At 36.4% G+C, this 61858-nt stretch overlaps 1 protein-coding gene across 1 annotated transcript; it reads left to right on the top strand.

Moving 5' to 3' along the window:
• Positions 1 to 25332: 25332 nt before the first annotated feature.
• SERPINE3 (serpin family E member 3) lies at positions 25333 to 60726 on the top strand. The gene is given in 8 exon segments (XM_074302458.1): positions 25333 to 25597; positions 28500 to 28733; positions 30751 to 30948; positions 35641 to 35839; positions 39540 to 39640; positions 59728 to 59814; positions 60525 to 60575; positions 60578 to 60726. Coding segments are annotated over 8 exon segments (1278 nt in total). The 5' UTR covers positions 25333 to 25338.
• Positions 60727 to 61858: the final 1132 nt, after the last annotated feature.

Here is a 61858-nt window from a genome sequence, read left to right on the forward strand (position 1 = left end):
CTGAAAAAAAAAAAATCTAACCTCAAGGTCAGTGGCAAGGGCATGAGAAAGGAAATTCCATTTGGGTATGTGGACTAAAGAAAGCCATACCAAGAGAATAACATATACAGTGCCTCCAATAATGTAAATAACACTAAAAGGCATCTGAACTCAGATTAAATGCAATGACTATTTTTGGTCCCAGTGAGTGAAGAAAAACACTTCCCTTCTCTCTATAGAGAGATGAAAGTCTATGAATGTGGAATCAATATGGTCAGTTTTACTTAATTTTTTCCTTGTTAGAAAGGAAGTTTCTATGGGGAGGGTAAATAATCAGAAAACTGCCATAGAATTTTTAAAAATCAATAAAAGTTTAAAAGTTAAGGAATCCAATCCATTTGGCTAAGCCCCCCTGACAAGATCCCTGAGGTATAAGAAAAGAGCGCTGTTTCCACGTTGACCTGGGCCAGCCGGCAGGTGTGTGGGACTTCAAAGCTGAATTCCCTCTTTCATACTGGCTGCAGACGTGGCCCGTGTCCTAGAAGCGGGCATCCCGGCCAAGTGGGGGGAGGAGGCCGTGCTTTGGGTGTGAGCCAGGCAGCTGTGGAGCACTCAGTTCTCCCGCAGGAGGGAGCCCCCAGGACTGCGGCTGCCACCGAGATCTGCCCTGAGCCCCTCCGGGACAGAGGCCAGTCCAGGGCTCCAGAGCATCCCTGCCTCCAGTTCCCCTCCCAGCTGCTGCTGGCGAGCCTGCCTTTCTTCCTTTTCAGCCTCGTATTTGCAAAAGGCCTTTGGTAGGAAGGGGTTCTGGCACAGAGAAGTTAGCCCTGCAGACCCATTTCCCTTAGCAGGACTTGAAATTCTTCAGTCTCCATCTGCATAACCTCAGCTGTCACTGCTAATTAGATAGAATGAATATTCTGCACAAGCCTACGGAGGACAACATGTTTCCTGTGTAGAGAGAAATCGCATTGAAGAGTCCAATGGGGAATTAGAACAATGTTGTGTTTGTGAAGGAGAGGGGTATGGGGAGGGAGGAGGGAATTCTGGGACTCATGGGTCCACCTGCTCTTTTGCATAAATTTGCATAGCCGGCTGAGGCGGTCTTAACTCTCCCGTATCTAAAGTGAAATTAATTAATAAAAGCTAACACAATTAGGTACATTTTGCCTGCATGTTTCTTTGGCCTCCTATGTGGGCATTTCAGATCTGAAAAGTCTAGGAATTAATTTAATCTTTAGGAACCCAGCTGGACCCTAAAGAGAGCTTCAGGGAGTTTATCAGGTGGCCTTTGCCAGAGAGTCAGGAAGCGCCCGGGGAGCTCTGGGAAGAGTGCCTTGGAGGGATTTGCTGGCTGCAACGTTGAATCAGCAGGGCTCAGTAAAGGTGCTATCCTAAAGAACTGAGTCACAGTTTTCCATCCACCATGGATGGCAGCTGGGGCCCCGGTGTTCCAAAACAGGCTTGAGTAGTTGGGAATTATCATTCTCGGGCTTTTCTTAGGAACATTGACCTTCCTAATGATGTTGTCTTTCTTATGCTCTTTTTCAAACTGGTTTGTTTTACAAAATCAAATCTGCTCAGAGTTGATAGAAGATCATAGAATCTATCCAAAAATAGGTGTCATCTTGGAACTTCAGATTTTCCACAGGAAGTCCACTAATAATCATTCATTTTGTTGTGCCACGGTTCTCTTTTATTGTCCTGACTCAGTTTCCCTTATTGTCCTGACTCAGTTTCCCTAAATTGGTTCTGACTCAGTTTCCCTTATTGTCCTGACTCAGTTTCCCTTATTGTCCTGACTCAGTTTCCCTTATTGTCCTGACTCAGTTTCCCTAAATTGGTTCTGACTCAGTTTCCCTTATTGTCCTGACTCAGTTTCCCTTATTGTCCTGACTCAGTTTCCCTAAATTGGTTCTGACTCAGTTTCCCTTATTGTCCTGCCTCAGTTTCCCTAAATTGGTCCTGCCTCAGTTTTCCCTAATTGGTCCTGCCTCAGTTTCCCTAATTGATTCTGCCTCAGTTTCCCTAATTGGTCCTGCCTCAGTTTTCCTAAATTGTTCTGCCTCAATCCCCTTAGTTGCAAACACCCCTCTGGTTCATGATATAACTCAGGGTTATTTGTTCTAAGGTTATAAATTGTCAATGTGTAAACTCAGAAAGGGGGGACTCCAGACTTTGTGCCTGTAGTCAGACACTTTCTTAACTCCCAGCTTGTTAGAATTTATGGTCCTACCTCCCAACCTGTCAGAGCCAAATTGATGGTTCCTGCCCAGAGATTCTTGCTCACAGAGTTTGGACTCCACCCCCTGCCTTTGTTTAGCTACTGTGTATAAATATGTCATGGAGAAGTCGAATTGGCTGCTGGATGCTGGCTGGATGCTGGATTCTTGGAGACGATAGCCTCATTCAGCCCTGGAATCAAACCATTAGGTCCCAGTAAATCTCTCCCATTTAATAAATTATTTAAAAACTCTCTAATCTCTCTCTTGCCTCAGTTTCTCCAGCATTACAATTCAACAAGCATTTATTTTAAGCATCTGTTTTAAACATCGTGGGCAGCGAGGGTAGCACAGTTTAGAGAGCCCTGGGCCTGGAGCTTGGGAGACTAGAATTCAATCCCGCCTCAGACACTTAGTAGTGGGGAAAGTCACTTAATCCTATTTACCTCTGTTTCCTCATTAGTAAAATGACAGAACAAACTAGCAAACAACTCTCGAATCTTTGACAAAATGAAAACAAAAACCCCAAATGGGTCACAAGTCAGGTTCAATTGAAAAGACTCAACAACCAAGTTCAGAGAATAAATCCATAACTGTGGAATTCCCAATGGGATGGAAGATATTTTATAGACAGATTTCTTTTGCCACTAAAATCTCACCACATAAGTTGGGCTTTAATTCAATTTGCTAAGCAGTTATTAGGGGCCCTATTATGCACTAGGCAATGTGCTAAGCACTGAGGATATAAAAAAGAAAAATAAAATTCCTGCCCTCAAGGAGTTTACAATTTAATGGGGAAAGGAAGCTGTAAAGGAAGGGCCACCAGAGGGCATTCTGCATCTTAGTGGAAACCAAGCAGACGTGGAGATGGAGAAAATGGAGGCAAAATGCTTTGCCTGATCCCTCCTGCTAAAGGCTACTTCCAGAAGACCACTGAATATTGGCATAGTAAATTGTGATTACCTTAACTGTTTGACTTTGGAGTCCAGATTAAGGAAGGAAGTGAGAAAAAGAGAGCAATAATAATCTGTTATTTGCCACAGGCCCACTAGCTGTGTTTTATAGAAATTGACTTCATGTCTGAATACAGATTGAAGCGTTCTTTTAAATTGTCTTTATTTTTCTTGACATTTTTTGGCCTAGGTTTTCTTTCACATCCTAACTATTATGGAAATGTTTTGCAAGACTACACATGTATAACCTATACTGAACTGCTTGTCTTCTCAATGAAGGGGGTAGGAGAGAACTTGGAACTCAAAGTTTTAAAAACAAATGTTAAAAATTGTTTTTTCATGAAACTAGGGAAATATAAAATACTAAGTAAACTTTAAAAGGAAATTTACCTCAGTATATGATAGAGGTGTTTTTTCCTTTCCAGGTCTCACACTTTCCCTCAAAGAAAGCGAAAGCTAAATTACACAATTAAGAAAGCAAACATACATGTAGCTACACAGCCAGACAAATGCCGATTTTGGTGGAGGAGCAAAAGGCAAAGAAATAAATGTGGCCTTATGCCAAGGGTGGGGAGGGAAGAGCAATTCTGATCTAATAAAAGGAATGAAGGACAAATGTCATCATTCATTAGTTGTCCTTCTAATATTACGAAATAGGAACTCTTGCTGTGCTAGCTGAATTGCAGCTGCTAGGCTGCCTCTTCCTAGAAAAGGAAAGTTAGGAACTCCTTGGTGAGTTACCCCGTAGTCTTAGGGTTTGTTTAAGCTATTTTGTGAGTTAGACTCACAGCCTCACCTAGCCAGCACAGCAAGAATCCCTCAGAGCAAATCAGTCTTTTTAATAGATTCTTCTTCCTCATCTATAAAATGAAGGAGTTGAACCAGAAGACCTTTATCTCACTTGATGTTTTAGTGGGAATTAATAAATTTATTCAAATTCTAATCAGGTCCCCAGTGACTTGCACGAAGTTTCTGCATATTACCTGGTATTCTCCAGAGCAATACCAGAGGGGCAAAGTACAACTAGTAACCTTTATCCTGAATTCTTGCAGCAAAAACCAAATCACATCCTCTCTTCCCTTTATACTTGTGTTAATTATAACTTTTTTCTCTGTGACACTTTGGGAGGCAGTTCTTGTTGAACTCAGTGTTGGAAGAGACTTGGGTTCAAATCCTTCTTCTAGTACTTATTGCTTATACAGTCCTGAAAAATTCATTTAATTCCTATAAGCATGAGTTTCTTCTTCTTCAAAATAAGGATAATAATATTATTATTTACTATCTATTTCATAGGACTGTGTGAGCAGCAAATGAGGAGGTATAAACAAAGCTTTGTGTAAAGCTGAAAATAGACATCTTTTTGTTGTTATTACTATTACCAGTTTAATTCCAAGATCATACAAAGCTGCTACTGTAGCCAGATAAAGCATAGTATCTGCTTTTTCATTCTAGAGACAGTCTTGTCCATAATTGGGCAGACAGTGGTACTGACCTGGAGAAATTCCACAGATACACACAGCTTAAACAGACCAGGGATTTTCCAGAGCTACATCAGCCACACTTGCAGGATTTTATCAGGAAAGCTTCATTTCAAAAAAGAGAAATATAAATCTAACAAGAGTATTCTAAGGTAATGTCCTTGGTAATAAACATGTGTCCCAGATTTTCTTTTGGAAAATAGGGTCTAATATTTAATGTATATTGGATTACTTGACATCTAGGGGAGGTGATGGGGGGAAGGGGGAGAAAATTTGGAACACAAGGTCTTGCAAAGGGCAATGCTGAAAAATTATCAATGCATATGTTTTAAAAATAAAAAGCTTTAAGAAAAAAAGAAAATAGAGTCTAGAATGGGTTCAAGATGTCAAAGTACAGGATGCTCCTTTCTCTTCCTATTTTCCCCCACCTCCCACCCAGACACTTCCAAACAGATCTAGAAAAATACCAGACTATATTCTGACTAGGAAAAAAATCACTGTGAGCTATGGAAGAATGAACCTGAAAGGCAATTAACAGTTTGGCACAAGACCTACCCTTCCTCAGTGATTATGGCTTGAAGATGGTGGACTTATAATAATACTTATCAAAATGGTACTTAGTATGTTGACCCTGGAGACAAAATGTCTTGGGCTGAAATCCTACTTCTGACATATACTACCTGTGGAGCCATGAGCAAATTATTCACTGCTTAATATCCCAGGAAACCCCTAAGATTATAAGCTACAAACAGTTGTTGATCTGCTTCATGTGGAAAGGAGTTTCTATACAAAGAGTTCCATGCACTGTATGAAATCACAGTCCAGATGTATGGCCATAGATGGACACTCGGCGTGATTTGTTGGGATGATAGATTTATTTTTTTGGAAAGCGGTAAGGATATAAGTATATGTCCTGAAGAAAGGACCACACTTGACCTCAAATGACTGAAACTCCCAGGACTTCAGTTCAACAAACATTAAATAGATATCAAGTACCTACTATGTACAAGGCAATGTCTACTACAGAGACAAAGGGAATAAAGGAAAACATGTGAAGAGGAGGGTGGAACAGAAATATGAGAAGGGCAACAATTTCACAAGCTGGAAAGACTTAAATTTCATTTCTTTTCATCAGCACCAAATATAGACTATTCCACCTGTTTTTTCTTATCTGCCTTCTATTAACCTTCTATTCTGTTTTGGTTTAGATATTAATTCAGTTCTATTCCTCTTCCATGGTTTTAATGGGCCTGGTTGTTATTTCTCCAGCTCTCACCTGGGTATGTTGGAGTCTAGATCTTAGAGCCTTTCATCCTTCAGCCTTCCAGCTCAGCCATTCTAAAGTGACCCTGACTCTCCCACTGGCCACAGCCCAAGAAAGTACTTCAACTGAAGTTAAAAAATTAAGCGCCCACAGTGTACAGAAATCTATATGAAATACTGGGATATATGTACTTCAGATAAGATGAAATTCTAAGCCTTAGGAACTTTACAATCCAGTAATCATCTGTATTCCTATTGAAAAATGAACTTCTTTATATAACTATCTTCCACCACGGTTTCAGATCTGGGCACTTCCCCCATCCTGGCCTGAGGCCATCTTGTTCCCTGCCTCCCCAACCTCCCTCCCTCCACGTTGCTCTTTTTTGCCCTTTCATATGCTCTATGTTCTGGCTGGTTCATCAGAAGCAAATCTTCTTAGACAGATCTTTCCTGGCTTGCTTAGTCCTTGATGGTGAAATAATTTCTTCCACCTACACCGTGCCTCAGCCCCAGGGCCTTGGCCTGGATCCTCCTGCTGCTCATAGCACTGCTTTTCATTTTTGATTCATTGGCTGGAAAGAATAAAATGAAAATAATTAAGATGGAATTGAAGCACAAGATAGGTAGGGAAATAATAAAAGAGTAACTAACATTAATGAGCTCAAATTTCCTAGCCAGAACAAATTACATCCCAGGGTAAAGAAAGAACTTGCAGATGTGATAATAATAATAGCTGACATATATTACTCTTTGAATTTTACAAAGTGATTATAAACTCTGTCTCATTTGATACCAAAAAAAACTGTGAGATAGGTTCTTCAAGTATTATTATTTTCATTCTACATATGAAAAAATAGAGTCTTAGAAAAATTATATTATTTTACCCAGTGTTACTATGCTAGTAAACATCAGAAGAGTGATTCATTTTTTTCAAATCTGAATTTAAACTGCCCCCCCCAAAAAAGAGTATTTCCATGAACACAACAGAATGCAAAGAAAGGATTGTATATGACAACATGAATTCTTTCATACTATTTGCACAGAAAAAGAAAAAAACATAATATAACTGCTCAAATCATTTTGAAAACTGTTCTCCTTGGATGATCAAACATGGCTCTTCTCAGCACTGCAGTGATCCAGGGCAATACCAATAGACTCAGGATGGCGGATACTATCCACAGCCAGAGAAAAAATTATGGAGACTGAAGGCAGATTGAAGCATGCTATTTTCACCTTTTTTGTGGTTTTCCCCTTTTGTTTTGATTTTTCTTTCACAACATGATTATTATGGGAATGGTTAAAATGACTATACATGTATAACCTCTATCAGATTGCTTTACTGTCTTGGGGAGAGGGGAGACAAGGGATGGAGGAAGAAAAATTTGGAGTTGAAAATCTTACAAAAATGAATTTTGAAAAGAATCTTGGGGCAGGTAGGTGGTGCAGTGGATAGAGCACCAGCCCTGAATTCAGGAGGACCTGAGTTTAAATCTGGTCACAGACACTTAATACTTCCTAGGTGTGTGACCCTGGACAAGTCACTTTACCCCAGCCTCAGGAAAAAAAAAAGAAAGAAGGAAGGAAGGAAGGAAGGAAGGAAGGAAGGAAGGAAAGAAAGAAAGAAAGAGAAAGAAAGAAAGAAAGAAAGAGAAAGAAAGAAAGAAAGAAAGAAAGAAAGAGAAAGAAAGAAAGAAAGAAAGAAAGAAAGAAAGAAAGAAAGAAAGAAAGAAAGAAAGAAAGAAAGAAAGAAAGAAAGAAAGAAAGAAAACTAGAAAAGAATCTTTACATGTAAATGGGGAAAATACTATTAAGTGAAAAAAACTAAAAATTAATAAAAATTAATAAATACATTTTTAAAAAACTGTCCTGCTTGTTTTTACTTCTTTTTGAATTTTTTCTGTTCCCTTCTGTACATTTAAAAATAAAAGTTTCAATGACTATTTTTCAACATCACTATTGCTATCCTCCCTCAGGTTCCTGTGATCCTACTTCTAATTAATACCAAGAAAAAGAAGAAGGAAAAAATCATTGCAACAAATAAGTATAGCCAAGCAAAACAAATCTAGTCTTTGTGTACTTTGAGTCTATCACCTCTCTGTCAGGAGTTAAGTAAGACACTTCATCATAGGTCTTTGGGAAACAGCTGCATTTCAAGATCAGAGTTAAATCTTTCAAAGCTCTCTTTTCTTTACAATGTTGCTATCCTTACATAAACTCTTTTCCTGTTTCACTCAATTCCCTATGTATCAGTTCAATTACTCAAGATTCCTTGAAAATGTCTTTTATCATTTCTTATGACTCAACAATATTCCCTTATGTTCCTATGTCACAGTTTGTTCAGCCATTCCCCAACTGGTGGATATTCCCTTAGTTTCCAGTTCTTTTTGTTTATTTTTTTAACTCTACATTCAAGATCCTGAAGTGTTTTGCTTGTAGTTATTCTCTCCCCAGTATTATTCTTCCTCTTAGTACCTACTGAGTTTGATGTTTTTTCTATACTAAATCTTATGTGCATTTTTAACCCTCTTTTGCCTGTGTCAAATAAGCATGAGGTCCATACAATATCTGCTCCTTTCACTTTTTCCTCAATGTTTGTATATTCTTCTTATACTTGCTCTTGCTATTGAGAAACAGCAAATTCCATTCTCTTCCTCCTTTTGACATTGATGTATTCTTTTTATTCCCCTTCTCTTTTTCCTCCTAAAACCCTCAGCACGGAATCCACTCCCAGTCTGTTAGATTTAATTTAAATCCCATAATACTCCTTGAAGATGAAAAGGTTAGAAAAGAGATTATTTCTACAATTACTTAAATTTGCCTTATTAGATTTTTCTTGATTCTCAAGTTTGCATTGCAAAATTCCTATTCAATTCCAATCCTTTGATCAGGAATTCTTGAAAGTCCTTTGTTCCATTAAGATTCATCATTTTTCCCTATTTTGCTCTTTAGGGTGAATTATTTTTGTTTGCAAACCTATCATTTTTGGTTTTGATATTACTATGTTCCAAGATCTCTTCTCATTTATAGTAGAAGTTGCCATTTCTGTGGCAGTTCTATGATGGTGATTCTTTGGTATTTGAACTGCTTCTTTCTGGATGCTTGCCATATTTTTTGTCTTGGTAACTCTGAATTGTGGTTATAACACCCCTGGGATTTTTCCTTCTGGAGTTTTTATTGGGAAATAATCAGTGGATTCTTTCTATATTCACTTTGTCCTTTAGTTTTAATAGATCTGGATTGTTTTAGTTGATTTCTTGAAATATGGTATCTGTGGGGTTTTTTTAGTTTTAATTTTGAGGGAGTTCAATGATTCTTAAATTATCTCTTCTTGACTTATTTTCCAAATCAGTTGTTTCTGAGCTCATATATTTTACATTTCCTCTTTTTTTCAGTCTTTTGATTTTGTTCTAATATTTCTTACTACTTCATGGAGCCATTGATTTCTGTTTGGTCTATTTTAGTTTTCAAATAGCCTGTTACTTGAGTAAAGTTTACAATTTAAGCTATATATTCTTTCAGTTCTTTACTGCAGAGGTTTTAGTTCCTTTTTTACCTTTTGTTTAATTTTTCTAAGTCCTTTTTTTCCACTTTTGAGTCTTGACTTGTAGTTGTTAGTAATTTGCTCATTCTTTTGGAGGATTTCTATTTATATGATTTTTTTATATTTGTAGTGTTTTCTTTGATGTATTCAGCTTTCTAACTTTAGTTTTTAAATTGGGTTTTCATAACCAGGCTGCACACCATTGCTTCTTTGGTGAAATGGTTGGTGCTGATCTCACCAATGCTGACATCCAATGCTGATCCTTTCCCAGATTGGATCCTTTGGATCTTTGATATTCAGAGCAATGGATTTTGAGGGCACTGTATGGCAGGGGTTCTTAACCTCTTTTGTATCATGGACATCTTTGGCCTATGGGACCCTTCTCAGAATAATACATAATTCAAATTTAATTTAAATACATAAGCTTACTAAGGTAAATAATAAAACAATTAATTTAAATTAAATTAAAATAAATAAAATATTGAAATAGTTCTCAAAATATTTTTAAAAACAAGTTCACAGATGTCAAGTTAAGAATGCCTATTCTGAGGTATTTCAGGATAGAATATTGGGAATCTTGCAGTCTCTAGGCCTTGGGTGGCTTTTTCTTAACACTGCATAAGATACAGAACCTCCCAAGTCTCTCTGATCTCCTCCAGTCTTTGTCAGGAAGTTCTCTTCTTGTGTGGCCTTTTGACAAAGAACTTGCATACCTCATGGCTCTTGAGTCTGGCCTATCCCAGTTGATCTATAAAGTTGGGTTTGTTTGTCCACACTGGCACTTGTTTTTGTAGATAATTCTCTTTCCTATTTTCTGCCAGATTCTGACTACCTTTTTCTTCTTGCAGATTTGAGGTGAAAGGAGTCACTTATTACAATTTCTAATTGGATTTCTTGATCATTATTCAATATGATGTGAATTTCAGATTTCTACTTTCATAGTTGTATGGAAATTGGATTGTTTGCCTACATGTTATTTAACTATTGTTGATAATCCTAAAAAATTCATGGAGAATAGCAAAGATGCCATAGATTCATAGAGGACAAGTATAGTCTTACTTTTTTCCAAAGGGAAATAAAAAGATGAATTCCACAAAATTAGGCTGATTCACATAATATTGATTCTTGACAAAATTTTTAAAAGACTATTAAATTACTAAGCTGGTGAAAACTTAGAAGAGAAAATAATAATTACTAAGAACCAAGATGGATGATTCCTGAGAGCTAAGTCATGCTAGATTAACCCTTTTCTGCTTTGCTGGGATGCTCACCTAATGAAAAAGACTCTTTTAGGAGGCTATAGACATAGGATGTCTAGACTACAGCAAAGATTTGGCACCCTCTTATCAAATTTATTTGTTCAATATGGGAGCCATGATAAACCCAACGGATCTCCATTGGTCATATCATATCTGGGAGTAATATGTTATTTCTCTGTATCAAATTTTGTATTTACAAAATGGGACACAGGAAGAAGGAAGTACTTATTATAGTGAGATAGTGAGGAAACTCAAAATTTTGTCATCTAGTTTAAAGACACTGGGAATTTTTTTTAACCTGAGGAAGATCAATTATATAGGGGTACATGATAGTTCAAACATTTTAAGGAATGTTATGTAGAATAATGATAAAGTCTATTCTTCATAGATCTAGAAAGCAAAACTAGAGGTAAACATGACAGAAGGACAAGTTTCAGCATAATATGAGGAAGAATTTCCTTCAATGCAGTTGTCTAGAGCAACTTTCTGAGATGAGTCCCTGTCCTTTGAGTAAGTCAATAAACATTTATTAAACACCTACTATGTCCCGGGCACTGTTTCAAGATCCATATACAAATACATATAAAAAGAAAGCTGGTCTCTACCCTCAAAGGACTTATAAACAAATGGGGGAAGATAATAAACAAAAGGAAGCTGAAAAGGATGAATGAAGATAAAAGGAAAAAAGGAAAGGTGGGGAAAAAGATACTTGGCACAAGGGCAAAATGGAGAAGTTGAAAAGCTGGTGGGAAATGGAGAGAAAATTGTTCTGAGCAACTCCTTCCTTAAATATAGACCCTGAAGTCCATAATCTGGCCTTCCAGTCAATGGATCCAGTCAGAAGAGAAAAGGAGACTAATGAGATGTATCTGTTAGACTCCCTCAGAGATTCAATTCAGCAGAGGCTGGATAACTTTTAAATGGAAGTATTATAGAGGGAATTGATGAATTGAAGAGGAAGATGAACTAGACAAATTCTATGGTTCTTTCAATTCTGACACTCTAAGAGTCTATGAATTATTATCAAGGTTCTAAGACAATGATGAATGAAATTCAAAAGCAGTTATTAAGTGCTTACTGTATTCAAAGAGCTGGCCATACAAATAGAGAAGTAAGATAGTTTTTAAAGTCAAGAATCTTACATTCTAATCAAGGAAGACAGGTGAGAGATTTCAGTCACTCCTCAGATGAAGAGGTAAAATGGACCTTAGGTACAGAGGCAAAATACATGCTAAAGCATCTTCTTTAATGTCATTTTGTCATTTCCACTGATATAGTTATATTCTTTGCTGATGTTGAGCCATGTAACAATGCCTGAATAATTAGAACTTTCTTTTCCAGATCTTCAGTAGCAGAGGCTGCTGTAGAAATGAGGGATGCAGCATCCATAGAAACAGTTGCTAGGGATTCTCCATAATAGTTGCACCCTGACAAAAGACTGCAGGAGCTAGGCTAGAAGGAGATCTAAGGGCTGCTGCTATTCCCAAAGCTTTGAGGCTTGGCTGCCAAGTTCAGTGGCTGTTGTTAGTAAGAATATTAGGCTCCTTCACCTGTAAAATGGGAGTAATAATAACAACCCTCACAGAGCTGTTTTGAGAATCCAAGAGATACTATTGGTGAAATGCTTAGCACAGTTCCTCACCACAGCAGGTGCAAAATAAATGTTTGTTCTCCATCTCCATGAGTCTGAGGAACATGGTAGTTAAATTAGTGGAGGTGATGGCTAGACTCACCTGATAACTACAGCTTCCTGTTTCTCCCTCAGGATGCTTTACTGATTCAGTTTCAAAAGTTGATGATGATCAGAACAGACAGGTAGATTAGTTTATTGCTGGCCTAAATTATCATAATGATTACTTATGGCCTTGTATCAATCCACCAATATTCTCCTAAACCCCTTATGATCAACAGCCTGTATTTCTAATATGTCTAGACAAGGGTAGGCCTTTATAAGTCAAGGGATACGGTAAAGCTTGTGAAACGTAAGAAAGATTTCAAAACAAACCCTGTTTCTATCCTCCTGAGTCAGGTACCCCAAATCTCCTCTTCCCCAACCCATTAATTTTCTGTACTCTCCATAGCTCAGTGCTAGCTGGAGAGCTTTTTGGTATTTAGTGCTAAGGCTCACACTTTAACTAAATCCTTCAATTCCTGAGGATTTTACCACTGGCTTTCTGCTGAGAAAATCTGTTTCTAACTCAGAGTACTCTTAAAGGGATCAATTTTTTTCCTTCCTAGACATTTTAAAATAGCACTTGAATGTAACAGAATAGTTTTTTTTAAAGCACATTTAAGAAATAGTCCTCTAAAGAAAATCTCATTCTTTTCAGCCATACTACTCAACAAAAAAAATGAACAAAAACATTGTTTGGTTTTTTGATATATACAGCAACATTATTTTGTAGAATGTCATTTTGTTGTCAATTTTAAAGTTAATTTTCAATGGGAAAGAAAGTCATGGAAATAAAATCTTTTACAAAAACAAAAAGATATCTAAGGAATAGTCCCTCAATTACTTTGAAAAGAAATCTAGTTACATGACAGAGACCCAATAATAATTTCTTTATTATTTTTGTTAAATATTTCTAAGTTACATGAAAAAATTTTTAATATTTATTTTTTTCAATTTTGAGTTCCAAATTCTCTCCCTCCTTTATTCTTCCCCTTCAAAAAGGCAAGCAATTTAAGATCAATTATACATATGAAGTCATGCAAACATCTTTCCACAGTAGTCATGTTGCAAAAGAAAATACAAAATTAAACAATAAAAATAAAGCTTTTAAAAAGGATGCTTCTTAATTATACTAAATTAAAAAGGTTTTGTAGAAACAAAACCAATGCATCAGAGATTAGAAGGGAAGCAGAAAACAGAAAAAAAAAGTTTATACCTCAGGGTTGTGATCTAAAGGTCTTATTTCTAAAATATATAGAGAATCCATTCAAATTTATAAGAACACAAGCCATTCTTTAATTGATAAATAGTCAAAGGATATGAACAGAATTTTCAGACAAAGAAATTAAAAACATTTCTAGTCATATGAAAAAATGCTCTAAATTGCTCATTGATTAGAGAAATGCAGATTAAGACAACTGTAAGATACCACTGGCTACATACCTCTTAGATTGGCTAAAATTACAGGAAAAGATAATGACAAATGTTGGGGAGAATGTGGGAAAACTGGGACATTGATACATTTTTGGTAGAATTGTGAAGGCATCCAATCATTCCGGAGAGTAATTTAAAACAATGCTCAAAGGGCTATAAAATATGCACACCCTTTGATCCAGCAGTGTTTCTACTGGGATTATATCCCAAAGAGATCTTAAAGGAAGAAAAGGGTCCCACATGTGCAAAAATGTTTGTGGCAGCCCTCTTTGTAGTAGCCAGAAACTGGAAACTGAGTGTATGCCCATCAATTGGAGAATGGCAGAATAAGTTATGAATGTTATATAATATTATTGTTCTGTAAGAAATGACCAACAGGATGATTTCAGAAAGGCCTGGAGAGATTTACATGAACTGATGATGAGTGAAATGAGCAGAATGAGGAGATCATTGCACCTGGCAACAAGATTATATGATGATCAATTCTGATAGATGTAGCTCTCTTCAACAACAAGGTAATTCAATTCCAACAGACTTGTAATGAAGAGAACCATCTGCATCCAGAAAGAGGGCTATGGGGACTGAATATGGATCACAACATAGTATTTTCACCTTTTAAAAAAGTATGCTTCAATCTGTATTCAGAATTCATTCATTCATTCTCTCTTTGGAGATAAATCATATTTTTCATCAGTTCCTTTGGCAATGTCTTGGGTCTTTGTCTTGATCAGAGTAGCTAATTCTTCCAAAGTTGATCTTCCTTACAATATTTTTTCTGTATACAATATTCTGTTCACTGCACTTTGCATGAATTCATATAAATCTTTCTGAAATTCGGGTACAATAGTATGCCACAATTTGTGCAGCTTTTTCCCTAGTTGATGGCTTTTTTCTTTAATTTCCAATTCTTTGTCACCACAAAAAGAGCTGCCATAAACATTTTTTGTATTATTTTTGTACAAATATGTTCTTTTCCCTTTTCTTTTATGTTTTGAGCTATAGACCTAATAGTAGTGGTATTGCTGTGTCAAAAGGTAGTATAGTTTTATAGTTCTTAGGGCATAGTTCCAAATGGTTCTCCAAAATTGTTCAACTAATTGACAACTCCACCAACAGTGCATTTGTGTTCTACTTTTTCCACATATCTTCCAGCATTTGTCATTTTTTTTTGCATGTTAGCCAATCTGATAGGTATGAGGAAGTATCCCAGAATTGTTTTAATTTGCATTTCTCTGACTACAGAAAATCATCCCCAGGATGATACACTATGACCAACTGGGATTTATACCAGGAATGCAGGGCTGCTTCAATATTAGGAAAACTATTAGCATAATTGACTATATCAATAACCAAATTAACAAAAACATCTCAATAGATGCAGAAAAAGCATTTGATAAAATCCAACATCCATTCCTACTAAAAACACTTGAGAGTATAGGAATAAATAGATTATTCCTTAAAATAATAAGGAGCATATATTTAAAACCATCAGGAAACATCATATGTAATGGCGATAAACTGGAACCTTTCCCAGTAAGATCAGGGGTGAAACAAGGTTGCCCACTATCACCATTACTATTCAATATTGTACTAGAAATGCTAGCCTCGGCAATAAGAGCCGAGAAAGAGATTCAAGGAATTAGAGTAGGTAATGAGGAAATCAAACTGTCACTCTTTGCAGATGACATGATGGTATACTTAGAGAACCCCAAAGACTCTGCTAAAAAGCTATTAGAAATAATTCAGAACTTTAGCAAAGTTGCAGGATACAAAATAAATCCACATAAATCCTCAGCATTTTTATACATTATCAACACAATACAACAGCAAGAGATAAAAAGAGAAATTCCATTCAAAATAATGGTCGATAGTATAAAATATTTGGAAATATATCTACCAAAGGAAAGTAAAGAATTATATGAGCAAAATGACAAAACACTTGCCACAAAAATAAAGTCAGATTTAAATAATTGGAAAGACATTAAGAGCTCTTGGATAGACCGAGGGAATATAATGAAAATGACAATACTCCCTAAACTGATCTATTTATTTAGTGCTATACCAATCAGACTCCCAAGAAACTATTTTAATGACCTAGAAAAAATAACAACAAAATTCATATGGAAGAACAAAAAATCGAGAATTTCAAGGGAAGTAACGAAAAAAAAAATCAAATGAAGCTGGCCTAGCTGTACCTGATCTAGAACTATATTATAAAGCAGCAGTCACCAAAACCATTTGGTATTGGCTAAGAAATAGACTAGTTGATCAGTGGAATAGGTTAGGTTCGCAGGGCAAGATAGTGAATAAAAATAGCAATCTAGTGTTTGACAAACCCAAAGATCTCAACTTTTGGGATAAGAATTCATTATTTGACAAAAACTGCTGGGAAAACTGGAAATTAGTATGGCAGAAACTAGGCATGGACCCACATTTAACACCACATACTAAGATTAGATCAAAATGGGTCCATGATTTAGGCATAAAGAACAAAATCATAAATAAATTAGAGGAACATGGGATAGTTTACCTCTCAGACTTGAGGAGGAGGAAGGGATTTGTGACCAAAGGAGAACTAGAGATCATTATTGATCACAAAATAGAAAATGTTGATTACATAAAATTAAAAAGCTTTTGTACAAACAAAACTAATGCAAACAAGATTAGAATGGAAGTAACAAATTGGGAAAACATTTTTACAGTTAAAGGTTCTGATAAAGGCCTCATCTCCAAAATATACGGAGAATTGACTCTAATTTATGAGAAATCAAGCCATTCTCCAATTGATAAATTGTCAAAGGATATGAACAATTTTCAGATGATGAAATTGAAACTATTTCCACTCATATGAAAGAGTGTTCCAAATCACTATTGATCAGAGAAATGCAAATTAGGACAACTCTGAGATACCACTACACACCTGTCAGATTGGCTAAGATGACAGGAACAAATAATGATGAATGTTGGAGGGGATGTGGAAAAACTAGGACACTGATGCATTGTTGGTAGAGTTGCGAAAGAATCCAACCATTCTGGAGAGCGATCTGGAATTATGCCCCAAAAGTTATCAAACTGTGCATACCCTTTGATCCAGCAGTGCTACTATTGGGCTTATATCCCAAGGAAATACTAAAGAAGGGAAAGGGACCTGTGTGTGTCAAAATGTTTGTGGCAGCCCTTTTTGTAGTGGCTAGAAACTGGAAAATGAACAGATGCCCATCAATTGGAGAATGGTTGGGTAAATTATTGTTCTGTAAGAAATGACCAACAGGATGAATACAGAGAGGCTTGGAGAGACTTACATCAACTGATGCTAAGTGAAACGAGCAGAACCAGAAGATCATTATACACTTCAACAATGATACTGTACGAGGATGTACGCTGATGGAAGTGGATATCTTCAACATAAAGAAGAGCTAATCCAATTCCAATTGATCAATGATGGACAGAATCAGCTACACCCAGAAAAGGAACACTGGGAAATGAGTGTAAACTGTTAGCATTTTTTTGTTTGTTTTTCTTCCCAGGTTATTTTTACCTTCCGAATCCAATTCTTCCTTTGCAACAACAACAACAACAACAAAATTCGGTTCTGCACATATATTTTGTACCTAGGATATACTATAACATATTTAATATGTGTGGGAATGCCTGCCATCTAGGGGAGGGGATGGAGGGAAGGAGGGGGAAAATTTGGAACAGAAGGGAGTACTAGGGATAATGTTGTAAAAAATTACCTATGCATATGTACTGTCAAAAAATGTTATAATTATAAAATTAATTTAAAATTTTTTTTTAAATTTGCATTTTTCTGATCAGTAGTGATTTAGAGTATTTTTTATGTGACTATTGATAGCCTTTTTCTGAAAACTGTCTTTTCATATACTTTGATCATTTATCAACTGGGGAATGGCTCTTATTTTTTTTAGAAATTTGAGTCAGTTCTCTATATATTTTCAGAAATGAGGTTTTTTTCAGAGTACCTTCCTGTAAAATCCCCCCAGTTTTGTTTTCCTTTTCATTTGCTTTTAATTTTTAATTTTATTTGTAGGGGCAGCTAGGTGGCGCAGTAGATAGAACACCAACCCTGAATTCAGGAGGACCGAAGTTCAAATCTGGTCTCAGACACTTAACACTTTCTAGCTGTGTGACTCTGGGCAAGTCACTTAACCCCAGCCTAAGGGGGGAGGGGAGGGACATATTTGTGCAAAAGATTTTTAATTTCATGTAATCATGTAATCCTCTCTCTCTCTCTCTCTCTTGTTTGATGATAAACCTTTTCCTTAGATCTTTTGTTTTCCCATGTTCCCCTAACTTACTTATATCACCCTTTATGTCTAAATCATTTATCCATTTTGACCTTATCTTACTAAATGATATGAGTTGTTGGTCTCTGCCCATTTTCTGCCAGTTTTCCAGTTTTTCCAGAAATTTCTACTAAATATTTAATTCCTTGAGGTTACCAAAAATTAGATTTCCATGGTCATTTACTACTATGTATTGTATACCTAATGTATTTTATTGATTCACCACTCTATTTCTTAGCCAGCAGCAGATTTTTTTTAATTCTTATCAGTTTGTAGTACATTTTGAAATCTGGAACTGCTAGGTCAATTTCCTTAACTTTTTTTTATTGATTTCCTTGATATTCTTATTCTTTTGTTCTTCTAAATGAACTTTGTTACTATTTTTTTCTAGGTCTATAAAATAATTCCTTGATAATTTAATTGGCATGGAACTAATTTTTTTTAAAAAAAGCTTAGGTAGAACTGTCATTTTATTATCTGAGAGTAATATTTTAATCTAAATGATGATGACTAGGGGCAAAAATTTAAGAATTCATTTCTATAATGTACCTTAGTTTCTAGTGAAGAACAGTTTGAGATTATGTATAGAATAGATGTTACAGCAATGAGACTAAAGCAGTCCTCAAAATAAAGCATTTCTTTCTATCTCTAAAATAAATTAATCAATCAATAGGTATTTATTAAGTACCTACTATGTGCCAGATATATTAATACAAAGAATGAAATCTTTACTATCAAGGAGCTTATATGCTATTGAGGAAACTGACAAATACATATACAATGGAGAGTGGCCAATGAGCTCAGTCCTTATGAACTTGTGGAAAGTTGTTCAGCTGATGCAAATTCTTTTTTTCTATTTTATTTTATTTTTAATAATATTTTATTTCTCCTCAGTTACCGGTCAAAAAATTTAGCATTTATTTTTATAAGATCTTGATTTTCAAATTTTGCTCCCTCTCTCCCTCCCCTCCCCACTTCTGAAGATGATAGGCAGTTTGATATAGTGTATACATGTGCTATCACGTAGAACATATTTCCATATTAGTCACAGTTATGAAAAGAGAAGCAGATCAAAAGGAAAAAAATGAGAAAGAATAAAGTAAGTGAAAAAAATATGTTTAGATCTTTATTCAGAGTCCATCAGTTCTTTATTTGGCTATGGATAGTATTTTCCTTCTTAAGTCCTTTGTACTTTGTCTTGGATCATTGGGTTTCTGAGAAAAGCTGAATCAATCATAGTTGATCATCACACAGTGTTGTTGATACTGTGTACAATGTTTCTGCTTCAGCTCATATCCCTTGGTGATGTAATCTCTTTATGGATTTGGCACGTATAGATATTCTACAACTGGTTCCTAACTGTGTGATGAAGAGGAGTCTTTATTTGGCTTCAAAGATGGAACTCAAAAACTACTAGTTCACTAGATCTAGTCTCAGGGGACTGCTTCCTTTTTAGTGGCAAATCCCATTTAGTGAAGACAATGAGGGGAAAGTCCTTGGACTGGCTCCATCTGAGAACAACATGTGATTTGTGAATAAGGACCTCTCTTTGGAGGTTTTTTGTTTTATTTTGTTTGGCTTAGCAACTTTTCTTTCATTTTACTGGATGCTAAAACTGGGAAACTGAAATAGCAAGACTGGATTCCTAATGGAGCCCATCTACATCTGAGCCACAAAGAAAAGGCTGGTTGGGCTGGCTGATAGGGTGCCAGAGGGAGAATAACAAATAATGGGTCTGGAAATAGGTTGAAGTCCAATAGTTCACAAAGAGTTAGTCCAGCTTTGAGACCCCAAGCATTGACTGAGTCAAGGGATGCTGCATGTAGATGTGAACTCAGTGGGATCTGAAAGTGTGTTAAATCTGAGCATACCCAGAGACTGATGTAGTGTAGGGAAGCATGGACCCATCAGGAATTGTCAGGTAAATGTATTTCTGGTTTTTATATATCTTTAGCTCTTGATAAAGGTTAATTGATATTTATTGTTTAAGTGGAACTGGAGTGTTAGTCACTGGAGATAAATATTGAAGTGACATATTGGAATGGGGAGTTAAGCCAACAGCACTGGAGAATACCCATAACCCATTAATAATAGTTCTAGAGTCCTGAACAAGAGATGTAGCTGGAGGATGGGAGGCCAGAATACTCACTACAAGGATATAAGTACATACAAAATAAATACAGAATAGTTAAAAAAGGAAGAAAATAGCAATTAGGAGAATCAAGAAAGACTCTGTATAAAAGGAAATGTTTGAGCTATTTACTGGCGAAAATGAGAGATTCTATGAGGTGGGCATGAGGAGGAAATTCATTCCAGACATAATTGATGACCAGCACAAAAGTGTGGGCAGGAGATGGAATACCATGTGAAAACAATAGAGAAAAGGCCATTTTGGCTGGATCAGAAAATGCCAGAAAGAATCATGCATAATAAAATTAGAAAGGTAAAATAATATCCCAGAGTTTAGAAGGAACCAGTAGTGTTAGTTCACTCATTTCACCATGAAGAAACTCAAATCTACAGGGATTAAGCAACTTGCCCAGGAACACACACCTAGAAAGTGTCTCAGGCCAAATTTGAACTCAGGAACATGTTTCCTGACTCCAGGCCCTGAACCGTATCCACTGCATCACCTACCCACCTGTATAGATAGCCTCCTCTATTAGAATGAGAGCATCTGGACAGCAGGAATTGTTTTATTTTTCTTTTTGTACATCTAATACTTAGCATAGTGCTTTGAACATAGAAAACCTTTAATAAATGCTTTTTTTATTCATTCAAATCTAGCACTTTATTAACAAATTTTCTCAAATGAATATAATGCACTATTATTGTATCAAATGCAACAATGAATATGAGGAATATAGTGTGAGAAGACTTAATTGAACTGTAACAGAGCATAGGTTTGAGCTGGAATGGACAGTGTTTAAAATAAGAAAATAGAAATTATTTTAAAGTATAAATCAGAGTTCTCAATACAGAATTAATAAACACAAATAGCAGAGTAGGAAGAAAATGTATGTGAGAAGAGATCCTATATCCATGCCCTCCATCATAAATCACAGTACAGAGTTGGAGTTGGGAGTAGGAACATTGAATAGGACATCTACGTGTCCTAAAGTTCTCCAATTTTATTTCATGATTTTTTTTAACCTTATATACTATTATACCTTCTTATAGATTCAGCTGTAATTATTCTATAGCAAATAATATTTTTTGACATTTTTGGATTGCTGATGTTTAGGTAACTTTGAGATCTTTATATTATTAAAAATTACTGAGGATCTGCCCAAAGAGTTTGTTTCCATGGATTATGTTTAAAGATATTTACCATATTTCTATAAAAACTAATTTTGAATTTGTCAACCTTCAGAAAGTATTTCAGAGACTCCTCAGAATTCTCTGGACCATACTTTAAGAACCACTGACTTAGATTGCTCTATGAATGATAAAACCAGCAGAGAGTTATGACTTCTATAACATCATCACATAATTAATGATAAAATCAAAACTTGAATCTAGGTCCTCTCACTCCAGATCTAACACCACTATATTGTAATCCCAAGACCTATGCCAATTAGAAAGCAGGAAGTATGTGTCTTTAAAAAAAATTTAAAATGATGTCTACTTCACCCAATAAGTTCCTTCCAAATACCTTGGAGCATTTTTTAAAGTTATTATTCCCCATCTTTTTTAAAGTTATCATCATCAGCAATGAAAACAGTTTGTATTAGCTTTTAGTTGTTTTTAGATGGACATTCTAGGAATCTACAACCTAAAACCAACAATGTCAGGGCCTGAGTATTCAGAAGTCACAGTGAACTTACATATAAACTTAGAAATGAAGGCGATTTTATTTGATAATATTTACTTTACTTATAGAATCCTAAGTTTAGAATCAGAAGGGATCTCAGATATTATTTACTTGATTCATAGAATCCTAGGTTTAGAATCAGAAAGTATCTTATCTAAACCAGTATTCTCATACTTTTATTCTCAGTAACTTCTATATTATTAAAAATTATGGAAGATCTGTCCAAAAAGTTTGTTTATGTGCCATATTAGAAATAAAAACTAAATTTGAATTTGCAGACCTTCTGGGAAAGGATTTCGGAGACCCCTCGGAATTCTTTGGATCATACTTTGAGAACCACTGATCCAGATCATTCCCCTTTTTCTATGGATGATAAAACCAGCAGAGAGTTACGACTTCTATAACATCATTACATAATTAATATATAAAACCAGAATTTGAATCCAAGTCCTCTAACTCCAAATCTAACATTCTACTATACTGGTAATTCTAAGACCTTTACCTATTAGTATGTCTTTTAAAAAATAAAAATAAAACAAATCAGTCCATATCTTTGGGTTCCTCAGATATATTTTCTATTTTACTTGAACTAGGTGAAGGAGCAAAAGTTTAAGCCTAAGAAAACAATTTAGCCCAAGTTCCATGTCCCACAGTAGAATGATGTATTATCTTTCCTAGCGTGGGGATGGGGGAGGAGGAGGGGAATCATTAGGTGCCTGGTACCCAGAAACCTTGGTGACAGGAATCAATGGAATTCATGAAAAAAACAATAACAAGAGAGAGAGATAGGGGTTCCTTACTGAGTACAAGTGGGTCACAAGTCTAAGAAGGCTTGAGCAGGGCTTGAACAGGGGTTGTCGGCTCCGTCCCCGGATGTACCTTTTGGTTCCTGTTCTTGCTTTCCCGGCCAAAGTCATGGCCCTCTACTCGGTTCTTTGCAGAACCTCCGGCCTCCAGGAATTTGGGCAGAGTGGTACCGACATCACCAGCAGAGACTGCAGTCCCTGACGCTCCCCGGCTCGGCAATCTTGTGACTCAGAGCAGACCTGCTCCCCTTTTAAAAAGGAAGCCGCACTGGACCCAGAGAGCATGGTGACTGGATCACAGCAGTAGGTGAGTAAAGGCAAGGGCCATGAACAGGCCGGCCTTTCAAGGCTCAAGAAGAGAACCTAACTGGGCAGAAAGAAGGGAAGGGAGGAGGGTAGACGAGGCAGCTGGGTGCAGGATCAAGGACAAGGCCATACCACCTTCTGGCTTAGGGAGTCCCTGAGAGAGAGACCCTGAGTCCCAACAACCACTAGTTCTCAAACTCCCCATTTACCCACAGGCAGGCGAGTACTGTCCCAGAACCAGTGATCCACCTGGGCTGGACTGCCAAGTGCAGTCCCCTGGGGACATGGCATTCACCTGTATCCCTTTTACATCCATCAAAGTCAAAGAAGCAGCTCGGGGGAATCTGCTCTTGGCCACTTGTGTAGTTTGGGGAAATCCCTTGGGTTTATTTTGCTTTCATTGCATTGTAGAGAAACAGTTTGTTATGATGAAAAGAATCCCAGACTTGGAGTCAGATCTGGATTTTCTTTTTGCCTCCTCTACTAACTAACTGTGTAACTTTGGAAGTCACTTCACCTTTTACCATTTTGTTATTGTTGTTGCTCAGTCATTTTAGCAGTGACTTACTCTTTGTGACCCCATTTGGGATTTTTCTGGCCGAGATTCTAGAGTAGTTTGCCATTTCCTTCTCCAGCTCATTTTACACATGGGGAAATTGAGGCAAATAGTGTGTTAAGTGACTCACCCAAGGTCACACAGCTTGTAGTGTCTGAGACCGGACTTAAGCTCAGGTCTTCTGACTCCAGGTCTGGCACTCTATCCACTGAGCAACCTGTCTACCTCCTTTACCATTTTAGCACATACTCATAAGAGAGGACATTTATATAGCATTGCAAGGGTTGTTAAGCATTTTACATATGTTATTTTATTTGATGCTCAGAAAAACCTTATGAGATAGATGCTATTAATATCATCCTTATTTTATAGTAAAGAAACTGAGGCAGAGAATGTTTAAGTGAATTGTCCAGGGTCAAGCGGCTAGTGTCAGCTGGGCACTGTAGCCACTGTAATACCCCAGACTGGCTGGAACAAGAGTAAGGAAAATGAACTTTGAGCACAGGAGACAGGATAACATCAGTGGTGCGATTGGCAGAAATAGGGAAATAAATCAACAAAAGGAATTGGTTTGGGAGGAAAGATGAGAAATTTCATTTTAAACCATATCCAGGATGACATGTCTAACCGGGTGAAGGAAATGTAGGTCGTGTGCCTGGGACTAAAATTCAGGTAAATTGCTTAGATGAAGGATTTATAGAGGGAATAGCTCATGAGCTTGTCAATAGAGACAATATAGCAAAAGAAAAGAATAGGATAAAGAAAACTTTGGAGAATAACCATATTAAGACTGTGTAGGAAGGAGCCAATGAAGAATGCCAAAAATAGATTTACCACATTTGCCAACTGCCACGACCAGCAAATTGGGTTTAGGTAGGTTCTACCTACACTTATATTTCTGTTCTTAATCTCATAGCTTATTCCAGTGAGGACTGCTGTCCTCCTTTGGGCCTGTGTGCCATCAGAGTTTGCCATTGGACCCCCAAAAAGTAAGACGTTATATTCGTATTTTAATATCTCCAAGATTAACTTGTGGGTTTTTCTACCATCTCTAATGGGCTAAATTCTTAAAAATTAGATTGAGAGACATGTTAGTTTTTCAGATCCTATGATATGCTGATGGCTAATAAACGTTAATTAATCCCTAGTCCCATATATGTATAAATATGTGTGTGGTGTTATATTTTTAATCTCCATTCATCAGACAAAAAAGAAATGTTTCTATTTAATTAATTGTAAAGTGAACTGTGAACTACCTGGATAAGTATTGGTTGATCTGGGGAGAGGGGTACTTATGAAGAGAGTGTGTGTGTGTGTGTGTGTGTGTGTGTGTGTGTGTGTATGCTACACACACACACACATGATATTTAGAATAAATAATGTGATCAAAGAATAGAAAATTAAAATAAGAAATTTTATTTTGGTAAAAGGAAAAATGCGAAGGCAAATAAATCACCCTTTTTTCTATACTATATTTTTCCTATACTATATAATAGTGGATTACTTATTTTATCAAGCTATCCTACAGTTTTCAGAGTACTTTTCATATAAATGATACCATTTAATCTTCATAACCACTCTAGGCCTGTTTCTTACTCTCAGACATGAATAAATCCTATCCTGCCTGCCTACCTAGTTGTCCAACGTGACCCTTTTGGTAACTGTGTTTCCATCATTGCTCTCCAAAGCCTGTCCCCTCTCCATCACAGGTGGTCTTCCCTGGGGGACAGTCAGCAGCCTCAGCTTCCATGCTGCCTTTCACCTTCTTCCTCTTCCTTCTTCACTCCGGCTGCCTCCACGGAGGAAACAATGACCTCCGAAAGGACCTGAAGGGATTAAAGACTGAATTTGCTGTCCGCCTCTACCAGAGCTTGATGGGAAGTAGAAATGGGACAAACGTGGTCATCTCGCCAGCCGGCGTGTCTGTCCCTCTGGAGTTACTACAGTTTGGAGCCCGAGGAAACACCTGTTTGCAACTTGAAAGGGCCCTGGGGTATACAGTTCATGGCAAGTACTGCTCCAGGCCTTACTATATTTATTTGCTTAATTTCCTCTATTACATTTTCTCCTTTTTCCCCTGAGGAAGAGAAGGAATTAACTGATTTTTAACTTTGGCCGTGGGCAGAAGACACTAAGCCTTTGAGTGCACATTTCAGCCCTTTTAAGAGATGATTCTCAAGTAACACAAAGCTCCCTGGACCTTTTTGTTTTCCTAGAACAGTCCCGTTAGTCACTTAATCTAGGATGATGTTTATACTTTCTTAATGCTAAACTGCTTTAGCATTTATGCTAATCTACTATTTGTTGAAAAAGTCAACAAGAACCAGAAGAACAAATGTATAAAGTGGCAGATAGTCATGGGTCAATTTTAAGTCAGACTTTTTATTTAATTAATTCAACTCGGTAGTGCAGTAGATAGCTCCTGGGGAAAGCACTTAACCTCTCCTGAGTCTCATCTTCCTTCGGAAAATGGGGGTAACAGTGGTTTTAACCTCACATGGTTGTTATAAGGCTAGACTAAGATATAAGTGAAGTACTTTGTTAGATGTCATGCTATTTAAATTTTATCTATTATTATTATAAACAAAAAAGATTTATTCTGATGCAAATAATTTTTCTGTATTATTTTATTCTTGGTTTTCTGTCTGCCTGGAAACCAGATCTCTTGAGAGTCGTTCATATAAACCCAGCATGAGTCCTTGGGCAAATAGCAGCATCCCAGAGCAATATTGCTGACAGATCTCCGCCCCCCCCCCCCCAGGAGTCTATGAAAAGATTTCAGGGATCTCTGAATTTGGGTGAGGAAAGTAAATTATAACTTATCCTGATCTCAAAGAAGTCTCAGTTTCCCAAAGTTCCACAGATTCTTTTTATTTTTCTGCACTCAGATGCAACCCTTCATTTGTCTTTATAATGAATAATTTGGTAAATGGTGATTTTCTAAAATTGTTATTCTGGCTCAGCCTTCAGGTCATTAATTCAGCTGCTATGTCACTCATCTTCTGGGCAGACATTTATTTACCCTCTATTCCTTCATCAACCACTGACTGATTTGCCTTTTCAGCTCAGTCACAAACCTTGCAAATAGCATTAATATAACTGTCTGCTCCAATTGCTTTCTAAGCAATTATGATAGTAGCATACTGCAATGATTTCACCTATTTTATGGACATTTTCCATATGCTACTAAGGATCCTAAAGCATGTAAGATTTTGGATTTCAGCCACCCTTTCATGTGGAGGCAGTCCTGCTTTTACATTTTCCTGAACACAGAGAGAAAATCCTCTCTATTGCCCTTTCTTTATTGTACAATCATCTCAGTCTCAAAGGAATAGCAGAGAAAAATCTAGCTGTGCACAATCAGCTCATGTCTATACTCCCATTAAAAGTATTTCTGGAAAAGAATTAATTGATGAAAATAAACAAGAATACTTAGGGAGTTCCTTAATGGAAAGGAGGACAACAATGAGCATGTATATAAAGTGCTTATTTTGTGTTAAGCACTGTGATAAGCACTTTACAAATACTATCTCTCAGAAGAAAAGTTCCTGCCCAAAATTTGCTTTGAATACATATTTGCATCAGTTTTAGGCTCAACAATCGTAAGCTGTCTGGAAAATAATCAGGTGACATAAGGATAAGAAATTTAGGGTTGCAAAAGACCTTAGACACCACTGAGTCCCATATTCTTATTTTATAAATGAGGAAACCAAGATTTTGACGTCTGACTATTGATTGGAGGCCTAGTTTGTCTGTCATGTACTGGCAAGGTATTTACAACCACTCCACAGGGTGCTTAGGAGAGAATTAAACTGATCATGTTTACTGAATAAACATGGTGAGAAGAGCAGTCTTGATTTTGGAAATAAGAATGCAATCTTCTACAAAAGGTGTTCCAAAAATCAGTGCACTTTTAAGCTATTAAAGCTTAAAATTCCATTCGGTATAAATACTAATAAGAAGTTATGAAAATTCGAGATGCAAGAAAATAGAAACTATTAACTTTTAAAAATCCTTATTTTCTCAGCATTTTCCAAGATATTAATGATATTAATAACACAAACTCTCTCCAGTTAGAATTAAAGACTTTTTTCTGGCATTTCTAAAACTGGAGATTTTCATTGAAAAACTTGGAGCATCTAAATACTAGGTGGATTTATATCATGTAATAGTCTGAATAGGTTTACAATCCAATGAAATATGTAAAGATAGACTGCACCAGCATCCCCATCACTTGTTCATCATGATTATCTGTATCATTTGGAATAATTAATATGTAGAATTTAGAAAAAGTCACTAGCCCTGAAATTTTCTCCAGGCTTGTTCCTACTTGTCATTAGTATACTTCGGAGATATAGAAATGTGGGTAATCTTAAAAAGGACATCATTTAGTTATATAGATGACACTTTCTATTTGCCTTGACTATAGCCTGATTTTATTTTTTGATTCTGTCTTTCTAAGTTCACACTAATTTTATACCTGGTTTGGGTATAACTTTATAAAAAATAATCATTAGTGAAATAGGGTAGCCACCAGTTCCTGATCCTTTGGATCATGAGTAAGTTACTTAACCTCTCCATGTCATAGCCATCTGTGAAAGACTACAAATTAGAAGCTCTTATAGAGTTAATTTCCACTCAGAGTTCCTATATTAATGAAATTTCAAGGATAGACTCAACAACAACAACAAAAAAGTTTTAATGACTTTTCTTCAAATCAACAGGATGAGGCAATTGTTCCAAGAAACAGACATGAGAATGTGGAGTTTGAATTCAATAGGCTTGCTCTAAAATGATGCTTCCTCACTGGTCCAGGTGTTTGCAAAAGAATAACCTGGATCCATCTTTTTTCTCCTCAGCTACTTCATTTATATATATAACCTTTTCCTTGCTCTCCTTCCTCCAACAGACAGAAGGGTGCATGATTTCCTGCAAAATGCTGAGGCAGCAGCTACTACTTCTGGCTCAGGGACCACAATTCAATTGACATGTGCCTTTTTTGTACAAAATGGAACACACCTGTCCTCTCATTTCACTGAGCTCATCTCACTGTGGGCCAACAGCAGCCTGGAGACAACCAACTTCAGTGAACCTAACAGGACCACAGCTCAGATCAATAGATGGGTCTCTAGGTTTGTTGCAGGTAAAACCAAAGCAAAAACAAAAATTCAACCAGCTAAAGTTAATAACAGTCAGCTGCTAAGCGAACCTGTCCAAGGGCAAGGTGTATTTAATGCCTGCTACATGTTAATACTTAACTAAGAAACTGGACTGATTAGCAGCTCTGGATTCGCCCTTCAGTGTCTTGCTACCCAATTCTGTAGCCAAGGTCTGCCATTTTTATTTAGTAATCTTTAGTCATGGATCTGTTTTGTAGATAGGAATGAGGCCATAGGTAAAATTTTAAGATGATATTCCTACAAGTTATTCTTCTGTTTTGCTGTCTAGTCAGAGCCCTAAATCTTAGTCTTTTTTGGTTTAGTACTTCCCTCCTCCCATTCAGATTGACCATCCTCATTTCCTCAGGCATTGGGTTGCTGAGCCTTAGGATTAAGGAGTGCAGGATAATTAAGGAAAGCTAAAAAGTCTGAGGGAAAGAGAAATATGGAAAGTGAATGTGAAACAAAGCATACTACTTTTTTGTTTGCTTTTTCTTTTACATATTTTTCTTTTTGTTTTCACAAATATGAAAATTAAAAGGATTGTACATGTTTAACCTCTATCCCATTGCTTGATGTCTTGAGGAAGGAGGAGGTAAGGGAGGGAAAGAGAAAATTTTGAAACACAAAATCTTATGAAAATGAATGTTGAAAACTACATGTGTTTGGAAAAAATAAAATACTACTGAAAAAAAATTTTAAAGAAAAAAATAAATTCATTTAGGAAAGGGTGGGAGGAAGTCAAAGCCCATATTCCTCAGAGCCAGAAATCATTAAAATAGCCAGTCCAAAGGAAGCAAGAAGCAGGAAAACTTAGATGAGTTTTCTTAAATTGGGGAGCTGGCAAGCAGTTTATTAAAGCTACAACAAAGAGATAGAATACTATTGGGGAAGGAGTACCAAACATCTGTGCCCATTCTCTACAGCTTGCATGAATCAGAGCAAGTCATATGACCTCCCTGAGCTCTAGCCAAAAAATATGGATAATGATACTGGGGGCACACAAGGGATGGCTGTTGGAAGAGTCACGTATAATGATCCACATAAAGCATTTTGCCAGCCTTAAGATTTCAAACATAATAGAGCCTGATCATCTAAGCTAGGGCTTCTCAATCTTTTATGTGTCCAGGATGCCTTTGGCAGTATAATGAAGCCTATGAACTTCTTCTCAAATACATGGTTTAAATATATAAAGGAAATGCTAAATTCTAGCTAGAGGCTAATAAAAAATAAAAGTAGAAATTTATTCCCATTATGTGGACTCTAAGGTAAGCTCTAAGCCAAAGTACTAACAAAAACCAGTTAGAGGAAAAAACTGATACTCTGTCCAGGATGTTCCTAGATAACATTAAATAGTGGCCTTTTGGGGACAATATTCCCTTTTCTTGTCCAATCCAAGGAAAAGGCTCTCAGGGAATTTCAGGCCTGGTAGGAGAGAAGCCCATGATCTAGACATAAAGAATGATATTATAAACAAATTAGAAGAACATAGGATAGTTCATCTCTCAGATCTGTGGAGGAGGAAGGAATTTGTGACCAAAGAACTAGATATCATTATTGATTATAAAATAGATAATTTTGATTATATTAAATTTAAAAGTTTTTATACAAACAAAACTAATGCAGACAATATTAGAAGGGAAGCAATGAACTGGGAAAATATTTTTATATTAAAAAAAAAAGAAAATAGTCTTATAAAATTGCTTAGAGTAGAAATAAGACAACACTCATAGCCAAACACCCTATTTAAATTCAAATCTTCCTAGATCTAAGGTCAGCTCTCTTTTCATTATAACACACTGCCTCTCACTAGTCACCATACTTAATTATGAATATATACTGATTTGTTAGCTTCTTATGAGGCTACAGTCCTTTTTTCATTGATCTCCTATGGAATTGTCCAAAGTCCAAAGACATGTACAACATTTCACTAAACACATTAGGTCTGTTTGCTTTTCATTTCCTATTGCCCGTCCTCCTTATGATTCTCTCTCCGTACAGATGAGAAACCAGAAAATGTCTCCTTGGAAAGGATCCACTCGACCCTTTCTCAGATTGTGCTGGTGAGCACCATGTCCTTCCAAGGCATTTGGCAAAAGAGATTCTCTTTCTCAAACACCCTGCTGTTGTCCTTTACCAGCCCAGAAGGCCTCATTCTCAGAGTGCCCATGATGTACCAAACTGCTGATGTCAATTATGGTGAGTATTTTCCACATATGGATGGCTACATGGCACAATGGAAAGAATACCAAGCCTGGAGTCAGGAAGATCTAAGTAAATTCAACTCCAGCCTCAAACACTTAATAACCATGTACCCGTGAACAAATTATTTAGTTTGTTTTCCTCAGTTTCCTTACCTAGAAAAATGAGTAAAATAATGATACTTACCTCTCAGGGTTGTTGTGAAGTTCAAATAGGATAATAATTATAAAGCAGTTAGCATGGTATCTGGAACATAACAAGTGCTATATAAATGTTAGTTACTATTATAGTAGGAGCAAAATTTCATTTTATTTTTTCAATGAAAAAAATTCATTTTCCCTCCCACTCACTACCCAATTCCATTGGAAAAAAGAAAAGTAAAAATTTTGTTACAAACATGCATAGATAAGCAAGACGAATTCCCAAATTGGTCATGTTGAAAAAATATGTCTTTACTCTGCACCCGGAGTGTATTAGCTTCCTGTCAAGAGATGAGTAACATCGTTTTAATAATACTATTGTATTACAGAATTTATTCTCCTGGGTCTGCTCACTTCACTTGGGATCAGTTCATCCCAGATTTCTCAGGAATTAACCCTGTCCTCATTTCTTATAGCACAATAGTAGAATCACAGAATTTTAAAGGAACTGTTACTTAAGTCCTCTGAAAAATCATGCTTTCTAATATAATTAGGTCTTTAATATTGCACGGAAAGGTTTTTGTTCTTTCTAGACTGAATTCTGTATTTTCTCTTCTTCCCTTCTCAACAAAAGGTGTCTTAAACCTTTTCCTTAAGCTATGGTCAGTTTCTGCCAGGTGTTTCTTAGGCATCTCAAAGTCAACATGTCCACAACAGAAATGATCATATTTTCCTCTAAATTCTATCTTTCTTTAAACTTTCCATTTCTGTTGAAATAATTCTTTTTTTTTTCATCTGAGGAAATTGGGGTTAAGTGACTTGCCCTGGGTCATATAGCTAGGAAGTGTTAAGTGTCTGAGATCACATTTGAACTTGGAGTCATTTAGTTGCCCCATAACCCATTCTTTAATTTTTTAGAATCATATCCTCTTCCCCATTCCATGTTACTTCCTTTCCATATCTGATCCATGGTTAAGTTGTGTCAATTCTATCTCTAAAATTTCTTTTGCATTCACCTCTTAGTTTGCCCTCATATAACCATCACTCTTATCTGGACACTCTCATGCCTCCAATTATCTATTGTAGCATCTTCCTAATTGGTCACAGCATGCTTTCATTTTTTCCCTTCTTCAATCCATCTTTCACCAGCTGTCAAAAAATCATCCTAAAATACAGATCTATGTTAAAAAATCTTCAGTCATTCTCTTTTACTTCCAAGATAAAATACAAACTCTTCCACCTGCCATTTAAGCCCATCTACTATCCAGCTCCGGCCTGACATTATTAAAGCCTTATTCCAGGCGGCAGCTAGGTGGCGCAGTGGATAGGGCATCAGCCTTGAATTCAGGAGGACCCCAGTTCAAATCTGATCTCAGACACTTAACACTTCCTAGCTGTGTGACCCTGGGCAAGTCACTTCACCCCAGCCTCAGGGGGTGAGGTGGGGAAAGCATCCTTATTCCATTATCAGTCTGCTTATATTCTGTCTAGCTGAACTAGAACTGTTCCCCTAAATCAGTGCTCCATGTCACTTTTGTGTGTTCCCACAAAGTGTCTCTCATACTTAGAACCCTTATTTCTACATCTAAAACTCTTCATTTTTTTCAATATTCAGCTCCAATGTCATGTTTCTTCCTATCCTCAATGAAGTTGTCCCTGATTTCCTCAAGTTAGTAACTCTGTCTTTTTCTTTGTCTCTTCCTTTCTCTGTTTCTATCTTGTGTTTCTTTCTGTCTCTTTCCTTTCTTCTTCCTCTTTTCTCTCTCCCTTCTCTTCCTCTTCAATTATATTACTGCTTAAATATATTGTATCCTATTACTAGATCATAAGTTCTTTGAAGACAGGAACTATTTCATTTCTTTTTTATATCTGGCCCCCAACTCAGTGCCTGGTACATATTAGGTGCTTAATACGTGTTTGATAAATAAAACTGAAGAGAGACCATTCACTCTCTTATCCCCTTAGTTTACAGATGAGACAATTAACCCCAAGGACATTCAGTTATTTGCCCACGGCCACAAAACACCTTCCATCAAATCTAGGAGTAGAACACATTTCTTGACTCCCAACCAAATGTTTTTACCTTTCTAATGTGAAGTATTTAAATCAACCCTTATCTTAGCTAGTGAGTTAAATAAAATCACCACCCTATGTAGGAATATTCTAAACACAGGAAAGTAAAAAATAAACCTCTTGTCAACAAAACCAAACACTTTTTAATGAATTTTCCTTCAGGTACATTAGACTATAGGCAATCTTATTTGATAACCTCAAAATTTTCTTTGCTGACAAATCTCATCTCAAAAAAATGTGTCAGCACCTAAACATAAAGTTCAGGACCACAGTTTAAAAATGATTCAGTTGAGGGAACTCAGTGCCTCATGACAAAGAGCAGCAAAAACTATTCTGTTTAGGGGTGGGTCAGATGGACTGCCTCCCAGCCCAGTAGCAGGGATAATGGCAATGACCTTCATTATTCTGTCAATCCAAAAATCATCAGCTGAAGGTTGGCTAAGGATGATCCAAGGGAATCGTTCTGCCCCGTGGCATGCAATATCCTAAGGCTGTCCAGAAGGATGGGAGTCATCTTATCAAACTACTGACCAGTAATGGTTGTGAAAAACCCAGTCAAGTACCATCTGACACTTGAATAAAACATACACCTAACATCTGGTAATTTTATAATTCTAGAAATGATTCACATTTACAAAGATTAAGTTCCCATAGTATTTAGAATCCTGAGTTAGGTGCTGAAAAAGTTATAGAATCCTTACCTTCATGGAGTTCACAATCTCACAGGGTTATAAGACACTGAACACAGACAGCAAAGCTAATGGGCATGGCTATATTGTAGTGGATCGTGCATGCTTAAGTACCTAAGAGAGCAGCCAGACCAACTGTTCTGCCTTATCCAAGGGGAAAAGTTTATTGCCATTTTCTGTTGCTTCACATGCTATATAGTCTGTGAGACCTCCTCAGAGTTCAGAATTTTTCTATTTAGTGTCACTTTCATGCACATTCCCCCAAAAGGCAGACTTGTAAAGCAAAGGGTGAGATCTCACTTTTTTTTCAGGTTTGACATTACCCATTGCACTTTTTTAAAGTGAGGATATTTTTAATAGAATTCCTAGAGCCACAAGACTAAGACAACCCCCATGGACTTCGGTAACTTCACTGCACTTTTAAAAGGACAAGTTTCACTGATAAACTATTTGTCATGATGGAGGGTAAAAGATTCTCCTGATAGTAAATCTTCTCCCAGATGGAAATTCCTAGAGTGAAATCCTAGTGACAGTTTTGGAATTGTAGCACTCTCCGATTCAGCATAGCTGGCAATGATTCATCAGTCACATTGCCAGAGAAGAAGGGAGATGGCTGGAGAGGTTCAGTCCCCCTAGTAAATCATTGCAATGCTGCAATATCTGCTGTCCATTCTACTCCTAAGGACAAACTTGTTCCTCAATATATAAGCAATTATTGTTTCTTGTGATAAGAGGAGTGGACTATGTGCAAATCAATAAAACAATAAACAGTTTTAGAACTATGTTAGACATTGTGCTAAGTGAAGGGAATTTAAAGACAGAGTTTTAATCCAGTCCATGCCTTCCAAGAGCTTACAGTCTAGCTGAGATGGGTAATATATGCCATATTTTATGTATTTAGATAAAAAATAGAGACAAATTAATTCTTGGGAGAAAACACTAGAAATTATATTTGAACTGAACTTTGAAAGAATAAATTATATAATATAATAAATTAAAATACAGAAGGAAAGTAAATAATAATAGCAATTATTATTAACAATTATAATTTAATTTATTATAATTAACATTATACTTAATAACACTTTAACATTTGCAAAGTGCCTTACATGTGTTATCTCCATCAATCAATAGATATTTGTTGAGCACCTACTATGTTCCAGGCACTGTACTAAGCACCAGGGGTATAAAACAGGCAAAACACAGTCCTTGCCCTCAAGGAGCTTACAATCTAATGGGGGAGACAACATTCAAACAAATATATACAAAGCAAACTGTATACAGAATAGGAAATACTTAATAGAGGGAAGGCACAACAATCCCACGAGATAGATGTCTTTTTTTTAATCTGTTTTACAGAAGAGGAAACTGAGTCTGAGAGAGGGTAAGTAACTTGCCAAAGCTAGAAAGTACCTGAGGCAACATTTGAACTCAGGACTTCTTGACTCCGTCTACAGCACTCTTACCTTTATGTCATATATGGAGATGGGTCAGCAAGTGTCTTGTGTGAGGACCGTGTAAGGGCTAGTTTATCTGAACTTTTATGTACATGAAATAAGAAAATGAGAAAAACAGTTTAGGGTTAAATTGTGAAGAGCTTTAAATTTCAGGCAGAGGAGGTTATACTTATATTCAATGCTAGAGGTAATAGCGAACCACTAGAGTTTACAGAGTAAGAGAATGATACAGCCAGATCTGCATTTTAGTAAAAACACTTTTTGGCTTTTGGAAAAAACTAACTCCAGTGGTGGGGATGGACAGTAACCCCAATCCAATGATTCCCTCAGGTCAGTTCCAGGTCACAAATAAGCAACATGTTGGGGTTCTTGAGCTGCCTTATCGAGGAAGCTCATTGAGTCTGTTCCTGGTACTCCCTCGGGACAGAGCAGTTCCTCTGGCCCTTCTGGAGCGGTACCTCACAGCCAGAGCCATTCACATCTGGACGAATAGCCTGAAGAGAACAAAGATGGATGTTTTCCTACCCAGGTAAGCGGCTTTGTTCTAAAAGGGCATGGGTCTATAACAGGTGCTGTCCATCTGAGCAATTTCATGCTTTTTAGGCTTATGTCACTCATTTTCAACTACCCAGGGCACCAACTAAGCCAACATATGGGGAGCAACCCGTATGTTAGAACACTGTGGCAAGAGAGAAGAGCCTTCAAGTTTTTCTTTTGATATTTTCATTGATCACCTTCAGCTTCATATCATCTTATTATACAATAAGCAGCCCCAAAGGTTAATCCTAGAATGGTGGTCTCTCTATTTTTAAAGGAAGCAACCAAACTTATGACCAAATTGTGACTGCCCAAAGAAAAAGTGTAGGAATTTACCTCCCTCCCTTCTTTCCAGAGGGTAGGATGCTGCATTTAATATCAAACTTGGATAATGGATTGCTTAGTTCTGCTGAATCGTTTTATTTCCTCCTTTAAAAGGTGTTTTAAGGCATGGCCCTTTGGGAAAGGGATTTTTAAAATCTGGTTTTTAAAAATTTGCCTAGTTAATGTTTTCAGTTTTTACATATGAATAAATTATGATATATAACTACCAATAAGATGAAAGTTCATTTTGGAAATAGATTTTTAGAGCCGGAAAGGATTTTAGATCACTTAGTCTTTTTCATTTTAAAGATGGAGAAATTGTGAGTCAAGGAACTTACTTGATTTGCCACTAGAATATAGGTTGCTTGACTTTGAGGACAGAGAATGTTTTTCCTTTTGTTTTTTTTGTTTGTTTGTTTGTTTGTTTGGTATCCCTACAATCTAGCACGATATGCTCAATAGCATAGAATGAGCTAACAAGAGCAAGGAGTAGAACCCAAATTTCCAGACTCCCAGAAGTTCAGCCTTTTTCTACCAAGTCATGCAAAGATCTACCAGAAGCCAATGTGAGCCCAACAAAAGTCAGTCAACGAATATTAATTAAGCACCTACTATGTGCTGGACACTTCTGAGTACTGGAAATACAAAGAAGGGCAAAAGACAACAGCTGCTCTCAAGGAGCTCACAAGCTTTTATCTTTTTTTGTATCCCCAGCAATGAGCTCCTGAAACAGAGGAGCTGTCTTAATAATTGCTTCTTAACTGACTGAAGGCCTCCTCTGTTGATTGTGTGCTCATCTCCTTTAGGGGAAAGAAGAATCTTTTGGGGCCTTGGCAGTGATCTCTGGGAAGCTAAAAATAAGACTACAAACTATTGCAAAAAGACACGTAGAGAGTTAAGCCTTAAGGTTGGGCAGAATTGGTACAAAGACTAAGCCTAGTTCTGAAATAAAGCCTTCACCTGCCTCTCAAAGCCAAATATACATGCCACAAAATCAAAGCAAAAACCCAGGCTTTTTGGCAAATCTCTCAAGAGGACCTCCAGAATTTAACATAAGGGAATTTTGCCCTTTAAATAAAGACTGGAAATTAGAGCAATTGGTTAAAAAAAATGCTGATGGCAAAAGCTAAGAGAAAATATCCCCCTAAGTCCAGAATCTTGAATAGTAAGCTTAATACCAAAAAAAATGGCAACCAAGCAGAAGCCATCATTTGGGGAATGGCTAAATAAATCATAGGGAATATAATGGAATATTATTGTACTGTAAGAAATGATGAATACAGAGAAGCATGGATAGATTTATGCCATCTGATACATAGTGAAGTAAGCAGAGATAAGAAAATTTATATACACACAATGACTACCGTAATGTAAGTGAAAAAAATAATCCAAAGCAATCTGGGTGAATAATGTATTAAGATAACAAAAAATAAACAAGGCTCCAAAAAATAGATATAAGCTAACATTCCCATCCTACTCCTTTGCAGAGGTAGGAGATACACAGTTATGAAACATTACACATGTTTTCAAAGTTTTAAAAAATATTAATCAGTTTTGCTGATTTTCTTTGATTTCTTTAAAAATGTTATATGGGATAGCTTGAGGAGGAGGGGACTGAAGGAAAAATAAGTGATAAATAAACAAAAGACATCAATACAATTTATTTTTTAAAAGTAAGTTGAATTTTAAATTGGCAATGGCCATGAGCCTATAACTACTAACATAGAGGAGTGGGGGGGAATGTAAAGTTCCAAAAAGTACACTGATTTGATCCTAATTTGGGGGGCTTCAGCAAAGCTGTCTTCAAGACTCTTCTAATATTTCTAGAGTGATCTTGAAAGATATGAAAGAAAACCTGAGATACTGCTGTCCTGGGCTTAGATCAGCAATCTCTGTATTTAATCTTAATGAGTTACTCTTCAAAACAGCATTTTCCTTAGAGGCCAGGCCCTTTAGCCCAAGAGTAGGAACAAAACAAGCTCATCATTTTTTTTTTAAGCAGAACTGGTCTACTTGTCACACAAAATCACCCAAGTATAAATATTGACTATAAAATGTGGAAGGATAGTTTTATTCAAAGCTCCCTGCCTCAAACTGGCCCTATCCCAGAAATTTGGGAAAAAATGCAAATGTAAATTCAAAATTTCCCTGAATCTAGGGAAAGAAAGAAATGATGACTGTGAGAATTTTGAGAAACTTAGGAAGAGTTGCATCAAGATGTAGAATGAAATAAGCAGAACCAAGAGAACAACACGCACTATTACTGGGATACTGTATATAAATAGAACAGTAAAAGGAATATGAACCCTGATTAATGGAAAAATCACTGGAGATATGAAAGAAAAAACAAAGCATACCTTCTCCTTCATGGAAGAGAGCTGATTGGTGACAGAGAAAGAAATGTTATCATTTTTCTTTGTAACAGGTAGGGGTCAATCTAGGTAAGGGATGCAACATGAAGAATGTGATTAAGAAATGACAGAGTAAGACAAAGGATGACAATTAGACATTTTTTTTTCATTTAGGAAAAAAGTCAACAATGATTCCAGAGGCCTAATAATGAAGCATGCTTTCTACCTCCTGTCAGAGAGAAGTTCTTAGGGTATATATTGAAGCATAATTTTGACCATGACTAATGAAGTGTTTTGCCTGGCCCTGCATATGTCACAAGGGTTTTTGTTTTGTTTTTTCCATGTAGATGGTAGAATAGTGGAAGAAAGAAAAAAAAAAGGATTTTTATTCATTGAAAAAAATTTTAAGTTAAAAAGCACAATATGAAAAGCACTACGAATACAAAGATAAAAAAATGAAAGCTAACCAAAGGGGTGAGATTTATTAAATATAAATATGCAAACAAAATTGGTTATTCATTAATTTATTCATTCAGCAAACATTTATTTTAATATTTACTATGTGTTAGGTACTGAGGGAGATGGAAACATGATCCAAAGATATTTAAAAAGTCTACTTAAGAGTCTGTATGATTAACCTAGAAATCACTATAACACAAAGCAAAATGTGATCAGTGCAGGAAGACAGGTACTAAAGAATTCAGAAGACGACATCCATTTAAATTGACCAGACCTTGTGATGTAAGTAACACTTGTGGTGAGCCCTGAAGGATAGACAGAATCTCAAAAGCTAGAGATTTCAGGCACTATCTAGGGGAAAAGCACAAAGATGTGGAGGTAAGAAAGAACAAGAGAATGACAAATAATTGTGTCTGGCTAGAATATAAAATGAACTCATGTAAAAAAGACGGTAAAGGTCTTGGACGGCCTTGAATGCCAAGCTACAGTGCTTGTTTGGTAGGCTATTTGGGATATGAAACCTGAATATTCTTACATAAAAGATATACTTTGTTTTAGGTTCAGGATCCAAAATCACTTCAACCTGAAAGATGTTTTAAGTTCTTTGGGGATCACAGACCTGTTTGATCCATTCAAAGCTAACTTGAAAGGAATTTCAGGTAAGAAATATTCTTTCTTCTCTCACTCCTGGGTTCTGAATCAGTTTCAGAATATTTTGATTTGGGGTTAGTACAGCAGAACTTTCTAAGTTTAACAGATACTGCGTAACTGGAATAAATTTTGTCCTGTGGATTGTCATAACTTACTGATAATAAATATACTGCCTATCCCATGCAAAAAATGTGCTTTATTTGAGGGGTTAAATATAACTACCTATCTTCACCCTCCTCCTGAAAAGATTTTTGGAGGTTGCTTCCTTTTTTAGGCTAAGGGCCTTAGGTACCACTCTAATTCACTGGTGATGTCATTCAACAGAAGCACTTGTAAAACAATGAATCATTTTTTTATTCTTTCCCCCTGATATTACTCAGTGCTTACAGTCTTTGTTCCTGTCACTTCTCCCCTCCCTGCCTTCTTCAATCCCCTAACAATGCTGTAAGCTTGAAACTTTCTTTTCTCTAACATTCTCTCATAAAAATAATCAATTCTTGTAGCCTTTCCCTAAAAGATTCTGTTTCCCAACTAAATAAGTGGATTTCATTACCCATCTACATCACCATAACTTAATAGATTTTGTCATTTGGCGTGGCCACCTTCTTTGCCAGGCTCAAGATGGCAATGGACTACCAAGATCCAGTCAACTAGAACCATAATTCCTCTCTTGTAAATCTGATGACCACACTAATTCTCACTTTTAAGCAGCCTAGTTGTTCAGTGCACGTCCAACTATTCAAGACCACTTTTGGGGTTTTCTCCACAAAGATATTATAGTGGTTTGCCATTTCCTTCTCCAACTCATTTTAAGATGAGGAAACTGAGGTTAAACAGAGTTATATGACTAGCCCAGGATCACACAGCTACCAAGTGTCTGAGACCAGATAAGGAGTCTCACTGACTTCAGGCCTGGTATTTTATCCACTGTCATTCATTTTTCCCCTTTAAGAAGTCTTAAAAACAAAATTAAAAAAAAATAATAATAACACCGGAAGGGGCTAATTCATATATTAAAATCAATCTACCTCATTTTACAGATGAAGAATTTAAGAAGGTAAGTAACAATTTAGGCAACTCAGTTAGTGGTGGAGTCAAGGATATAAATTTAGCTTCTTGTTTCCTCTGGAGAATATATTTTCTATGGAATGAAGTCACAAATTATATGCTATTTCCCTGGTCTTGATGCTAAACTTTCTCAGTGAAATTTAGATTACTTGAATATCCAAGAGATCTCTGAAACTTGGAAAACAGGTCTTCAAGTAATTCAAAGAGAAAAAAAATGTAATACTCCCCGAGGATACTTTACGTAATCTGCATGGATGTATTGCTTTTAAACTTAAGAATAGTCTTTAAAATCCTGAACTCATTACCCAAGGTATTCAAAAGTAATAGACAATTGTAGAGAATATAGGGAAAAGACTGGACATAACACCCAGTATAATACTTGGCACAGTATAAGTTGTTTAATATTGTTGACTGACCAACCTATCTAATCCGTGGTTTGGATTAGTTTCATTTTTTTTTTCCTGGTGTGGCAGTATCAGTCTGACAAAACAAAGAAAAAGGAGAAGAAAAGGAAAAAATGGCAAGGCTAGAATCAGACAAGGGAAGAGAAATTTCTCATTTGTAAAATCAAGGGGTTGAACAAGATCATATTAGGTTCCTTCTAAATCTAGGATATTAAAAGTCTCTGACTCCTAGGTTAAATTAATGACATGCAAATGACATGAAAGGTCAGACAGTAACAATTTATTCCAAGTCAAAAATTTCTGTTTAAATGTTCTCATTAAGCTCAGCTACTTATGGCACCTGGGACCACCCAATCATATTCTGTTAGCAGAATGCAAGTTCCCTGAAGGCAGAGGATGCCTCACTTTTATACTTGTTTTCCAAACACCTCTTGTACAATGTCAAAGTTTTGGAGACCCATACTAGGATATTTTAATCTAAAATTTTAATCTGGGATTTATTAGTTAAGTACTTAAGAAATGCTTAATAATTTGAGATTGGTCATTCTCTGTATTTATTGAACAGTCACAGTAGATAAGGATTCGAACCTTTCATTTCTGACTTTTTTCTCCCCAGCCTTTAATTCTAACAAAGGGCTTTCATAAAATATAAGGCTATATGACCAGTGGGGCACCATTTTAACAAGTTTTTTTTAGGCCCTATAATAATTCTTTTTTTTTTCCCCTTCCTGAGGCTGGGGTTAAGTGACTTGCCCAGGGTCACACAGCTAGGAAGTGTTAAGTGTCTGAGATCACATTTGAACTCGGATCCTCCTGAATTCAAGGTGCTCTATCCACTGTGCCACCTGGCTGCCCCCCTATAATACTTCTTAATAAAATCTACTTCCCTAATTCTTTTTTGATGTCCCATCTTGGCATATAGGTAATCCATCAATAGGATTCAACTTTGTGTCCCCAAAAAGCAGTTAGTTTCCTTGGGTCCAGAATCCTCTGCACTCCCCCTATGATATACCTGCCCTCTCACATGGCCAGGATTTCATGGAAAACCGGTGGCCCTAAATAATCAGGGCCTGCATGGTTATGAAAAATAGTCAGACTCAATTCTTTGGGGTTTGGTCCTGTAGGAGATTGTTCCTCTTCATTTTCACTGTCACCCCAACATGCCCTTACAGCTCAGGTACCCTGGGAGAGGCCCTGGTTGTGGGGCACAGGAGCTCAGGTCCCAGATGTCTTAGTTTCAAACAAGTGCCAGTCCCAACTGCAAGCTGCCCCTGCCTCCCTAATGCTCTCCAGCATTGCCTGAGGGAAGCAGCTGAGGTTGTTAAAGCAGCAGCAGGTGTGGGGGACAGACCCATGATAGCAAGGCCCCTTGGGGACTAATCCAACCACCATCTCAGCTCGAGAAGCTGTCATCCCAAGGCCCATTGTTCCTACGGAGACATGAGAATGCAGCAGGTGCATCTTGGAGCTCGGAAGGCGTTCACCCTTTTTAAGAAAACAAAACCTTCTGGCTCCTCACATACCCCGAGTTTTCAAATAATTCCCTATGACTGTGGTTTCCCAATGCTTTTAGATTATGCATCATTCTATGGGGCAAAAGACCTTGGAGACTACTTGTTGCTTACCACCACCTACAAAAACAGGGAATGGTTAAGAACAAGTCCTGATGTTCTACCTTTTTAACATCTCTCATATACTCCCCCTTCCTCCCCCGAGATTGCCATCCTCCATTGCCTCTCACCTGGACTATTAATCTCACTTTCTCAGGTTTCTCCCCAGCTGAATCAACTGTCAACTGGATCTTCCATATCACCCTCCTAATTCAATAAACTCCCTGTTGTTTCCAGGACCAAAAATAAATTTGATTTTAAGGCCTTTAATAATTTGGCTCCTTTTTTCTTTTCCAGGTTTCTTAAATCTTAGAGCCTCCCATATAGTATATCATCAAGTGACACTTGTCTCCTTGTCATTTCTTTCATACAACATTGTAGCTTCCAATTTCAAATATTTTCTTTCTCCTCCTCTCTTCTTCCCAACTTCCTTGGCTTCCTTTGGGTCCCAGATAAAGTCTCACCTTTTGTAGGAAATCTTTTCCAATCTTTCATCTTAATGTCTTTCCCCTGAGATTACCTTTAATTTATCTGGTATATATCTTGTTTGTACATAGTTGTTTGCCTCTTTTCTTCCCCACTAGACTGTGAACTACTTCAGAGCGGAGACTGGTTTTATTTTCCTTGTATCTCCAGAGCTCAGTATAGTGTCTGGCATGTAACAGGTGCTTAATAAATGTTATTTGACTTGACTTCTAACCACATAACAGTTTCTCTGGTTTGTTGAGGAAGTTAGCAACACTAAACAACTCTGATAACTTTTGAAATGGGCAATGATATGAAAGGAAACTACTATGATCTGCCTTTAGACCACCATGTTTTATGTTTTCTTAGCAGTTCATCTCAATGTCATGGCCTGGCTGGTCCATGATTCCTTTCAGGGAATAAGTATCAAGGGAAAAACAGGAAGAATAAACTAAAGGCTAATCTTAGCAATTGCTTAAAACACACACATATCTTTGAAAAATTTTAAAATAATTTAAGGACTTTGAAAGATAAAAGTACATGCAATTTTATATTTATCCTATTCCTTCAGATAGGTGAAAATTACATGAAAGACTGTATGGACCCAGAATCCTAGTGTTAACAATCTTGTGTTTACAGGTTATTTCATTTCAATATACATTATACAACAACAGATGACATGGTTGGAGACTTCTATTGACAAAGGAAAAAAGAAGTATTGAAACAATTAACTGGAGAAGAGCCAGTAGAGACAAGTTCTCTATATTGCTCAGTTAGAACCAACTCCAATATAAGAACAGGAATCCAGAATAAATTGTGTAGGTGAAATAAGGCTACTTATAGATCAAATTGAGTCAAAAGGAATATTAAAAATGTAACGAGGGGGCGTTTTATATTTGTTTTATTATAGTGGAAGGTGGAAAGAAGGCATATAAGAGAACTTGAGAGAAGTGTGGAAGGGGAGAGGGAAAATTCCATCATTTTGCTTCAGCAATGATGCAGCTTTATGTGTCTAGATAGGTGTAACAAAAGAGTGCCTCCAAGAGAAGTAATCTGGCTTTAGGTCCCCATTCTGGTGCTCCTCAGCTTTGTAACTTTGAGGAATAGTAGAAAAAATTGTAAGGTCTGAATAAAAAGGAATTCCTTTCAAATTTTAGCTCAGCCACAGATTATGATTTTAGATGAGTCGATTCATTTCTCTGGGTTTGATTTCTTTATATGTAAAATAAAAGGATTAGATGAAATCATCATTAAACTTCTCTGATCCTCAGTTTCTTCATCTGTAAGTAAAATAGGAATAATAAAATTTGTACTACTTATCTCAATTTCTTCTGTTTACCTCCTATTCTTAGGAGAAGAGTTCTTTACAAACTAGCTTGCCAAATAAATGGGAGCTATTATTATTTATTATCAATTAATAGAGCCACCACTTCCCCAGCTCAGTGGCAGATTATTCTCTTCCACAAATGGCCAGGTGAGAATCTTACCCACTTAGATTATAGAATTGTTCCTTTTCTAGACTAGGGTACACCCTAAGGAACTAGGGAATACCAGAACTGAACCAAATCAATTTTCTGCCTCCACCTAATCTTGGGGTCCAAGATCACTTTGAGACTCACCATGAGAGTCAGGAATGAGATGGCTGACCAATGGGTTTATAAAGCACAGTTAACAAGCAGACTTGAGTCTTCTGCAACATTTACAAAAGGTAAGACTAGAAAGAAAAATGTGAGATACATCTGATAATTAAAATCAATCAAGAGGTGAGTCAGTCAAAAAATGGTAGAGTAAGAGGAAGCAGTAAAGGAGGGGCAATCTTTTCAGTCGAAGTTTGCCAATTTAACCCACAGGCAAACAGCCAAGAGAGGAACTCTGTAACATCAAAGCCTGTGTCCAGAAAGCTCATCTAAGCCCTCAGCACAGGACATGCAGCCCTAGCCCAAGGCAAGAGCCTGGGCTCTGGAGTGTGCACTTAGAATTCAGAGCTCCAGCAGGGGGTCACCTACACGCCCCCAGAGCCCATCAGGGGAGCGATTCCCTCACCAAGAAAGCAGCACAGTGTTCTACCCAGGAGGCCAGGATCACAGACAGTCCCAAAAGAGCCCTCTCTCTAAAAGAATGGCTAATTACCAACAACAACGAAAGAAAGGATTATTGTAAGGCCGGAATACCCAAAAGTACAAACTTGGAAGATGAGAACAATTCTCAAACACTTATAAAATCTAATACACACACACTTATTTGAGCACAAAATCAAACAGAATCCGTAAAAGAAATAAGGCAAGAGTTTAAAATGAGTTTTTAAATAGTATTCTATAGAAAGGAAAGAAGTTGAAAAAAATGATGGGGGAGAAACTTGGATAATTAACAATTTGGCATAAGTAACAGACATGAACATAAAAATGAGAATAGAACAAAATTCGCTATCTCCATGAGCCCACAAGAAATATAAAACAAAATTAAAAGATTAAAATAATTGAAGAAAATGTAAGACATTTCACCCCAAATCACTGACCTAGAAAACAGATCAAGGAGTGATAAATTAAGAATAATTGTACCCTCCCTAAAAGCAATGACCAAACATAAAAAAGACCCTACATATTACATTTTCAAGAAATCATGGGGGAAAAAACTGTTCACTGCTCTGAGAATCAAGAGGTCAATTTAAAAAAGAATATAGGTGCCATCCAAAATGAGAACTCCTAGGAATATCAAAGCTGAAATCCTGAGTTCCCAGGTTAAAAAGGGGAAAAATAATGAAAAAGGAAATAAAATAATGAAATTTCTTCAGAAATGAAGAATTTTAAGTACTAAAAAACTACACTCAGGGCCAGGTGAGATTTAGTAGCTATCATAAAGGAAAGAAAAGTATGTAATAGAGTATTCTAAAAGACAAAAGCCTAGATGCTTACAACCAAGAATAATTTATTCAACAAAACTAAATATAATTCTACAAGGCTAAAAATCGAGTTTGAATGAAATAGAACTTTTAAGCATTCCTCATGAAAAGACCAGAACTTAGTAAAATCTTGAAATACAAAACATGGGTATAAAGAGAAATATAAAAAAGGTAAACACACGTAATTAACTAAAAAGGACTTTATAAGAATGTAGTGTTTGAATTTAAATAGGTAAGGAAGGGGTTGATACAGCATCCTTTAAGACCCATGAAGTCAATATTAGAGAAAGTCAAATAAGATAGAAAGCCTAGGTGCCTTTTTTTTCTTATATATGATTATTTTAAAAGGAGAAATTAAAAGGAAAGAGGAGGAAAAAGATACACTTAGGAAGAAAAGTAAGAAAAGGAAGGAATTTATATCTCACATTAGATTGGGATATGAATATACAAAGGATGTAGGAAAAATTGATATTACTTGAACATCATTTCGAAATGATGCAGGTGTGAGCAGTATCAAGAAAACAATTAATACCATAACAACATTATAAAAATAACCATTTTTGAAAGAAGTCAACCATGATTCCAGAAGTCCATTGATTTAGAATATTGCCCATTTCTAGAGAAATGGGAGTAAACTAGATACGAAGAGTGAGAAATGTCTTTCTGGACATAGTCAATGAAGGAATGTTTTTTGTTTGACTATGTGGTTTTTGTTACAGAGGTTTTCTTTTTCTTTTCTTTTTTTTAAATAGCAAGGAAGGAAGGTGTGAGATGGGAGGAAAAGAAAGCAGATGCTGATTGATTAAAAAAAATAAAATTTAATGTCAAAAAAAAGACTCAAGAAAAGGATTTCCATCTTGCTCTGTAGTTATAACAAGTGGATGATTCAAGTGAAAATAGGGATTGAGAAATGGACTCTATCACAGTTCTAACTATACCAAATATGCTAATGCTTACTCTCTCAAAGCACTTTCTGGGTGTTAAGAGTACCTTGAGGTTTGTAAGGTTGTCTCCTCCTTTACTCAGCCTCCACTCTTAAGAGAGAGTAATTAGCCCCCTGCTTCCATTTAGCCATTTAATACTGATCCGCTTTTACAAATAGATATGTACTTCATAGACAGAGCAAGAATATGCATTTTCCCAATACCTCAGGGACATTCTCTTCCCACATCACTTTGGTCTCTGAAGGAAATGGGCTCAAAACCTAGTCCAGTTCCTAAATAACATCAGTCCCATCAAAGTTCACGTCCAAAAGTGGCATCCTGCTGGAGGAGTTCTTGTCTCTGTTACCACTGGGCTGAGCTTCCAAAGGCCACTCTTTGCTTCTTGGGACTCCAGACTCTAGATGCCAGAGACCTTTTTGACTTTTTAAACTCATATGGTCAGAGGCTCCCATCTCCTCCTAAAAGGAAAAACAAAAACAAATGCAGAGGTCAAAGACCAAAGTCCTTTCCTTGGGCCTCAGAAGGGAGAAGGCTCCATTGCTTCCCCCACCCCATACAACCTTGTCTGCTAGGAAAGGAGTCACTAAATGAGGTAAACAAAATGAAATGAAGCAAATAGGCCTTTGGAATATCTCTAGGAAGATTCATCAAAGAACTTCTTCAATAGGTTCCCATCTGAACTAATTGAGCAATATCTCTGGTCTATCCAAGGCACTTTCCTTAGATATTATGACTCTCCCAGAAGCAAGATCCCAGCCTCTCCATGTGAAGAGATGACATCCAAGGCATGTTGTATCTGTGCCAGAATCCAATGGCAAAATCCTTTGGGGCCAGTTAGCACTTCATATGGGAGAATGACATCATTTTTTTTTTTTATTCAGACTGTAACAGAGAACAAAACTGCTAGCAGGGCCAGTTGGATTTTTGAAAGGATCTTGTAAAATTATCTTAAAGTACTTGTTTTCAACTCAGAATCAGTTCCTTATTCAAAGTTATTTTAAATTCTTATCTGAATACTAGATTTTTTTTAATGGAATGATCTTTGATTTTATTCCTTTCCTCCAATTTTTTTTCTCTACTCAATTTATCAAAATGATTTTTTAAAAATGCAGGTCTGACCATATTGTTCCCCTTCCCCCTACTTAATAAACTCTAGTGGCCCTTTTTATCTCTGGGACGAAATAAAAATATCTTCTGTTTGGCATTTAAAGCCCTTCACAACCTAGTCCCTCTTACCTTTCCAGTCTTCTTACACTTTATTCCTCTCCATTGATTTTGCAATTCAGCAACACTGGTCTTTACCCATGGTGCTCCATTTCCCAACCGTGTGCATTTTCACTGGCTGTCCCGCATACAGAATGCTCTCCCTCTTCATCTCCATCCACTGGCCTCCTTGATTTTCTTAAGACTCAAATCCTACTTCTGCAAAAGATCTTTCCCATACTCCTTCTATTGCTAGCCTTCCTTTTGAGATCACCTTCCATTTGCACAGCACATTAATTTATTTTTACAATGTTTTACATGTTGACTTCCACATTAGAATAGGCACTTCTCAAGGGCAGAGACTGTGTTTTTTGTCTTTCTTTTTATTTCAACTGCATAGCACAGTGCCTTTAACAGAGTAATGATTTTCTCATTAACTGAGAACCCAGGGCTAAAAAAACGGAAACGAGATCTGCAGAATTTTGAGGCTATATAGGTCTTAATTTGACACTTCCTCATTCAGTTGACTCCTTGCATTGCTACTTAGTTACTCATAGTTATGGGGAAAGGAGGATGAGAGCAACATAGGCAATTTCTTGTAGGTGAATACCAAGAAGTTGAGTAAAAGTAACCTAGTAACAACAGAGATGCTGGGTAGTACTGCCTTTGTTATCTAAGATAATAAGGAAAGCTAGAGATAAAAAACAAAACAAAACAAAAACATAGTAAATCAAGCAATCCTGATTTTAAACATGAATTTTAACTGACAAGGAAGGTTTTCACTGAAAGGTATATATAGTAAGAATTGTCCATAAGGAGATTATCTTGTCATAAACTCAATTGCAAGACCTTAGTGGGCCCACTGTTCAACAGAGAGGAACAATAGAGGATAAAGTAATCCTGACTGGTCTTGTCCAAAGTTGACTTTCTTCATTGTCATTGACTTTTCACCCATGGTTATTTAGAGATGCGAAAAAATCACTTCTGTCTTCCATGGGTCAGGTGATTGTGGAAGAAGAACCAGAAATAGGAACAAGAGCTTACTTAGGGTAAATGGAGATGGAATTACAAAGGTTAGAGACTGAAGAATTTGAAGAAGGATAACAGCTGAAGCAAGAAAAGGAACTGAGCCATTGGAGCAACAATCAATTCATCAATAAACATTTATTAAACACCTACTATGTGCTAGGCATTGATGAATTCAAAGAGAAAAAATTTGGCAAAAGAACTTAAGGAGAAAGAATAGAAAAAGTTTAAGGGATGGCAGGAGAGGGGAGGCATAGAATGAAAAGAATTTGAATGGATGGAGATGCCATCAATGAGACTTAATGTCATGCCCAAACTATAGCTCTGGAACAATAGACCGATTCAAAAAGGAGCAGTGGAGATAAAAGAGGTATGGGCATGAAGTAGTAATTGCATTTTAAGGAGATATACTCATTTGAAGAAATTCAGAAACCAGTGGTAAGATCATATGGATCAAAATCCTCAAGAGAGAAACAGAAGCAATATCATCATCTACATATCATGCAGAACACTTAGGAAGAAGAAATAAACAAGTTTAGGAAACAGATTGAAAATTTGGCATGGAAGTATGTCTCAGTAGTGATGGAGGACTTCTGTTATCTAGATAGTTGTTAGCTCTCTCTTCCTCTGCTAAAAGCAACGCAATTGATGATTTCTTGTATTGCCTTAATGAAAATTTTGTACTTCCAAAACTGAAGGAATCAACAAGAGGAAATTCTGTTCTGGATCTGATTCTCTACAACAGGGAAGAACTGCTTACTAAGATGGAAATGATAAGAACTTTGGGAGGAAATCTTAGAATGGTAGAGAAGCAAACTGGAAACAATTTTGACTTAACGCCCAAAGTTAGGAGAGAGCAAGTTTCAAAAGATTAAGAGAATAAAGATAGATAGAAATTCTATATACTAAAGTTCTATAGGATTATTAGCTCAGGAGGTACAGGAAATTATTGAGAATGAAATTCTAAAGAATTTTTTTTCAGGCTTACTAAAATGCTTCCAATACTATGATCTTAGCCCTACTCCTACTAGTTTAATATTGATTTGCAAATATAAAATAATAATAGTAAATAGTAAAATAATAGCAGATTTTTAAAAGACACAACTTACACATTTCCTATGAAAGACTTCTCTACCCCAACTCTATTTACAGAGATTGTTGAACCTTTGATCTTGCCATTACCCCAAAATGCATCACTTCCATGATTATCTAATCACAATCTGTTGTCACTTCACTTCTCCCTCGTTGTAACCTCAACCCTGTGACCTTCAATCCCTTGACCCCTGAGTTCTTTCCCAGGCCATCACCTCTGCCCTGGCTGCATTCTCTTCAGGTCCACACCTTGACCCTTTGATAAGCCCTTTTGTGCTCTCTACTCAAGTCCCTTGCTCCCTGACCTTATCAGAGTTTTTGCCTTGCTGAGCCTTAGGCATGGATCATTCCCACTGCTTCTATTCACATGGTGATGAATAAAAATGGAGCAAATCATGAAACTGTTATGAATGGTTCCACTATAAATTTGTTACACAATCCCAACTCAGCCGTCACAAGGCAATCCTTTTACACCTCCCTAATTGACTCTACTCTACTTGCCACAATTACTTTTCCAAATCTTCTAATCTTTCCTCAAACTTATAATTTCCATCCACTACTCAGTCAGCTCATATTTATGTCATATTTCACTGGAAAAATGGAGGCCACTAGCAAAGAGCTCTTTTCTCCCTGCTTCCTCATTTATTATCACTCAGTTAGTAGCCTTCTCTAACCATGTCCCCCATCACAGTCACACATGAAGAGGCAACCCTTCTACCTACACAAGTGACCTCCTTCCATCTCACTGCCAGCAGATTGCCCTACCACCATCCCCTCTCTGACATCTTCAGTTTCCCCATCTCCTGTTGCATGTCCGTGTCTCTCTTATCATGGGGGTTGGGGGGGGGAGGGAAAAGGATGACTTGATCCTTCCATTCATAGCAATCTCATATTTCTTTTCCTGGCTAAACTCTTTGCAAAGGCCATCTACAACCAGTGGTTCCATGTCTTTCCCCACTCTAGTCTGCCTTCTGTTGATCACCTTCTCCTTGATACTTTGTTCTCTCTAGGCTTCCATATTACTGTATCCTTTTCCTTCTACCTGGCCTTTCCTTCATGTTCGCTAATGATAGATATCCTGTAGGGGGTTCTCATTTCTCTTTATACTATTGCACTTGGTGATCTCAACAAATACAATTATCTATATGCTGATGATTCTTAGCCCTAACTTTTCCTTCAGCTTCCAGACTCATGTCTCTAATTGATCACTGGACATCTTGAACTGGATGTTCTATGGATCTCCTAAAACCACAGACCCAAAATTGTATTCATCTTTCCACTTAAACCATCCAATCTTCCATCAAATGCATCTCCAACCTCCTAAGCTTACAAATTAACTATTATGCTCATTTCCTCACTCTCATTTACTCCTTCCCCATATCTAATTTAATAGCAAATAAGTAGTAAAATGCTAATAGCAGATTTAAAAACAAACAAACAAACAAAAAAACCCTTTGTAACATTTCTTGCCCTACTCTCTCCTCTGGTTCAGGTTCTCTTCACCTTACAGATGGAGTCCTACAAAAGCCTTCAGTTTCATCTCCCTGAATCACCATTTCCCACTCTGGTCCAACTTCCACTCAATCCATCAAACTAATCGTCATAAAATGCAGGTCTGATCATATTACCCCCTTCCCATCCATTGTCTCTAGGATCAATAGAAAACCCTTTGGCACCTAATATTGTTTATAAGTTATCCTCCTCCCATCTTTCCAGTCTCTTACCCTCACATATTCCATCATCCAGGAATACCACACTTTTATCTCCTGATTCCCAGGCCTGGAATTACCTCCCTCTTTTTTTCGGCTTCCCTGCTTCCTTCAAGTCTCAGCTAAAATCTCACTTTCTGTAAGATGCTTCTCAGTCTTCTTTAATCTTAGTGCCTTCCTTCTGAGATTATCTCCAATTTATCTTGTACATGTATCTTGTTTATCCATAGTTGTTTGCATGTCGTCTCCCCATTAGACGATGAGCTATTTGAAAGCAGGGACTAGCTTTTGTCTTTTTTCCCCAGCACCTAGCACAGTGCCTGGAACTTAAAAAGCTTGTTGACTAACACAAAGAGAAATAATTTCAGTAAGAAGAAAAAAGAAAAAAAAAGTTGCCCAAAGAAAAAGTGGTTGCACAGGAAACACACCAACAAACTTACATTTTTGATTATGTAGACAATAGAATAAAGGATAGGTTATGATATAATAAGTAATAGCTTAACATAGTGCTTACTGTTATTTATTATCACTGCACTAAGTCCTTTACATTTATTATCTCTTCTGGTCCTCATAAGAACTCTGGAAGTTTAGGTCTTATTATTCCCATTTTACAGATAAGGAAACTGAGGCAAATAGAGGATAAGTGATTTATCTGAGGCTGGATTTGAACTCAGATTTTCCTGACTCCGCTCTATGCACTATGATAACTAACTGCTCCAATGAATACAACCTTGGGACATAAAAACTACAAAAAAATCATCAGAAATATAAAGGCTCAGAAGAAGTTGCAATTGATAAGGCAAGACAAACAAAAAGATGGGTCCTTTCCATATGTTTTCGTGATATTGGGGTGGAGTGAGAAGAGAATGAAGAAATAAAACCAGTATTGGGGGAAAATGGTATATTGTCAATTGACAACTGTAGAAAAGTCCTACTTATTCTGCCAAGGAGAATGAATATTGACTAGGAAAGGACAAAACAAAAATGTTAGATGATAGATTAATGCAATTATATATACCTGAATTGGCACAAACATGATCAGAAAAAGAGACAGTGATCAAAACTAACAGAGTGTGTTTAGGTAGAGCCATTTTAAATTGTATGTTACATTTATTTTTTTTTTTTTTGAAAAGATACTATAATGACAGAGTGCCAGTCATTTTCAGTCATGTTTGACTCTTGTGACTCCATTTGGGATTTTATTGGCATATATGCTAGAGTGTTGCTATTTTCTTCTTTAGCTCATTTTACAAGGGAGAAAACTAAGGCAAGCAGGGTTAAGTGACCTGTCTGGGTTCCCATAACTAGCGTATGTCAAGGACACATTTGAACTCAGGATCTCCAATGCTTTATCCACTGCACCATGTAATTGCCCCTAAAGATACTTACTACCTCTGAAGTTCTGGAATTGTTCCACACAACCTACTTCCTAGAATGTTAAAAGAACTAATAGATGTGATCACTGAGTCACTCTAAGTAATATCTGAAAGATCATGGAGACTGAAATATACCTTCAGTGTTGGAAAAGGCCATTCACTTTCCCAGTTTTCAAAAAATTACAAACCATAGGCCTGTGAGTTAGACTCATTTTCTAGGGGAAATTCTAGCACATATTACCAAAGAAATGATTAAGGGTATCTAGAGAAAGAAGCTAATACAGAAGGCTAGTATGGCTTTGTGAAGAACATGTTTTATTAGACAAGCCTTATTTTCTCTTTTGACTGGGTTTTTATATCTTGGAAGAATAAGGGAATGCTATCAGTATCACCCACATCTTAACAAAGCATTTGATTTAGTTTTTCATGCTTGAGGAAGATATGAAGAGATGTGTTGTTACATGATAGTACAATTAAGTGTATTTGGGACTCAATGAATCAAAAAATTGTTAACAATTTGATAGCATCTTGAAAGGGCTCGAAGGGAGTATACTTGGGTGGGTGTTATTTCACCATTTTATTATTAACCATTTATTAATCCTGACTTAAAGGGATAGATGATATGCTTATCAAATTTTCAGATGACATATAAAAGTAGGATAGCTATCACAATGAAATAACCAGGATTCAAAAATATCCTGAAATACTAAAACCTTAGGCCAAATCAAATAAATATGATCAGGATAAAGATAAAAAAAAAAATCTTGTTAAAAATAAAATCAACTTCACAAGTATAAGTAAAGGAGATATACCCAGACAGCTGAAAGTTAAAAAACCACTAGATTTCAGTAGACTATCAGCTCAATCTGTCAAAAAAAAACCAACCCAGTAATATTTAATGTTGTATTAAGAGGTATATAATCCAAACATACAAAGCTAACAGTCCTGCTTTTCTTAATTTAGATCAAAGCTTCTTAAACTGTGATTCATAACTGAACATGGGGGTTACAAAAACATGATTATCAGTAAACATTTGATCATATATCTATTTTATATACCTATATATCTATGGTCACGTAAAAATTTCTTGGGCAAAAAGGGTTGTAAGTGGACAAAGTAAAACTTGGAAAAGTCCTCCATGAACTCAGGCAAAATGAAATGTACTGTATACAAAGAAATATCAATGTTCTGGGATGAAGAGCTGCAAATGACTTTGCTCATCTCAGCAATACCATGATCCACAACTACTCTGAAGGATTTATGATGAAAAATCCTATCCAGACTCAGGGAAGAAATTGTGTCTGAATACAGATTCAATCCTAGTCTCTCTTTTTAACTTTTATTTTTCTTGAGAGTTTTATTAGAGTGGGCTCTCTTTTTCTTTCATGTGACTTATGGAAATGTTTTGTATAATTTCACATATGGCTTCTTAATAGGAGTTGGGGGTGGAGATAAGGGAGAAAATCTGGAACTCACAAGTTTAAAAAAAAATGCAAGTGGAAAAAGCTTAAGAAACACTAGTAGAGACCACTTCTGCACTCAGATCCTGTGTAAATGACTGTTCAGATTAATACAATGAAAATGGTGATGTGAATTTGTTATTGTTCAATCATTTCAATCCCCATATAGTGTTTTCTTGGCAAAGTGGTTAGTTTTGTCTTGTTTTCTTGGAGTAGTTTGCCATTTCCTTCTCAAACTCATTTTTCAGATGAGGGAACTGAGGCAAAGCCTCTTTGTGGTAAGTGACTTGTCCAGAGACATAAGTTTAGTATATCTGATGCCAAATCTGAACTCAGATCTTCAGGCTCAGGACTCTATCTACTTTGCCACCTAGTTCATGCCAAATCAGGATCGTCTGGAACAATTAGGAACACTTAGACTGGAAGAGAAAAAACTTCAAGGAGAATGTGATTATCAAGCACATCAAGAGCTGGAATAAGTCTAATTTCATTTCAATTGGCCCAAGTGGTCAGGAAATTATAGGTAGAAATTACAGAGTCAAATTAGGTTTGATGTAAGGAAAAACTCCCTAATAATCAGAATCCATGTGACTGCCTAGGGAAATAGGGGGTTTATCCTAATTGGACATCTTTAAGCAAAAACTAAATGGCCACTTGTAAGCTATAATGGAAAGTGGATTTTAATTCAAAAATAATCTGGACTAGTCTCAGTTCTCTTCCAACTCTCAATTATGATTATGCTAGTTGCTTATTATTAGCTTATGGCAATTCCATACCTTTCCTCCCCCAAAGTTCTACACTGGAAAAGACTTACTAGTAGAATAAATCAAAGAATGTTCAGTTTTAAGGAAAAACAAAGAATTACTTCAAATACAAATGGAAAGAATGAAGTTGGAAACAAACTCTTTGGGAGCTGAGTATCTCTTAAGGATGAACACAAATCTAGAAGAATGAGTCAAACACAAGGCCCAAAGCCACAAGTCACCTACATAATTCCAAAGTGCTATAGGAACCAGATCAAAATGTAATTGGGAAATGCTAAACAAAATAAATAAAAAAGCAACACATTGATATTTCTTTGTATACAGTACATTTCATTTTGCCTGAGTTCATGGAGGACTTTTCCAAGTTTTACTTTGTCCACTTACAACCCTTTTTGCCCAAGAAATTTTTACGTGACCATAGATATATAGGTATAAAAAATAGATATATGTGTTAGTAAGGTCCTATTTTCCATGCTTTCAGATTCTCTCAAACAATTGACCATATTTGTGGTTTCGTAGTCATTATGTGCCCGTTTCTGAGCTTGACACTATTGATGAAAGAGTTCTCTTCTACATAAGAGTTCTCTTCTACATATCAATTAGATTACAATCTCAATGATTTCCTTAATGTACTTTTGCATTATCTGGCTGGGACTATACTCTTATTTGTCTATTAATATTCCATTTCTCATCAAATAGTCCCAGCTCCCTTTGCTTTATTTCTAAACTGAATTAACTTTCCTGGTGCTAATTGATGTTACGTTCTTTATAACAAACCTTTTCCATTTCTGACCTCTTTTTGCTCAAGAAATGCTTATGCAATCCCATCTCAAATCTAAGTCAAGGTATTTCTGGTAGCATTTGTGCAAGCACAGTGCTGAGTGCATGTTGTGTGTTCAGAATGAAAGCTTCAATGAAGTCACATGATGCAACACAGGCAAGCACTACCAAAAACACTCTGGATTCATTATTCCCTTGATTTTTAATTAATTTTGGGTCACTGTGTTCCAAAACCTTATACTATTGCCAAGATTTTCACAACCTCTCACTTTCAGTTACATGACCCCAACCCAGTTTAAGAAGCTTTGCTTAATAGATGTCATCTCTCAAATGTATCTGCTACATGAATTACATGTAATATTTTAAATTCTAAGTTTTTATCCTATTGTTAACACTCATTTTGTGCCTTTGCTTGCCATGCACAAGAAATTTCTAAATAATTCATACATTAGCCAAAAAAAACAAACTCTCAATAAAGCAAAACTGTTTTCTTCCCCTAAACCAAATAATGTGTTCAAATCTTGAACATGGTACTTAATACTCGTTTGACTTGGGCCAAATAACTTCACTGGTCCTCAGTTTATCTATGAAATGAAGTGATTGGATAAGAGAGAAATGCTATAGCAAGTCAACATTATCCTAATGAAAAACTAAAACCAAATAATTTTGGTTTACTTTATCAGTGCCAGTTTCTCTTTAATAGTATGGATTAGATTCCTAATATTTTATGACATCTGAAATTGCATTTAGTTCAGACTTTTCTTATCCCTTTGCTGGGATTGTGTTAGTAAGGTCCTATTTTCCATGCTTTCAGATTCTCTCAAACAATTGACCTATCAAGTTTTTTAATAAGCTCTATGTCAGCATCTTATTGGTAGACTAGAGACAAAAAAAGGCAAAAAACAACCTTTGCCCTAAAGAAGCCCACATTCTAGTTTGAGATATGTAAATTCTTAAGATAATTCAAGATTGTGAAGTGAGAGTACATGAAAAGTAATCTTGGGAAAATGGCTGTGTAAACTGGGGTGGGGGAGGAAAAAAAGAGTAGAGATTAGTCTCATGCACAAGGTAGCCTTTGAGCTAGGTTTTGAAGATGAAGATGAGACCTCCTAAACATGGAGGACAGACATGGCAAGTGCACAAAGGAGATAATGGGTAAGGAACAACAGTTAGGATTGTGTACGCCTGTAATAGAGTGTGGAGGAGAGCTAAGTGGAAATGTATAAAGAAGCCAGGTTGGGAAGAGCTCAAAATGCTCCTAAAAAGGGCTTTGTATCAGACCTTGGAGCTAACAGGAAGCTTCCGAAGTTACCTGAATAAAGGTGACATTGTTAGATCCACATCTTAGGAAAATCACCTTGTCAGCTATGTGCATGATGGATTGGAGTGTGAAGAGATTTTAAGCAGGGAGAACAAATCATTGCCACAATATAAGTGAGAAGTAATAAACACCTGAATTAGAGGTGGCTAGGTATTCACATCATCAAGAAAGGGGCCTTAGGATAGATATTGTGAAAATGATAAATTTGATTAGCTAATGCTAATCAAAGATAGCACCTGGGTGACTAGGGAAAACGGTGGTGCCTTTAACAAGAATAGGGAAGTTTGGAAGGACAAATAGAGGAAAGAGGAGAGATGACTTCTGTCTCACCCACCAATTTAGAGGTGTCTACAGGACATCCAGTTCAAATGTCCATTGTCAATGATGCAATGCTCTGGAGCTCAGGAGAGACTAGAAGTGGTCTGGGAATCATCTGTGGAGGTAATAATTGAACACATAATAGCTAATGAGATCACTGAGACACTATAGAGAGAAATGGGAATAGGGCCCAAGACAGAACCTTAGTGGGATATCCAGAGTTGATAGGTATGACATGGATAAAATTCCAGAAAAAAAAAAGAAATTAAAGAGCAATAAAATGGGTAGAATTGACAGCAATTTCACAAAAACTTGAGATCTCTCTCTAATCCTTTACATAGCTATCAAAATAATTATGCCCAAATCTGACCATGTGATTCATATGATCAAAATTTACCTTTTTAAAAATCAATTCTCTATTGTCTATAAGCTGAAATATAAAATTCCTTGCCTAATATTTAAGGTCCTTTTTATTTCAACGTATCTTATCTTTTCAGTCTTATTTCACATCAATCTCCTACATGCATTCTACTTTCCTGCAAAACTGTACTACTATTTACTAAATTTAATAGGTGTTCACACAACCACCTCACAACTCTCCATCAATTGCTTTCACAATCCTGGCTTTCTTCAAAGCTGAAGAAAGATATTACCTTCTCTGTGACATCTTCCCTCACAGCTCAAGGTTCTCTCCCATTTCCATCACAATCTCCCTTTGTGACATCTTGTCTATGTCATAAATTCTGTCTTTGTATTATTAGGCTGTAATATAAAGTCTTGTATGTAGCAGGTTCAAATTGTTTTTACTATATAATATAGCCAAACCCTGATACATAACATCTTTGACATTTGTAAACTAATTGGATTATGTTTTGGGGCATATAATATAATATTTAACTTTAGGGGAAAACCAATATCATTGCTTAAATTCAAAGTTTTTGGCAAAAGCTATGGTTCCTTGGTTTCTTGAAATTATCTTCAAAGTGAATTCAATTAAGCCAATGGTTGATACTATATTTCATGAAATTTTCACCACTCCTCTCCACCTCACATAACTAACACCTCTCTAAATACACTTCTGTGATACTTACCTTATAGGATTGTTGTGATAAAAGCCCTTGGCAAATCTCAAAGAACTATGCAATATGAGCTGTTAGAATTCTACATTAATTTTCTGTGTGCATCATGTTTCTATATTAAATTAAGCTCCCTGACAAGAGACCATGTCTATTCTCAACTGTTTCTTCTTCTAGAATCTTGCCCAGTTGTACAGAATTGGTACTTATTAATAAATGTGTTAAACTGAATTATATTCAAGCTCATTAAACATCTTTCCCTAAAATTACATAAATTGCTTCATGTGGTGGAACTATTGCAAGGGAAAATGTAGGAGCCATTTTATCAATGTCTATTACTCTTAGTTCATTAGATAAAACTCAACCTCAGTAAATGGTGTGTATATACACATACACACTGAAAACTGAGGTTACCTTTCAAAAAACAAGTTTTAAATGAAAATCCCCCAGCAAAGCCAAAATGTGCACCACATCACAAATGGTTCTATCAACTCATACATTTCCAAATATTAAAATCCTTATAGTCAAACAGCCATAATACAAATAGGTAACCCACAGTTTTATCTTTTCTTGGGTATAGGCCAAGATGACCTTTATGTTTCTGAGGCAATTCACAATGCCAGGATTGAAGTTTTAGAAGATGGCACCAAGGCATCTGGGACAACAGGTACGCTTGCACAAGGTAGAGAAAAGTGAGAATTTACTTGTGACACACATACTTGTGTTAAATGTGTCAAAGTTCAGGTTGTCATGCCTTTTTTGAATTTTAAACTTTATTTGAAATTTCAGTGTGATAGTCTATGTTCAGAGTTTAGGGATGCAATACAATGCAAGAGCAATGAGTTTGCAAAAATGAAAATGAATTTAGAAAGATATAGAACCATTTTAAAAAAGAAAAACTTCATGACTATTACTATTCAACAATAATGTGTACTGATCCATTTTAAATTTGACTTCAGCACAAAGTAACTTCTGCCTTGGAAACTATTGGTAGAACTTGGCTTTCTTCTCATTACTGACACTTAACCGCCTGACCTTCCCTCCTGCCAAATATTAAGCTAATTTCAATTTTGGTAAATAACATGAAGCTAATGTCATTAGAATATTTTTTTATATTCAAAAAGTCAAAAATATATTTTATTTTTCAATTTGAATGTAGAATTTCTTCTGGGATGCGGTGAGAGGTAGTGATTTTCCATTCACCAGACACTTCCGGCAAAGGTTTAGACCTATTAAGGACATGATATTATAAAGATTTCAATATTGGACAAGTGAAATCTCTAGATGACCATCAGCCTATCTTCTATCTAGTTCCAGTAAAATCCTAAGAACAGATTATCACATTAATTCCTCTATTTCCTCCCATCTTTACTATAGCTCTAGTACTACTGAGAAGATCTAGGACTCCAATTTTTAAGGCAGACAGACCATCTTTTTCCTGAGAGAATTCAATACAGGTACTTCAATAATTTCTTTGATGGGATTCTTCATCAATTGCACACAAATGATTAGGCTCTCCCTTCTAAACAAGGGCTCACCTGTTTTACTGTTAGATTTAATCTGTTGCACAATTAAATGACATGTTCTATAATTTAAGAAAAAAAGATAAGCCATCAACATTCACTCTGAGCCAACTGTGAGGCTTTTACTTGGGTTCCTTCACTTATCTGAAGACTCTTGGCCTTAATTTCAGGGGCTGTGTTTAGAAATCATTGGAGGCACTAATCCTCACAATGACTGTGGGATCAAAACAATTCAGTGGTGTGCTGATTGTTGCTTATATTTTTGGATTGGAAAAGAGTATGAATATTAAGAACATTTGCTTGGTTCATCAGTAATTTCCCAATACTAAGTCCAACAACTTAGGGACTAAGGCTACTTTTAGTCCACTAGAGTGCACCAGAGCAATTCTTGACTGACTGAGGGGAACCCCTAATATCATGAAAAGAAAAGTATTAACCCAAGGAAGGCACTTTGAGGTGCATTTAAGATCATTATTTATTTATTTTTCCTGAATTTTCTATACTGATTTTCAGCCAAAGAGCTGGACCACCCATCTTACATTTTCCACACTCTTGTTGAAATAGCACAGGAAACAAAATATCTTTCCCCTAAGCACTTTTGGGCACCACACAGCTTTCATTACATAGGCAAATTTACAATATAAGGCCTTGGCAAGTCAGAAGTAAGAGGCAGAACCTCTCGGATTTGGCAAAATTGAACAGTGTTTTGTTTCTCTTTGCATGCATAGCTTAACTGTTTGCTTTTTCCCTTCTTTGGCAATCTTTAGCATCCCAAGAAGGAAAAGGTATTTTCAGCAGACTGGCGTTGGCAAGTAAAAAGGAACAAAATGGAATAAGACTTAAATCAGGCAAAGGTGATCTAATTGGATTCAACATTAGGCATGATTTTTATCAACAGAGGAAAATGATAATGTTTAAGAGTTTAAATAAAAAAATAGGTACACTTAGGGAAATGTTTACTATACAAACTTGCTAGGGAAATTCTGTTAATAGCATTTTATCTGAGTATTAAATTTATATTGTTCCTTAAGCTGAAAAGTAAAATGAATATTTTCTAATATAACAGATGAAATTAATCCTTTAGTAGAAGGTAATCTCTATAAGAAGAGATTCATAAATATACTCCCAGTATTTTGACTTTTGGCAGGTTTGGAGTACAGGTGGTAATGTGGAAGGAAAAGGCAAGGC

Source organism: Sminthopsis crassicaudata, chromosome 3, assembly GCF_048593235.1.
Source record: "Sminthopsis crassicaudata isolate SCR6 chromosome 3, ASM4859323v1, whole genome shotgun sequence".
Classification (NCBI taxonomy): Eukaryota; Metazoa; Chordata; class Mammalia; order Dasyuromorphia; family Dasyuridae; genus Sminthopsis; species Sminthopsis crassicaudata.